Source organism: Panthera uncia, chromosome D2 (genome assembly GCF_023721935.1).
Source record: "Panthera uncia isolate 11264 chromosome D2, Puncia_PCG_1.0, whole genome shotgun sequence".
NCBI classification, from domain to species: domain Eukaryota; kingdom Metazoa; phylum Chordata; class Mammalia; order Carnivora; family Felidae; genus Panthera; species Panthera uncia.
Genome location: NC_064818.1, coordinates 79,542,433 through 79,614,014, shown reverse-complemented (window position 1 = coordinate 79,614,014; position 71,582 = coordinate 79,542,433). Strand labels below are relative to the sequence as shown.

The 71,582-nt window shown below is 47.2% G+C and overlaps 2 long non-coding RNA genes across 2 annotated transcripts; one reads left to right on the top strand and one right to left on the bottom strand.

The window, feature by feature from the left end:
- Nucleotides 1-12,222: 12,222 nt before the first annotated feature.
- Nucleotides 12,223-29,914, bottom strand: LOC125933034 (uncharacterized). The gene is made up of 3 exons (XR_007460844.1): nt 29,849-29,914; nt 17,649-17,805; nt 12,223-12,412 (listed from the first exon to the last, which is right to left on the bottom strand). It is a non-coding gene; the product is annotated as an uncharacterized LOC125933034 (long non-coding RNA).
- A 75-nt stretch (nt 29,915-29,989) lies between these two features.
- On the top strand, nt 29,990-67,491 carry LOC125933031 (uncharacterized). Its single transcript, XR_007460842.1, has 3 exons — nt 29,990-30,252; nt 31,121-31,213; nt 66,970-67,491. It is a non-coding gene; the product is annotated as an uncharacterized LOC125933031 (long non-coding RNA).
- Nucleotides 67,492-71,582: the final 4,091 nt, after the last annotated feature.

Here is a 71,582-nt window from a genome sequence, read left to right as displayed (position 1 = left end):
TTTATTCTTTTAAGTTTATTAAGATGTGTTTGGTGGCCCGGAATGTGGTCCACCTTGCTGACTATTCTCCACAACCTTGGGAAGAGTGTCCATACTGCTGTTGTGGGATATAAATGGCAATTAGATCAAGTTGATTGATGGTATTAGTCAGGTCTATTATATCCTTATTGATTTTATGTCTGCTTTGGTCTATCAGTTACTGACAGGGAAGTGTTTAGCTCTAACTTTAACAGTGGATTTGTGTGTTTCTCCGTTCAGTTGTTTCAAATGTTGCCTCATGTATTTTGATGCTGTTAAGTGCATAAATCTTTAGGACTGTTGTGTCTTCTTAGAGAATTAACTCCCATGTCATTATGTAGTTCCCCTGGTAATTTTCCTTGTTTTAAAATCTGCTTTGTTTGAAATTAATATAGCTATTAACTTGAATTAATATAGCTTTTTTTAGAATAGTTTCTTTTTTTTTTTTTTAATATTTTGTTTTAGAGAGAGCACAGTGGAGGAGAGGGGCCAAGGGGGAGAGAGAAATAATCTTAAGTAGGGTCCACACTCACCACAGAGCCCAAAGTGGGGCTCAGTCCCATGATCCTGGGATTATGACCTGAGCTGAAATCAGGAGTTGGACACTCAATGGACTGAGCCACCAGGCACTCCTAGAATAGTGATTAATGTGGTCTTTTTATCCATTCTTTTCCATTGAACTTTATAGTTAGTTTCACATGTATTTGGGTCTTATTTTCCTCTGACAATCTCTGTCTTCAATTATAGTATTTAAACAATTCATATTTAATGTGATTATTGATGTATTTGGCTTAATATTAATATCTACTGTGTTTGTAACTGTTTCTCACTCATTGTCACAGCCTTTTTGTCTTATCTGAGCATTTCAAGTCATTATATTTTATCTACTCTCTTAGTGTATCAATTATACTTCTCTGAAAAATTTTAATGGTTGGGGCACCTGGGTGGCTCAGTTGGTTGAGCGTCCAACTTTGGCCCAGGTCATGATCTCGTGGTTTGTCGGTTCGAGCCCCGCATCAGGCTCATTGCTGTCAGCACAGAGCCCACTTCAGATCCTCTGTCCCCCTCTCTCTGCCCCTCCCCAACTTGTGCTCTCTGTCTCAAAAATAAACATTAAATTTTTTTTAATGGTTGCTTTAAGAGGTTACAGTCTTCTCTCTTTTTTTAATACAGCATTTGTTGTTAAACAATTTAAGTAACATTATTCCACTTTATGTATATTGAGGTTATTTTATAAAAGGGAATTCCCAGTATCTCCCTCTCATCCTGTGACATCGCTGTCACCCGTTTTACTTATCCATTTGTGGTAATCACCCTACTTCAAGCAAATAGTTGTCTCTTAGATCAATTAAGAATAATAAAAAAGATTTTGCTTTACCTTCATTTATTCCTTCTCCAGTGCACTTCTGTATGTAGATACATGTTTTTGACCTATGTCATTTCTTCTGTGTGAGAAATCTCTTAACGGGTTTTACTGGACAGGTGATGAATTTCCTGTTTATGCTGATCTGAGAAGATCTTTCACTTTACTTTTGAGGAGTAATTTCTCTGAATACAGAATTCCAGATTGGTGTTTTTTGTTCTTTTAACAGAAAATGTTTCACTTCATTGTCTCATTCTTGCATGGATTCTGATGAAATGTCTGCTCAAATTCTTCGTTTTGGCCATCTGTAGGTGAGGTGGTTGTGTCTCTTCCTCTGGATTCTTCCAAGAGTTTTCTCTTTCATTGGTTCTCTCCAGTTTGAATATGACATGACTACTTATGTGTAGATTTTTTAGTGTTTATTCTACGCAATGTTCTCTGAAATTCTGGAACTGTGATTTGGTATCTGTTATTAATTTTGGTAAGTTCTTCGCCATCATTATTCAAATGTTCTATTCCGTCCCCTCTTTCTGAGGATGTTTTAATTACACGTATGTTACGCCTTTTGAAATTGTGCTGTCACTCTTGGATGTTGTGTTTATCTCATTCTGCATTTTAGTTTGGAAAGCTACTGACCTGTTTTTTTTTAAGATTGTTTTTAAATTTATTTATTTTGAGAGAGAGAGAGAGAGAGCAGGGGAAGGGCAGAGAGAGAGAGAGAGAGAGAGAGAGAGAGAATATTCCCAAGCAGGCTCTACACTGTCAGTGCAGAGCTGGATGTGGGGCTTGAACTCATGAACCATGAGATCATGACCTGAGTGGAAACCAAGAGTTGAATGCTTAACCAACTGAGCCACCCAGGCACCCCATTACTGACCTATTTTTCAGCTCACTGATTCTTTTCTTGGCCACGTCCATTCTGCTGATGAACCCATCAAAGACATTCTTCATTTCTGTTACAATTTTTGATTTCTTATATCACCTTTCAATTTTTCTCAGAATTTCTGTTTCGCTGCTTACATTTCCCATCTGTGCTTGTATGTTGTCCACTTTTTCCCTTAGAACCCTTAAATATTAATGGTAACTGCTTTACATTCTCTGCTAACTCCAGCTTCTGTGTTACACCTGAATCTGGTTCTGATACTTGCTTTTTCTCTTCAGGCTGTGTTTTTTTCTTGGTGTTGTCTTTGCCTTGTAATTTTTTTTTCAAGTGTAACCATTTTAAAGCGTATAATTCAGCGGCAGGACATGCGTTCATGATGTTGTGCGGCCATCACTGGGTACGGACAGGGTGGCATTTGCAGGATACTGGACAAAGGTGACATAAACAAGGCAGGAGTGAGCCCGGTGGGCTCCACACCGCATCTCAGGGCCCAGCAGAGTCCAACGGAGTGGTAGCCAACTGAGTCTTGAGTGAATAAATGGAGAGAAGCACACCTGGTTTGCTTTTCTTCGTTGGAGGAGGCTGTATTTGGCTTTAACTTTTTCCGGACTAGCGCCCTGAGCCTTGTTACTTAGCCTAGGGCATCTCGAACGTCAGCGAGCATCGGAGTCCTTGGAGTTGTGAAAACTGATTGTGCCTGTCTGGACTGGATTGGGAGACTCTACATTTATTTATTTATTTTATCTTTTTAAGTTTATTTATTTTGCGAGGGACAGAGACAGCGCGAGTGGGGGAGGTGCGGAGAGAGGGGGAGACGGAGAATCCCAAGCAGGCTCTGTGCTGTCAGTGCAGAGCCCGACGTGGGGCTCGAACTCACAAAACTGTGAGATCATGAGCTGAGCTGGAACCAAGACGTTGGATGCTCAACTGACTGAGCCACCCAGGTGCCCCTGAGACCCTGTGTTTCCAACTGCCGCCCAGGCGATACTGATGCTGGCCTGCACTTGGCATGGCTCCGACTACGCCCGTTCTCCAGCTTTGTATTTAATGCCCTTAAGAACTGGTTGGTTTCCTGGGTGAAGCAGCAGCCTGGTGTCTGGTGAGTAAGCTTTTCCGGGTACAGGTGCGTTGCAGCTGGAGTGGCAGGAGGACAAGGCATGTATCCCCTTTGGGTCACAGTGGCTCCCTTAGGCCCCCCCAGGGGTTGTTAAAACCACATGTGTAAGTGACTGGCACCCCTGAGGGGGCTTACACTGTGAGTCAGGTCTCCCCAAGGTCAGGATAATGTAAAGCCAGATGAGGACATCTGTGAGGCTGTGACTGTCTCCACGCCCCAGAAGGACCAGCAAAGGGACAGTCACTCTGTGGACTTTGGAACCTATGTTGTCCTAAGAAGCAGCCTAGAGTCAGGGCATCATATTTTCACACTTCTTCTTCCGAAAATCTCCCTCAACACAAATCTTCCAAAAGGAAGATGTCTATTTTAGTTTATTAGTCTCAGAGGTTCGGTATCAGCCTCTCTTCCTGGTACAGACAGGGACCTGGAAATGGCATTTGGTGCCAAAGAGTCTTCTGGGTGAGAAGTTCCGCTTCCCGTAAGTTATTATTTGAGTAGAACGCAGCCATTATCATCAGATGCTGATACCTGTAGATCTTTTTAGAGCAGGATGTGAGCCAGGAGCTGTAGCATTAGTTGTCCTCAGCTCTTTGCCCCTGACACAATCACAGTTGGTGCTCGGAAGACTTAATATTCAGAACGATGCTGCTGGCTGCATCCATTTTCTTCCCTGGGTGAGAGGCCAAAGCGTCACACATGTTGGCGAGAGGAATTCCGATCGGGAGCACAAGTCCCTGGGGCTGAAAATGCGTTTGGAAAATTAGACCAGCCTCCCTTCTGTCAAACGTGGCCATTGCATCCAATGTGGACTTGGGACTTTTGCTCCCATTGTCATCGTATGAATGTTCGGACAGATGCAATTCTCCGTCTATTCACGGTGGTCTTATAAGTGGTGAAAACCTTCACGCCCTAAGATCTTATGCTCCAAAGAATTGCAACTCCTAACGTATATTTTGTTAACCTCAGAAATAGAGCATGTGAACTTGTAGACTCCAGGCATTTATTGGACACATCGGTGAGTTCTTATATATAGTCCCAAAGAGGAATGAAACCTGATATTTCACCTGGGCGCCAGCTTCCTCCCCATCCTGTATAGGTGGGTGGAGACCATTAATACAGGCTGTGCAGAGAATTCCAAGGGTGGGACCGACTGGGGCCACTGGTCTTCTGTGATAGAGGAGTTTCCATGCAGCTCTAGGATGCCTCACCTGTCCCAGATTCTCCTCTCCAGCTGCAGCCTGGAGTCCCCCCGGGTGTCTGGTAGGGGGTGATGGTCTCATTCCTATTTGGGAGGGCCACAGGCTCACCACCACACAGGGTCTGAAAGTCCCTTCGTCTTTCCCAAGAGCCCATGGGACTCCCAGTTCCAAATGCTTTTGCCTAGAAAGATCACGATTCACCTGAATGCCTCTTCCCTGGAGTCCAGCAGCCCTAGGACCCCAGGCTTCAGTTTATTCTAGAAGATTTAAAATGTCACAGCTCTTCATCACGGGATTGAAAATCATTTTATGTTTGAGTCAGGTTCAGAAACTTGCTCTGTTTTAGAAAGCTGACGACCCTTCTGGTCCTCAGCCTTGAGCTGTTAAATTTACCGTCTCCTTTCCTGTAGGTGTCAAGGAATACATTGACATACAGCTCTCTACTAATTGCTTGATTCCAGCTAATCCCCTTTGGGTGTCTGAGCACTGTCTTTTATGTTTGAAAGATTGATGGTAGAAACAAATGGGGTGGCTGTTTGGTATTTAAAAAAACACTCCTTGGTGCCGTGGGGGTCCAGAGATACCCTATCGCTGTCCATCAGCGTGGACCATCACTGAGTGGCTGGGGTTCTACGTTTAGGAAACCTAATGTGATTGGTTGTCTAGGATACTGTGGGGATGTCCTATCCAATATGGAACCCAGCAGTCATGTGTGGCTGTCAGCACTGGAAATGAGGCTACTCCCCTCCCCATAGCTGTGCTGTAAGTATAAAATATACTCCAGATTTAAAAGACTTAGTAGGAAAAGAATTTAAAAATATGTCATTAAGATTGCTTATGTTGATTATATGCTTTAAGAATAACACTTTGGATATGATGGGTGAAAAACAGTATATCATTAAAATTAACTTGCCCTGTTTCTTATTATTGTTAACAAGTGTGGCTACCCGAAAATTTATAACTGTGTGACTGAGATTACTTCTGTTGAACAGGGATGGTCTAGACTATTCAGGTCATTGTTCAATTCAAGCAACACTATACAATCTTCAGAACCGATGTCAAATCATCCTGGGGCTTGCTCACACTTCTCGTCCACCGCGTAGGGAAGCTTCCATGCTGCAGCCATTTACTTGAAACTCTTTTTAATGCCTAGCCTGTAATGCTGTTTGAAGAGTTCTAGCATTTTACAAAAGACCTCTGGGAATTTTTTTTTTTAATGTTTGTTTATTTTTGAGAGAGAGTGTGCGTGTGCATGCGCGAGCAGGGGAAGGGCAGAGAAAGAGAGGGACAGAGGATCCAAAGAGGGCTCTGTGCTGACGCGGGGCTTGAACTCACGAACTGTACCATCATGACCTGAGCCGGAGTCAGATGCTTAACTGACTGAGCCATCCAGGCGCCCCAGAATAACATTTTTAAATACATATTTATTACCTGGGAAAAACTGGCCAAGTTTAAAAAATGTAGAAAATCTACATTAGAAAAGATAATAAAATTAAGATCAGGGAAGTATTAATGTGGAAATAAGAAAGTGTTAAGGGGGTTCTGATTGTAATTTATAAAATCAATGAGTTCTGTACGGACTGTAATTGCAGTAGCAAACCTCTCTGAGGGCATCATTGTAGGACATTAGCTCCCTCAAAGTACTTTCCCTTCCAGATGCCGTGAAACTACTTCTGTGAGTTCCTCAAGGGTTTTTAGATTTAGCGAATGAAAACACAGGCTGCCCAGTTAAATGTGAATATCAGATAAACAATGAATAATTTTTAGCGTAAGTGTGTTCCATGAAACATTTGGGTTTTGCCTTTACTAAAAATGATTTGTTGTTAATCTGAAAGAAAGAATGTTGGGGAGCCCTCCCTGACCTTCCACCCCTGGTCTCCTGCAACTTGGGGTCCCGCTGCCCCCACCCCTGGTGGCGCTGTACCCGCGAGTGGGCTCCTAAGCTGGGCAGAGAGCTGCTGCTGTTTACTCAGGTCCCGGGAAGAAGGCTGTGGTCGGCTGAATGGTGCCCCTAAGGCTCGTGCTGCCTTCGTCCCTGGAACCTGGGAACATGTTCTCTTACGTGGCAAAAGGGACTTTGCTGATGTGATTAAGTTGCTTTCCGTGGGGGCACCCGTTGGCTCGGTTGATTAAACATCGGACCGTAGCTCAGGTCACGATCTCACCGTCGGTGGGTTTGAGCCCTGCATCGGGCAGTGTCCGCTTCGGATCCCCTGTCTGCATTACTCTCTGCCCCTCCCCTGCTTGTGCTCTCTCTCAAAACTAAATAAAAACACAAGAAAGACTCAACCATGGGGAGCTTCCCCTGGAGAAACCGGGTGGGCTTAGTGTACTCACAAGGGAAGTCCAGAATGGGTCTTAGGGAACTAAAATCCAGGCTGGTGCTTCTTCCGGAGGCTCAGCGGGGGCGGTGGGGGGGGGGGGGGGGGGGAATCTGTTTCATCACCTTTTCTACCTTCTAGAAGGCTCCTTGGCTGCATCACATCTGCTTCTCTGACCTTCAGGTTCTGTGTCTACCTCTCTCTCTGCCCCTCCCCTGCTCACACTCTGTCTCTCTCTCAAAAATGAATAAATATTTTAAAAAAAGAGAATATTCCATAGGATTCCATAGGGCTGGGACATCTGGCACCTTGTAGTTCATACTGAGAAAGTGAGAGAAACACCCGACAGAAGAAGCAGGGACTTCATTGTTCGTTCTTTATGTGCCTTGCCCAAAGCAAAGCCTTTCAGGGGACAAGGTAGGGATCGTGGCGGGGGGGGGGGGGGGGGGGGGGGGGCTAGCGAGATGCTTTGTTGAGAGTCATGGCAAATCTCCCAAATGAGGAAAAAATTTGTATGGGAAAAACCTCCTAGGGAAAAGAAGTTTCTTTTTGAAAATTAATGGTGGGGCACTTGAGTGGCTCAATTGGTTAAGCGTCCAGCTTCAGCTCAGGTCATGATCTCATGGTTCATGCATTTGAGCCTGGCACCAGGTTCTCTGCTGTCAGCCCAGAACCTGCTTCGGACCCTCTGTCCCGCCCCCCACCTCTCTTTCTGCCCCTCCCCCACTTGTGCCCACTGGCTGTCTTTCTAAGAAACAAACATTTAAAAAAAAAAAAAAAAACAAGAAAAAAAGAAAACTAATGGTCATGCCAAAAAAGAGGCTTAAATTTTTTCATGTTTATTTACTTTTGAGAAAAAGAGAGACAGAGCGTGAGTGGGGCAGGGCAGAGAGGGAGACACAGAATCGGAAGCAGGCTCCAGGCTCCAAGCTGTCAGCACAGAGCCCCATGCGGGGCTCGAACTCACGAACCATGAGATCATAACCTGAGCTGACGTCGGACACTTAACTGACTCAGCCACCCAGGCACCCCCAAAATAGAGGCTCGTAAATGAAGCGCATCCCCAGGTGCCACCGAGGGGACCACCATGCTCCCTCTTATAGTGCACCCGTGATTTGGGTAAATTCCTGCTGGGAACATTCAGCTTCTGCTTCTGTCAGACCCACGGTCTGTCTGCCACCCTGAGTGGATAGCTGCCCCTTCCCTTGGTTTCTGCACATGAGGCATTTGTGTGGGCGGTGGGCTTGAAGGCAGGTGGAGGGGCCGGCACAGATTTGCGGATCACAATTAAGTGTCACCTGCTGTGTTCTTAAAAGCCTCTGGGAGCCTCTGCTTCAGTCTTTCTGTCTCCTCTCCTTGGCCCCCAAATGCAGAGCAGTTTCACTGCAACTTTCGTTGGCTTGTTTCCAGCCGGGGGGGGGGGGGGGGGGGAGAGTTCTGCCTTTGAGCCTCATCAGTATATTATCAGGGTATCTTCCTAAATAAACGGAACAACCGCTCTCCCTAAAAGAATGTTGGTGTTTCCATTAAGACAGTTTTAAAACCTCACTGTATAAATAAATGCAGATATCTGCGCTTTAAAATTATTTATGGTAAAGTACATTTTTTGGTAACATGTCTGAAAATTCAAGCTTAGGCTAGTAACAAATTAATATTTTTCTATAATTAAAATAATCGATTGAGAAGATTCAATGAGGAAGTGCAGCAGTGCATGTGATAATCTTATTATCTTCGTTAAATATTTCCTGAGAAAGCGATAATTACTGTAGTCAAATCGTCAAAGCCGAAATGAGCCACAAGACAAATATTGTAGTTAAACCCTATAGTTCCTCCAGTGTAGGCATTTGCCTACAAAATATAGGTTTCTTCGTTCTTCTAATTAACAGAGGAGTTCTTTCTTAGGTGTGATAGAAATATGATCCCTTACCAAGGTACTCCATTTAAGAAAACTCTCAAGTTGTGGTTATAAACTATTTATGGTCATGTAATGCCGTCTTCTAAAAGGGAATTAGAAACATACTTCAGAAAACCAGCAGCTGCATAATTTGCAGTTAAGACGTGCCACCCTGGAGTATTTGTAAGCCTACTCATTAGCATATATGCCAGAGACATTTGCATATTAGAATTTTTAATTGGTCTGGTGATTCCGCATGGAAACCTTTAGTTGGAAATTTTCACGGGAGGTTCTACTTCCCGTTCTTTTAGACCGAAAAAAATGTCCAAAAATGCCTTCAGAGACTGGCTTGCAGGAGAGAAAAGTATCCTGTATCATCTTTTCCTGCAAAGATGGGACTTTTTCTGCTAGAACATGCATTCTCCTCCCTGCCAATCAAGTGACCTTGGACATGTGGTGCCTCGCTGATGTCACCACCTTCCTGGTGTTTCTTTGTCCGCGGCTCCTCCGACCTCAGAGGCTCCAGGCCAGGACCAGCCTCATAATTTGTGGGGCTCGTTGTGGAAAAACAAGGAATGGCAAGATGGCTAGAGCAGTGCTTATTTATGTGCCAGCTCAGGGCTCTGGGCGCGGGGCTCTGCATGGCTGCTGGAGTGCACCCCCCTGAAGTCAGAACAGTTCAGACCCCGTTTCGGCTCTCTCCGCCCTGTCGACCTTTCCAGGCTTGCCAAATCTACTTCCAAAAATCTTCTGTTTCAGCCGCGGAAACAAAATGTGTCTCCCCTCCTGGCCATGGAAAACAGCCCCCGCTCAAGCTTTCCAGGAATTGAGAAATCAGGAGTGACTTTCCTTCTATTGGCTTCAGTTTTCTTACGTCGCTGCTAATTAAATATTCAAGCAATACTTCTTTCTTCTTTGGGCATTTTTGTACTTCGTAGACACAGACCCTTATGTAGCATCCTTCCGTTATTCCGTGAGAATCGGATGACTGCTCTTTCACAAGTTTCGAGATTAGCGTTGTGGTTGCTGGCTGAGCAAATCTATCTCGATGATTCAAAAGAGAAACCTCAAGTCGAAGAAAAGGTTTCTGAACATTTCAAGAGGATGAAGACATCAGAAGGCAACCAGGTTCCTTTCAAAGGAGGTATTGAATCCACTGCTGGGGAATTTATTTTAACAAATGGATTTATCACAGCAAATAAGTATCGCATGCTACTGTGGATAGATGCTGTGTGGCATTCATCAATGAGCAAGTCTGCTCTCTAAAGGAATTTATGACCTAGCAGAGAGGATTGGTATGTAAGCCCATGGTTCTAATAAAGGCGGCAGAAAATCAGGGATCTGGGAAAGTTTCCTGGCAGGTGGATTGCAGCTGGGGCTCAAGTGATTTTTCCAAGGGGAGATGGGAGGTGGGGAAGGTGTTCCAGGAAGGAGAGCCAGTGTGAGCAAAGGCCCAGAGTGGAGAAAGCCCAAGCAGTGCTTGGGTAGTGGCAGATACTCTGGTTATGGGGGGATATGAAGTACAAGTGAGGGAGGACTGGGAAACAGAGCTGCCAGTGCTGGCCAGGACGAAGCCAGAAAGGGACTCAAAGGCCACATTGAGGGGACTGAACTCTATGGAAAGCGATGTGAGAGGTGGGCTTGGGAGCTGGAGCCTTGTACATTTGGGGTTGCATGCTGTAACTTAGGGAGACCACTGGGCACTTGTGCTAGGGAGAGGAGATGTTTGGCGGGGGGCCGGGCAGGGGGAAGGCTCGTGTCTGGGAGAAACGCAATAATGACTTGAGAGAAGGTGGCAGCAGAAAGGATGGAGAGGGCTTATAGGGGCTGGCAGGGAAGAGGAGGAAGCATTCAAGGGTGATGCCAAGGTTTCCAGTCTGGATGACTGGACTGGTTGAGTTACAGGACTTTGAAGTAGGAGGTGGTTTGAGAAGGGAGGTGAAGATTTTGTTGGGTCTGGAGTGAACAGGACGATCTGCTGGGACATTCAGGTGAGGATATCCCATAGACAGTGACAACATGGGCCCGGTACCCGGGAGAGGGGGGCCTCTGGAGTCACAGGGAGGGGTTAGCTGCACCCAGGTCATGCAGAAAGAAAAGGAGAGAGGGTATGGGCAGATGGGAAAGACATGGGTCAGGAGCTGGATCTTCACTAGGAGACAGGAGAGAAGACCCTTCCGCTTGGAGGTATGGGGCTGGGGGAGACAGAGAGAAGAAAACCCTCTGCTTGGAAGACCACACAGTAAGAGGAAGTATTTTCTGCTCTGGGAGGTCTAAGTGCTTCTGTGGCTGGGAGCTAGGAGGAAAGAACATACGCGTGTGAGTGGGAGATCCATGGTGGAGCAGAAAGCAAAAGCAGGTGGGAGAAGATGCCGGTGAGAAGGCCACATCTATCTGAGTGACTGAATAAACACTCTTTTCTTTGCCGTACACGTGCCACAGATGTCATCTCCTGGAGATGTGGGTTGAATTAATGTGTGCTAAGATGATAAGGCTTTGCGGTGTGTGGCTGTGTCTGACCAATAGACCTACCTGGTGATGCCGTCAGCCCCAGGTAGAGTGGAAGGCCCTCATCATTGAGGGGAAAGTCGGGCATTGCATTCCACCTGGAGACTGGACACATTTCCTTCATCCATTTTACCTTCTTAATGTTTATTTTTTTAAATGCCTATTTACTTTATTCTGGGAGAGAGAGGGACAGAGAGAATCCCATGCAGACTCCACACCATAAGCGCAGAGCCCAATGTGGGGCTCGAACTCAGGAACCTTGTTGAGATCATGACCTGAGCTGAAATCAAGAGTTGGACGCTTAACCAACTGAGCCAGCCAGGCGTCCCCCATTTTACTTTCTTTTTTGCTCTGATGCCTCGTATCTTTTTAACTCCTGCCTTAGCATCTAAATATTGATATTTTTTTGTGTGTTGGAAACTGATTTGCGTTCATAGTTCCTCCACATGTTATTTATTTGCTCCTCGCTATGACTGTATGAGGAGGTCAGGGCAGTTACTGTCTCTACTGGTCTGACCAGTGGCCTGAACCTGGGACATTGAGTGATTGACCACAGTCACACAGGGACTGAGCTGGGGCCAGGAATGGACTCTTGATGTAATTCTCTTTCTGTAACATGAGTCGCACGATTAGATGTCACACTCGATATCTTTCTGGTGCTCAGGTTTGAGACAGGAGAGTCCAGGCCTTCAGGTTGAGGTTAGGATTTGGGGTCAGGCCTGCAGCAGTCAGGCTGAGTATGTTCTCTTACTAATTACTCTGAAGAGTGGGACTTTTGTTTTGTCAGGTGTTATGCTCACGACGGCGTTGGGCAGGTTTTGTGACCGTGTACGTGATTGGACTCATATACAGGGTCACACAAATCCACCATCTGATGAAGAAGTGCCCACAAATAAGGGGAAGGCAGAGCAGAGGGAGGTAAATTGTGCCAAACGTGTACTTAGCATTACAATGGGGGCAGTGCCACAAGCGAGTCAATCCAATCTATTTTTCTGATAAATAGCTGTTACTGTTGTCATTGTGCGACATCAGGTCCCCTTCATGCCTCCATTCCTTTGGTAAGGAATCCATTAGTCTTGCGTGAACCTTCAATTATCCCGCTACACAGTCTGTGGGAAGCAAAGTTATTTCAGCCGATGGCAAATCTCCTTTTTACTCTCCTAACTATTTAGATAGGAATAAGACCCTAGAACACTAATAATCTTTTCTAACATCACATAAAATATTGAAAAATCTTCTGTGGATTTTCTGTACCATCAGCACATTGATGCCTGTGTGCAGGATCCATCCGTGTCCACTCACTCATTCCAAAAACTTCTGCAGAGCACCTACCACATGCCAGGAACCAGGGTAAATCCTGGGTACGTTGGCCCTTCTGGCAAGGGGTGCAACTACCTTGTTGAAGAGATCGGACACAGTTAGGGCGATCAACCCCAACCAGAAGAATGTTACTAATAATACCATTGTCACGTTGCCCCTACGGATGACAAGCCCACCAAAGAGCTTAGAGTTTTTAAATGTTTAACTTAAAAAATTTTTAAATAATTACAAAGTTGTGCAGAAGTTGCAAGAATACAAAGAACATTGGCTTCCTGGACCATTTGAGAAGAAATTGTTGAGTTGATGCTCATTTTCCCTGAATACTTAGGGGAGTTCTTTATAGGGAAGGCAGCATTGACCTGTATCTTAAGAAATGAAAACACTTTGGATATTTGAAGTGGGCAAAAGGGAATCCCAGAGAAAGGGATTCGTTTGGACAAAACCAAGTACTTGGAAAATTACGAAGCACAAATAAATGACAGTACAATGAAAAGATCAGATCGTGTGTCACTTAAGACTCTTGGTTGGAAGTGGCAAAGTCCAACAGTCAGCTAAGGATAAGAGAGACCTATTGTTTCACTCAAGGGAAAAGTCAGGGTACCTTTAGACGCAGCTCAAAAATATGGCCCAACCCTATTTCTCTACATGTTGTCACTTGGCTTCATTTACGGGCTTCCTCCCAGACAGGCTTTCTTTTCATGATTACAGAAGGGCCGCAACGTCTCCAGACCTCACATTTTGCAGCAGAAAATAGTGTGTCCTTCTTGGGGTATTCCCAGAAAGTCTCATCGCATCTCATTGCCTCTGACCGGTCACGTGCATGTCCTTGGACCATACAGTGCATCAAAGGGAATGTGACTTATGCACTGGTTGCCTCAGATCTTGTTCACGTGCTTCACCATCGAAGCTTATCCTCTGGGAGGAGGCCGGGTCTTGTCCAACAACAAGGAGCGAGAGCTTGGTAGAGGTGGTTTCCCAGAGGAAAGTGAAGGTATGGATGGAAAGGAAAGTACAATAGATTTCAGGAGGTCACGTCAAAAGGGCTGATTGTGTATAACAGGATATGCCAGGATAGGCTCACTCCGGATGTCTTGAGGTCGGCTTTGATGTCTGTTCAGGGTGGTGGTGGCGATGATGATGATTTTCTGTGCTAGACATTGTCCCGTGCCCTTTACTCACACAGAACTAATTTTTTATATGTACCCAGCACAGTCCCCAGCTGGGCCTACATTGACCACTCAATAAAATCCGCTGATTTTGCCACTGTTTGAAGATGCTCAAAGACACAGCCCCAAGGACCGAGTGGCCATCAGGCATGTAGGGAATCATTCCTGGAGTATATTATATGCTTTTTTTTAATGTGTATTTTTTTTTTTTTTTTGAGAGAGAGAGAATGAACAGGGGAGGGGCAGAGAGAGAGTGGGAGACAGAGAATCCTAAGCAGGCTGCATACCCAGCTCAGAGCCCGATGTGGGGCTTGATCTCTCGACCATGCCATCATCACCTGAGCCAAAATTAAGAGCCATTTACTTAACTGGCTGAGTTACCCGGGAGCCCCATCTCCCATTTAAAATGTTTGAGGCTCCTAAGAGACAGCCCTTGACCATCATGCCTTGAATAATTCAGGATGCAGGGGATTTGGATAAATCCTGCAGGACAGGACTTTTCAGTTAATAGCAGCTTACTGGGGCTCCTGGGTGGCTCATGAGCGTCTGCCTCTTGATTTCCATCCAGCTCAGGTTGTGATCTCATGGTTGGTGAGGTCGAGCCCCACGTCAGGCTCTGAGATGATCGTGCGGAGCCTGCTTGGGATTCTCTCTCTCCCTCTCTTTCTCTGCCTCTCCCTCACTCATACTCGCTCTCTCTCAAAATAAATAAACATTTTTTTTAAAGTAGCTCACTGAACAGAAATTAGAATTATTAACTTTGATGACCTTAGATGATAATTCGAAAGTTAGTTACCTTCTTGGTATTAACTGGGACTAAAATGATACAATTTGAAATTAGATGCTTAGGAGAAGCATCGGAGTGGGAAGAAGGGCCTGCTAGCTAATTCTGATACTGTTTGTAGCAGAGGGTCAATAGACAAGAGCTCTAAGTGAGGAGGAATTAAAAATTATATAACGATATTGGTATAAAAGTAGCTACTTTTGCAAAAACACAAGCCTTCCTAATTTCCAAAAGATAAAGAATAGAAAGATTAAAAAAACCGGAGAGACCACATATTGAAAGACCATTATATATATTTCAATATACGTGTCTATGTGTATATAGGGGTATATATACACGTGGGTAAATGCACAAATACACAACATGAAGAAGAGGCAAAATATGTTGATTATAATGTAAATGGGTTTAGCCTATTAAAAGAAGGCTTTATAGTTCTGGCTGCCAAAGGAGAATCTAACACTGTGCCCCTATAAGAGACACTCCTAAAATAAAAAGAGAGAGAGAGAAGAGATCTAGGGAGGTTAACAATTAAAGAATGGACAAACGTTTAGTATGCAAAATCATGATTAAGGAAAATAGAAAGGATAAAAACGCAAGAAAGAAACCTGGGTGTCTGGGAAGGTAGCATCCAGATCAGAAAGCATGTTAAAAGACCGAGAAGAGCCCAACATGGGGCTCAGTGTCATGAACTGTGAGATCAGGACCTGAGCCAAAATCAAGAGTTGGACACTTAACCGACTGAGCCACCCAGGCACTGCACAGCAACAATCTTATAATGTAGAATCTATGAAAGATTGCAAGAGAAGTCATCAAAGATGATAACATTAAACTTAACACACTTCTCTCCACTGAGGGAATACCATGTAGACAAAAACTCAGTAAGACTGTAGAAGACCCAATCAGCATGATCATTGAGGTAAATCTTACGGATGACCTAAAGAACAAGGTAAAAGAAGATGCCTTCCTTTAAAGTACACAGGGAAGAGGCACCTGAGTGGCTTAGTTGGTTGAACATTGGACTTTAGCTCAGGTCATGATTTCGTGGTTCCTGAGTTGGAGCCCCACGTTAGGCTCTGTGCTGACAGCTCAGAGCCTGGAGCCTGCTTCCGATTCTGTGTCTCCCTCTCTCTCTGCCCCTCCCCTGCCCACACTCTGTCTTTCTGTCTCTGTCTCTCTCTCTCTCAAGAGTAAACATTAAAAAAAATGAAAGTACACATGGAAAATTAAGAGAATTGACTCTTAGCCCACAAAGAAGATCTCAATGAATTTAGAGGAATAGAAATAATGCGAGATTCTCTGACCACAAAAAGCTAGACGTTGACAGCATTAACAAACCAAAACATCCTTCCATGACAAGCACTGGCAGGAAAAGCTACAGTCAACACGTAAGACTGCACTGAACTAAAGACCTTCTGCACAGCAAAGGAAACAAATTGAAACAGCATCCTCCAGAATGGGAGAAAATACTTGCAAACCATATTCTCTGATAATGGGTTAATAAACAAAATAACTGAAGCAACAACATCAACAAAAACCCCACCATCGTCACCAAAACAACAATCAAAAGGTCCTCTGTTAAACAACTCTTCGGTCAAAGGGAAAATGCAAAATGAAATCGGAGACGTTCTTAAAGGTAAGTACAGGTACAATTATGACCTGTTCAAGTCTATGGGACATAGCAAAAATAGTTACCAGCGGAAACTTGTTGCGTTAAGTCCATATGGCAGTAGTAGTAAAAAAAATCTTTTATCAAAAAAATGCTTATTTATTGAGAGAGAGAGAGAACACGTGCGCACATGCGCATGCCAGTAGGGGAGGGGCAGAGGGAGCAAGAGCGAGGATCCCCAGCAGGCTTCTTGCTCAGCATGGAGCCCAATGCAGGGCTTGATCTCAAGACCCTGGGATCATGACCTCAGCTGGAATCAAGAGTCAGATGCTTAAACAACTGAGCATGGCAATAAATAAATAAGTTAGGCACCAATGCAAAAAGCTAGAAAAAGAACAGACTAAAAGAGAGGGGAAGGTAGGGTTTGATAAACATAAAGAAGTCAGTACATCAGGAAATGGAAAAGCAATAGAAATCATGAGGGAATCCAAAAGTGGGTTTCGTTAAGTAAAAACCAACAAAATGGACAAACCACCCACTTACCAACTTAAGAAAAGGATGGAGAAAACAGAAATTTACAACCTAGGAGTGACAAAGGGTGAAACTCAAAAATAAAAAAATCGAGAATACTTCTTACACCTCGAGGGGAATAAATACGAAAACGTAAATAAAATGTGAAAATCTGTAGAAAAATGCAACTTCTTGAAATTTAACCTAGGAAAGACACTAAATCTCAACAGAATGATTACCACAGAAGAAATAGAAAAATAAAGAATTATCTTCCCCAAGAAGCACCAGGTGTAAAAAGCACCTTGCAAGTTCACATAATCCCAATACCTCCCTAATGGTTCTAGGGGGTAAAAAAATGAAGAAAACCTTGTTGTAAAGTGAGCCCGTCATTAATCCTCAAATGTGAAAAGATTTCGTTGAAAAATAAAACTTCTGATTTGATCTTGCTTATAATTTTTTTTAACGTATTTATTTTTGAGACAGAGAGAGAGCATGAATGGGGGGAGGGTCAGAGAGAGAGGGAGACACAGACTCCGAAGCGGGCTCCAGGCTCTGAGCTGTCAGCCTAGAGCCCGACATGGGGCTCGAACTCACAGACCGCGAGATCGTGACCTGAGCCAAAGTCGGACACTTAACCGACTGAGCCACCCAGGTGCCCCTGATCTTGCTTATAAATAGTGATGATAAAGTTTTTAAATAAAAGGTATCCAAAAGAACCCAATAGCACATTAAAGGAACGATGTGTTAAGAACAGAGGAGATTCATTCCAGAATGCAAGGAAGGTCCAGTATTGGGAAATATATTGATATGCCATACTGGCCATAGAGCTAAGGGGCTAAAGCATATGACCATCTCCGTAGATACGGAGGAGGCACTGGACAAAACTCAATACCTGTGGTAGCTTCTACAGGTGTCACAACAAAGGACCATGGTCTGGGTAGTTATCTCCTCATACTTACAGATGCTGGAAGTTCAAGGTCAAGGTGTTGGCAGAGGGGGTTTCTTCTGAAGCCTCCTCCCTTAGCTGGTACATGTTGTCCTCCTTGTTGCCTCGTATCACCTTCCCTACGTGTGCATGCACTTCTGGTGCCTCTTGGTGTGTCCAAGTTTCTTCCTCTTGTAAGGACAACAGTCAGATTGCGTTAGGACCCACCCTCATGGCTTCATTTTAACTTAGTCACCCCTTTAAAAGTTTTTTTTTTCCTCCAAATATGGTCCCATTCCGATGTACTGAGTTACGGCTTCAACATATGAATTTGGGGGGCCATGATTCAGCACATAAAATACTCCTTTGCTTTATCAGCAATTATCCCTATGGTCATATAGGCACTGATGGATGCTTTCATCACAGGTAAGACATATATGCCTCAGACCAAAGTTAGCTTCCTACTTAATGGGAAAACACTTGGGGCTTTGCTGCCAAAGGTTGGAGCAAGAAATAACGTCCAGTGTCTTTACTGTCTAATATTGTTATTAGCCAATGTAATCAGACAAAGCAAAGCACTCGCAGCATGGATATTAGGAATAGAAAAATATTTTCATTTATAAATAATACGGTTATGTGACAACCCGAAGAGCCAATGAGAAGCTGCTATAAAATTGTAAGAAAATTTAGTAAATTAACAAGGGATAAAATCACACAAATCAACAGATGTCCCGTATGTAAACAAAAACCAACTTGAGGGCATAACGGAAGACAAGACTGCGTTTACAACGGTGAGAAAGACAATGAAATGTGTAGATGTACACCTAGCGAGCAGTGTCCAAAATCTGTATGGAGTATGTAAACCCTGCTGGTGGATACTAAAGGGGCCATGAGCAAATGAGAAAATGTCCCATGATTTGGATGGGAAGACTCATTTCCACTAATGGTCAGTTCCTCACAGGTCAATTGTAAGGCGAAGGTAATCTCAGAAAACTCAGTGATGATTTTTTAAACTGGACCGAGACAGGTCATGTATGAAGTTTATTTAGAGCAACAAATGAGGAACATTCACTAGAACTGGTGGGACATGAGTTCTAGGGGTGAGGACCAGAGGTTAAACACGCTATGAAGCTTCTAGAATTAAAAGACTTAGACATGACATAAAGCTTCTATACCCAAAACAGAGTGGGGTTGGCACATTCCTAGACGAATGGAACAGAGTAGAAAAATCTGGAAATAGGCCCACTAGCATATGAAAATTTAGTGCTTGAGAAAGATGGGATTTCACGCCAGAGTCCTCAGAACTTGTTAGTTCTTTGGTTAGAGGAGTTTGCGATTACAGGGTGTTTCAGATTGGATACTGTTCCCCCAAATTTCATGCCCTTCCCCAAACCTCAGAGTGTGATGTTATTTGGAGATAGGGTCATTGCAGATGTAATTCGTTGAGATGAGAGCCTATGGATTACAGTAGGCCCTTAAGTGAACACGACTGGTATCCTTGTGTGAAGGAATGCAGAGACACACGGGAGAGAGGGCCGTGTGACAATGGAGGCAGAAGTTGGGTGATGTGTCTGCAAACCAGGGACACCAAGGATGGCCAGCAACCCCCAGAGGATGGAAGAGGCAAGGAAGGATTCTTCCTTTAGAGCCTTCAGAGAGAAGGTGTCCCTGCCAACTCTTTGACTTTAGGTTTGTTGCTTCCAGAACTTGGGGAGGCTAACTGTCCGTCGTTATAAGCCACTTGCGGTGTGACGGTTTCATTACAGTGGCCTCAGCACAGGAATACACGGGGTGTTGAAGACAGAAAGGCTACTCCACAAGAGCTGGGGCCTGCCATCCTGTGGGGACCTTGGGAGGCAGGGAGTCAGGGGCATAAATACTTTGATCCTGTTCCCTTCCCCTGCTCACTTTGAGCTATCTAGTATGGTGGCCATTGCCACGTGCAGCTAATGTGCACTTGAAAAGTGTTTAGTGCGGACTGACATGTGCTGTGAGTGTAACATACACCCTGGGTTGTGAAGACTTAGGAAAAAAAGATTGTAAAATACGTCATCAGCATTTTTTAAAAATATTGATTGCAAGTTGACATGGTAATGTTTTAGGTATGTTGTCTTAAATAAAATATATTCTTAAAATGAAGGTCACCCATTTATTTTCACTTTTTAAAAATTGTGTCTTATTTGTGAGTTTTATTTTTAAAAATATGGCTACTAGAAAACTTTAAATGACACCTGGCCCACGTTGGTGGCTTGACTTATTTCTGTGGAACAGCACTGCTGAAAAAGGCAGAGGGCAGGCCATTCTGCTGAGATTGTCCATTATGACAGCTTCCTGGGCCCAGGACAAAGGGACTGGGAGCAGGAGGAAGGTGGATGCAAAGAGGCAGACACAAGATATCGGACACAAGTACCTACTGTGTGCCAGGTATGGTTTTAGAGGCTGAGAATAAAGCAGTGAAAAATCCAGATGAAAGAGGGTAGTGCCTTGGGGTGGGAGCAGTGGGGATGGGGAGAGAAGGACAGATTTAAGAAGTAGCTGGGAAGCACAATTGATGGAACTTGGAAATTGTCCTGGGAAAGACAGAGGAGCCAGGTTTGTAGACTGTGTAAGTAAACAGCGACGCCGTTTCCCGAGGCTGGAGGAGCTACAAGGAGCAAGGGTGGTGCGCGAGAGGAGGGGTGGTTTCTATTTTGGAAGTGATGAGTTTGTTTGTGAAACCTGGTTGAGTACATGGAACCAGAGCTTAGGAAAAAATATGCGCTAGAGATTCTGATTTGGAAATTATCAGCAGATGTTACAAACCGTTGCATCTTTAACAGTTTTGACAGCAGTTATTTGAGACACAGACACAGGGGCCACAAGCTGCCCCATTCCACCTTTCCAGTTGAAGAAACACTTGTAATAATCGCAAAATTTCCCTGTCTAAAGACATTCTGAGATTATTTATATAACAACAAAATACACATATTTATGATTATATGATTATAATATCTCACAAAACTTAGCGATAGGCGTCTGAGGGGTTCATATTTGTACCATTACACGTTGTCCTAAATCTGAGCACTGGAAAATTATGGGCCAAAAATGCTATGGGTGCTAATAGGCATCTCATTATATAGCAAACCAAATAGCTTGTAAGAAATTAAAGTGATAATGATGAACTCAAACTAATAAAGATTTCTAATTAAAACGGAATAATAGCAACTACCGACCACAGCAACTCAAGGCAGTGTTGACAATACGTTAATGACAAAGCATTGTCCCTGAAAATTCCAAGGGCTCATTTGCACAGGAAGAGGGAAAGAAACAATACTGTTAGGCAAAATCCTCAGTAAATTCTAATACAGGGCTGATTTAATTTAAGAACTCCAAATTTAGAAACACATTTCACGGGTACCTCTTTGTCCTATAAAAATAAAAGACTTTGGAACTGCCTGCCATTTGCCTGTTAGAAAAGAAAGTGATTTGTACAAAACCATTTGCACAAAAGTATTTTCAGCCTGTCCTGTCCCCTTCCAAGGGGGATCCTGATGTTTTGTGTGTGGGTCTTTGCTGTGTTCGTCTGTGTAGTGAGTGGAGAAGGAGGGAGGAAAGCTAGATTGATTATATAAGAAAATGGGAGAGAGATTTGTGGAGGAAAGGAGGAAAGGTGGATGCCTAAAGCCAAGATGGGCTGGAAGGGTTTTTAGGGGGAAGGTGGGGGAGAGGGGGCAGGATGCACAGGAAAAATTAGAGAAAGGGGAGAGGTTTAGAGGATGCAGCCACCCAGAGGGGCGGGACTTGGAAGGAATTCAAATCCTCCCAGACAGAGCTAGGCAATGTGGTTCCCTTATTTGCACCGCACTTGGGAGCCTTCACTAACCACCAAAATGGCTTTTCAAGTTTTGGCTGTCGTTTTGTTGCTGTTACATCTCTACTGGGGTAACTGGAAGAGATCTCACAGCCTCTCAGAGATAGGGTGAGACATTCTGCTGTGGACGGTGGTTGGATGTCCATGAGTTGACGACACGGCTCCAGGTGAGGACACAGCCTAGGGATCTCATGCTCAGCAAATGCTCCAGCCACCAATCCTTGAGGACCTGCTGTCAATGACTCTGTGGAGGCTGCATCTTTGGGAAGATCCTTGTTCTCTCCGTGGCTTGATCGAAGTGCTTTGATGTGTATCTTCTCGTGTTCTGCGCTGACTCAGAAAAAGCAAAGCCCATGTGGCATGAAATCTGTAAAGGCTACCACCTTGTTTTCAGGGTCCCAAGTTCATCAAGCACCCAGCTTACTTCTGCTCCCTTTTGCTGTTGAGGAGCGAGAGCTAGAGCCTCATGTGATAGACTTGGCTGACGCCTATGAGGAAAACCTGACTTACACAGGTAAATAGCTGGAAAAAAGATGACTATTCTAATAGTTTTTACAAGTAATTGGGGCAATTCTTCTATATCAAAACTTGAAGGTAGTTTCTCAAAAGCTAGTTGCAGTAGGGGACGTGGAATGATATCAATGAACTGTTCATTCTCTGTTATATTAAAATCCATTTTTCTATCTTGTACTTTAAATGGATCTTTTACCCATACATGATTTTGTAACACGGTGCACTGGTCACTTGGAAAATGTTGGCTCACCTAGTTAGACGGTTCTTCTGGATGTTGATATATTTCATTAGACACTGTCAAGAATTACATTTATTAATATCAGCACCAATCACATCAGAAGAGCGTTTAAATATATTGGAAGGCTCTCCATCTCATGGTGGCATATGCACGTTTTCCATAATGTAATTTTCACTTGAAAGCTTGAATGTTATTATTGGCAACAAAGAGTATCAGTTGTTTTCCTTGAAGTAACAGGTGCATTTCATTCACCCCAGAGAAAATATCTGCCAATTACCCAAGTCTGAACGACCATAGTCTGTTAGAAGCTCTTTCAAGTAGAAACAGTGTTCCATGAAAAAAAAAATGGCTAGTTCAGCATGCAACTCAAATAATTATTTGAGAACTTTTATTCAAGACAACTATTTTCCTTGGGGATATGTAGTTCCCACATTTTCCCCAAGGGATATTTAAAGATGTGTTCTTACAGGGAGAGATGAAATTAATCATCTTTACTGTTTCAAGAACATTTTTGGGTGAAACTGGTTTATTTTTTTCTTTGAGTGCTGCTGGTGACCAACACAGTGCCGAGTGGTGGTGTTTGGTGCCGTACGACCACTGGTTGCTGACGCACCAATAGTTTTACTCCCACTGTTTGCACCATCAGCACGAATGTCAACAGAGAGGAAGACGTAAATGGTATCTTGGTAGTACTTTGAAAATTGTTTTACTCTCAGACTCTCTGAAAGAACCTCAGCACACCCAGGGGTCCACAGACCCCACTGGGTGAGGTGCTGGTGGAGTTGGTCTTTGTTATTCATGGCTTCAATATTTGTGAGTTCATCTACATACTGAGATTTAACTCCCAGCCAGTACTCACGGCATGTTTGTGGCTGTTTGTGGACAAGCACGTGCCCATAGTGGCTTCAATATGAGTGGCTCGATGTGCACATTCCTGGCTGAGGCGGGACAAGGTGACACTCTGCCTTCTTGTTTTGGGGTTTATACCATAAACAGGGATCCTTTATGCAATTAATTTAGTTCTATTCTTTTAGTTTTGTGCTCTTTCTTGTTAATTTCACTGTTTAAAATGGCCCCCAAGTGTAGTGCTAAAGTATGGTCTTGTGTTTCCGAGCACAAGTAGGCTGTGATGTGCTTTTTGGAGAAAATATGTATGTTAGATAAGTTTTGTTCAGGCATGAAATAAAGTGTTTTGCCCAGGAGTTCAATGTGAGTTAACTATATATATATTAAATGAGGTATCTTTAAACAGAAACGCGCATAAAGCAAGGTTACATAATGATCAGTTGATGAGAATATTGTGGCCAGAGAGGCCAGTTACCTGTTTGTAATTTAAAATAAAATTGGTGGGCACGTTGTTGATGATCTCGATTCCTTGAAAGACTTTGGATCACCTTGAGCAAGTACGGCTGTTTAAGAACTCTCTGACTTGGAAGTAATTTGTGAGAGATTTTAAAGACTTACTGAGGTCTGTTCATTTTGAGGGACAAGAAGCAGTGGGGAAACTGAGGAAGGAAAAGTGCAGAACATCCGTGATTGTTCAGCTCAGATTCTTCATAGTTTTTGACTCCATCTTTGGAGGAGAGAGGCCACAACTTATAACATTTGTGACTTAAAGACGTCCCTTGTCTCCTGCAATCTCATCAGATTGCATGAAGAACCTAAAACAAACACGCTTTAGTAACACTTGCCATGGTGGGACCACACTGTGACGTAAGCCATGATGCATACTGTCTTGTTGGCTTGGACGCTAACCTCATGAGGTAGGATGTCTTCTCCCTATTTCATAGATAGCAAACTGATTAGCAAACTGTAGAAGCTAAATGACTTGCCCTATGTTACTCATCCTGTAAGTGACCAGGCAGGGTCCCACACCCAGCTTCTTTGACCCCCAAGTTTGTGTTCTTCCATTGGGCAGTGTTGGGAACAGTTTCCCAGCAGATCTGGAGAGGCCAGCAGAACTTACAGAGCCTATTGACTCGCCTAAGGTGCCAGCACTCAGTATGACACCCAGGAGCCAGACTTGGACCGACCATTCCCATTTCGACATGTTGGTTGCTTTACTTTCAATGTCACGTACTCTTCCACTGGGCCTCCCATTTTCCAGTGCCATCAGTGATCAGAGTTACCTTGTTCTTGGGTGGGGCCAACCAGAGAAGTCGGCCAGTGCCCAGCGCAGGAAAAAGCAGCCACCACCAGAGGGCACTGTGACCCTTAGTGGTTGGTACCTGAAGGACAAATGGCCCCAGCCACTTTCGCAACAGAGAAAGGTGATTTCTCTGAGATTTACATTCTCTTTTGGCCCAGACGTTGCCTTGTGAGGATAAATCACAGTGGTTGCTGCATGTTATAGAATCCTTATGCGCTCTGCTGGTATATTGCAGTTGAAAGGATACGAGCCACGTTGACGCATTTTCCCCTTCCACCTACCAATGATGGATGAGGATGGCTGAGGCTGCCTTTTCCCAAAGCACAAATGCATTCAGGGGCTCTCTTTAGAATCTGCCGTTCAACTGATTCCAACACTAAAATATAATAAGTGGTGTCAGAGAAAGTTCCCAAGATTGCTTGGGATCAGAAGCAAAACCCTAGGCCATCCTGGCCTTTGTTGATTTTAATTAAATATAGTGTTCAAGTGTCAGAAGCTCAGTCGACTAGAAGGGGAGTTAGAGCCCAAGATGGGGAAAGCAAAGATTCCTTTATGTAATGGGAACTACCATCACCTCTCGTATCAAGCAGCCCCTATGTAACTGGCTTAAATTCTTCTGACCGAGAAGGGATTAGAGACTCTGATGTTTAAAAGTATAATGTGATTTGAATGTTATGGAAAGGAAGACAGGGGATGGGTAATGGGCCAGTTCAGCCACAATTCGGTCCATGTTTTTCACACTCTGTTCATGGGCAACATCTTTGAGGAAGGAAAATCTTGGCAAAGACATCACACAAGATGAGTGGCACTGGCCAGTGGTATGTCATTGTCCATCCAAGAACAGAGGCAATGCCGTTGGGCAACACTGCACCAGTCCTGCTGTTTGACACATGGTGCTCTGGTCTGTCGGTGGGGAATTGCCCTGAATAGGGCATCCTCACCATGTGGATTCTGCCTGGACTGCACCACTCCCTTTCTTGTCAAAACCCTTGGGCTAATTCTTAGCAGATTATATAATAAATGCTACCTCCCATGGCTCACCAAGTTTCCAGTCAAGGTACTGGACTTCAGCATGGGATGACCCTTTCCATAGAGATCTGCATTTTAATAGGAGATTTAGGAATTTTAAAAATTGTAAAATTAGTCCGTTCTAATAAAAAAATGTAAATCTCCTTTATTATCCCCTACCTGTCAATTATATTCTCCAGGTATAATCACTATTCATAGTTTAGTGTGTATTCCTCCAGAACATTTTCTGTACACATAGAAACATCTATTATGCATTGGTACATATTCTTTTAATTTTTGTTTTTTAACAAAGTTGTGTATAAATTCTCTATAGTGGTCACCCCCGCCCCCCCAATAACCAGGCATGGGTGCCCATCCAAGTGAGAGAAACAGCTACCTTGTTCATTTTAACTGCTGCATGGAGTTCCATAGCATGGGGGGGTATCATAATTTATGGACCAGTTTTTATGGGTGGGCTTTTAGGAGGTCTCCAGTTTTTTTGCCATTGTAAACAAAACAAATACTTTTGGCTGCATGGAGTTGCTGTGCATTGTTACTGGTACGAGGCCTTACCAAAGCAGTCCCAATGTATTCTCAGTAGAGAAATTTTGAAGAGGAGAAGTTTTAATGCCAAGAAAAGTGACTGTGAAGCAGTGGGTTGGGCTTGCTGAGTGCCAGGCTAGGGGAGGCTGGTCCTACTGGCAAAGGAGGAAAATGGTGGCCTCTTGGACTGCTAGGGTAAGTAAGGGTGTCTGTTCAGCCATAACGGTGGAATCTGCAGTGTGCTCCCTTTGCTTATGATGGGAAACATTACATGTCCACAGACCCATCGTCCACCCCCTTGATTGCAAAAGATTCATTAGGGGGTGCCTGGTTGGCTCAGTTGGCAGAGCATGTGACTCTTGATCTTGGGGTTGTGACATCAAACATCCTATTTTACACCTCATAAAAGGCCTGAATAATCTCACACTTGCACATTTTTGTAATTGTAAGACCTGATGCCACATTTCCAGTGAACTAAAATGGCTTTCCAAGATGGCACCTTCTAATGGCATGACACCAACAGGAAAAGTTGAAGGCAGAGCAGTCAGTTTCAATGGTATCTGACAAAGCTTAGTTAATTGATGTGTCGATGAAACCATTTATAGGGTGCCTACTAAGGGCCACACAGGGTGAAGTGCTCAGTATACAGAGATGGTGAAGACAGTCTGTGTTCTCAGAGCTGAAAAATACGCCATTGGAGCAACGTGGTCCTGTAGCTAGGTGAGGTCCATCCAGCTCTCCCTGCCCATAGGTGCACTCACCTATATGGAGAGCACCATTGAAGATGGCATTTATCTTTGCATCTTCTGAGAACATCTCCCAGTGCAGAACATTGATGAGACCCCCACTGGCTGCTCCAGTGGAATCACTGCATCCCTGGGCTGGGCCTTAAAGTTAATAAAGTGCATGAGAACCACGCAGTGAGGTCAATGTCAAGTGAACACTCAGTACATCATGGCTGACTGGCCACAGACTAGCAGTGACTAACTGGGAAGCCAAGTTGTGCATACAGGTGAGCAGTCTCTGGCCTCTGGTGCGGCCTCCGTGCTTGACCCCTCTGGCCTCTGGTGGGGCCTCCGTGCTTGACCCCTCTGGCCTCTGGTGGGGCCTCCAGACTTGACCCCTCTGCATAGTGTTCATCCAAATTTGACAAAGGGCAGGATTCTTGCATCTGAATCTCCCAGGGAAACTTGTTAAACATGAGGACTCCTGGGCCCCAACCACAAGGCTTGTGGTTTAGTGGTTCTGGGATGGAGTCTAGGAATCCGTGTCTTTAACATGTCAGGTCATTCTTATTACCAGTGGGCTGGGGTGGGGACGTCCCAGGTTGACGACTGGCCAAGGGGCTGCTTGTGACCTCCTGACACGTTCTTTCCCCCTTACCTTCCAAAGAATATAATAAAATTTGAGTTAGTTACCAACTTTTAAAGATCAGGATTTTGTTTTCCTGAGTCTTGAAGTGGATGAGGGTGTAAAGTGACTTAGAGAAATAGCCAAAGTGCTCCTAAGGACCCTTTGATGCTCAGGACTGGAAGAGCTGAGGCTCTGAGAGGGGCAGGGTGGGATATTGGGATTGACTGAGAGCAGTTGGATCCATGGAGAGCTAGGAAATTCATTCTCTAAAGAAGCTGGGGTGGAAAATACCCAGGCTGCAGACAGCAGGGCTGAGGCACAGAGCTGGCCGTCAGGGATTACGTGAAAGTCTATGTCTGGAGCTTTCTCTGGAATATTGCAGCCAGGCTGTGTCCCCAGAGAGGACACTAGAGCATTCTACTGTAGGGGTGTAGGAAGAGCTCCAGGGAAAAGACCCCGATCCCCTGGGCTGAAGCCCACTGGTCAACAATCACAAGCCTCAGGTATAGCCTTTTCAGACCTTCCTCTTGGATATGAACAAACAGCAGAGGACGACCAGAACTTGAGGAAGAAATCCTGCACCATGAAAGTGAGAGAAACCAGCAAACAAGTAGAAGAAAGAGATCCCAAGGAAACATGATTGTAGGAATCAGCAAACAATTTCACAATTTACTTACTATTCTCAGATCAGAGACACACTGCATCCAGAAACCAGGAGCAGGGGCTAATGGGAAAGGAATCCTCAGGGAGATAGAATGAGCTCTTGGAAACTGAAAATATGGTAGCTATCCGTGAGCTTAGAGGAAGTGGACAATACAGAATCCAGAAAGTATCTCCCAAAGTAAAATACTACTAAGAAAAGAGTAATGGAGGGGCGTCTGGGTGGCTCAGTTGGTTAAGTGTCCAACTTCAGCTCAGGCCATGATCTAGTGGTCTGTGGGTTCGAGCCCTGCATTGGGTTCTGCGCGGACAGCTCACAGCCTGGAGCCTGCTTCAGATTCTGTCTCCCTCTCTCTCTGCCCCTCCTCCACGCACACTCTGTCTCTCAAAAATAAATGTTAAAAAATTTTTTTAAAAAGTAATGGAAAATATGTAAGAGTGGGGGCAGGAGAGAGTGGGTCTAGGAGTCCAATATCTGATTCATAGGAATTCCAGGAAAAAAGAAGAGAGAAAATGGAGGGAGGGAATTACTGAAGATAGAACTCAAGAAACAGATTGGAAGGACATGAACCGCTCTACTAAAAAGCCAAAGCAGAATCAGGAGTGACGACGATACTATCAATAGTCATAAAACCCAATATTTACTGATTTTGCACTATGTGCCAAGTGCTGTTCTGAGGGCTCTGATGTATTATCTCATTAATCTGCACAACCGCCTTGCAAGAAGGACGCTCATGCCTGTTTTAAGAGACACACTATTAAGTTACGTGCCCAGGATCACATGGTTCATAAATGGCATTGTGGGGTTTTGGGCCCCAGTGTTCTAAACAACATCTGCCTGTGTCACCATAACATGTCAGGACACCGTGCCTGAAGAGAAGACCCTAACGTTTGCAGGAAGAGACAGAGAAGTGGGACACAGCCAAAGGCATGTGAATTGGAGAGTATCGGATTTATCTAACACAGTCTTAGAAATGGGAAGATGATGGAGAGATGCCTTCAAAATTCTGAGGGAATATGGTTTTCAAGGCAGAAGTCTATACCAGCCAAATTCCCAATTGAGTGTGACAGTAGAAGAGACACATTTCAAGCATGTGAGGCTCAAACAGTTTACCTCTCAAGCACCCTTTTTAGGAAACAACCAGAAATATGCTTCAGCAGAACAACAACCGAGAAAAACATGGAACCCCAAAACAGGGAACCCAGCCCAGGAGGAGGCCTGGGGGTGCCGTGGGGGGAGACCGAGGTCACTGAAAAAGGATGTGGCCATGTGGGGAGAGGTTGGGTGCTGTGAGAGCTTAAAAAAAAAAAAAATCCTCAACCTCTGTGAATGCAGGAAATAATGAAACTAGAAAACAGCTGAATAAGCATACTTTTCAGTAATATGGAAGAAGCTACCAGAAGAAATAGTTAAAAGTGGTGGTCATGGAATGGGAATGGTGGGTGGAGGGGCCACGACAGGGGCCGCCGTTGTTATAAGCCTTTGATTTTTTTGAGTTTTTCTTTACTTTTGATTTTTTAATTTTTTAATTTATTTTTTATTCTTTAAAAGAGATTTTATTTTAAAGAGAGAGACAGTGTGTGCAAGCGGGAAAGGGGCAAAGAGAGAGGGAGAGAGGATCTTAAGCAAGCTGCATGCTCAGTGTGGAGCCCGACATGGGGCTCGATCATCCCACAACCCTGGGATCATGTCATGAGCTGAAATCAAGAGTCGGAGGCTCAACCGACTGAGCCATGCAGGCACCCACCCCACTTTTGATTTTTTTAGAATAGTTTTAGGTTCACAGCAAATCTGAGCAGAAGGTTCGGAGATTTCCTACATACTGCCTCCACCCTCACATATTCCTCCACAATCTACGTCCCCCACCAGGTGGTATATACGTAACAACTGATGATCCTGCATGGACCCATCATAGTCACCTGCAGTCCGTGGTTGACATTAGGGTTCACTCTTGGTGTTGTGCATTCTAAGGGTTTGGACAAATGTGTGGTGACATGTATCCACCATTATGATGTCATAGAGAGTAGCTTCCCTGCCCTGCCAATCCGCTGGGCTCTGCCTGTTCAACTCCCACTCCTCTCCCCTGGGAACTAATCTTTTCATTGCCTCTGTAGTTTTTAAGTCTTTGATTTTCCAACTATAGGCATGCATTAAGTTGATTAAGAAAAATGCAGTGGCTTTCACCTAAAACACGGACATCTGGCTTCTTTCGAAATACCAGCTCAGGGCTGTCACCGTGCCTGGGAGCTTTGGATGAAGCTCCATAGCTGGGCATCCTTTTGGATAAGAGTTGTCCTTCTGAGTTTGCTATTGCCCCAAACAGGTCAGCTTTCTTCATTTATTTTACTTCTGTGCCTTGTAGGCTTTGAGTATGTGCCTTGTAGTCGAGTGAATCTCCTCTATACCCTGCTCAGCTGTCAACCTGCCCAGGAGTAAGTGTGTGGAAGGTTCATTAGGGACAGGTTCTTAGGTGCCACTGCTGAGGCTGACACCAGTAGTTCCCCCCCACACAGGGGTCCCATTCCGTATCCCAGAACAGCTTGCTAAATCACGCTGTTTCCAGAAAGCCCCGGTAGCGGATTACATAAGTGGGATTAATGCTGATTTAGTGAAATCCCACTTTGAGAGACTCATCTTGCAGGCAAATGCATTCAAGCCCAATACCCTTAATGGGGGTTGTCTCCACTGAGCAGATGGCAGGTGGCCCATCCGTTCTGCTTTCAGGAGCTTCTCCTACAGCAAATCCACCAGGATGACAAGGACGAAATCGTCTAGTTGGAATGTTGTCAGTAGGAATTATGAAAAGTGTATTTCATGCCCCCAGGAGTCGACACTCTGGTTTTAGTGGAGTGCTACATAGATCTTTGATCTTCTGGTGTGTTGTTTAAAGGATGATTGTCATTCTCGCAAGAGGAACAAGAACTCATGGGGCCCTAGATCAAGGTGGTCCTGACATTCAAAGAGAGCAGTAGGGATTCCTTTTGGTTAAGACGGCGAGAAAGACAGAGTGCACAAAAAAGCAGCTGTAGCAGAAGCCAGTTCAGTGTGTGTGAATCTCCATCTTGAGAGGTAGCAGCTTAGGAGCTGGTTGGTTAATTTTTCCTCTTAAATCCTCTGTCAACAACACCAAGAAAGTTTCAGACTAGAGGCAACTTTGATGGGCTTTTCAAAACTGCATGCTCTTCTTTTAGTAACTGTATTGCAACCAACCACTCCACATGGACATCAGTTTCATTTAAAAAACGTGTCAAGAACAAGAACCACTATGGGGAAGACATCTAAAGGTTAGTGATGGGAACCCACAGCCTTGGGCGTCCCAACAGTGAGTCACCGACAAAGCAAAGATTTGAGCACAAGTTTCTCTGGGCCCCCAACAGAAATGTATTACATTAACATGCTCGGGAAATACTAACAAATGACAAAGCACAACCAAAGGATTTGTCAAACTCAATATACTTCAAATACACTTTTCTACAATTATAAATTATATTGCTGATTTAATATTTGAGACAGTGGCTGATCACATCTGCTTGGGGAATTTTCCAAGCCGAAATTTCCCCACTTTTGAGCCATGACCCCCTCCCTCCCCAGAGTTGTAGATGTGACTGGTGCCTAAATTCAGCTTCACCTTGGATGTGCTTTGGACCTGCTAATTGTCACTCTCCTTCATATGTTCTCAAGCCAGACTGGGAGGCAAACATTATGGTTTAGCCACACAGTGAGTGATTTACTAAAATTAGTTCACTTCTGTTCTGAAGTGCTGATAAGGAATTTGTATGGGGATGAAATAAATAGATGTGTATGATATTAATCTAATACGTCAAGTCCTGTGTAATGAAGTATGGGGCAAGGAAGATAATAGCAATGTTCAAAACCTGGAAAGAGCTGATGCTCTTGAGTTCTCTTTGTGTTGGGTTTGTTTTCTTTATAAATCGATCATAAGTATGAAACGTTTCTTTTGAAAAAAATACTTGAACTTTTTTTAAAATGTTTTTATTTACTTTTGAGACAGAGCATGAGCAGGGGAGGGGCAGAGAGAGGGGGAGACACAGAATCTGAAACAGGCTCCAGGCTCTGAGCAGTCAGCACAGAGCCCTATGCGGGGCTCAAACTCACGGAGTGTGAGATCATGACCTGAGCTGAAGTCAGACACTCAACCGACTGAGCTGCCCAAGCGCCCCCCCAAAATACTTTTTTTTTAATAGAGAGCGAGTGAGGGAGAGGGGCAGAGAGAGAGAGAGAGAGAGAGAGAGAGAGAGAGAGAGAAGCTTAAGCAGGCTCCACACTCAGCATGGAGCCTGATGCAGGGCTCGATCCCATGACCCTGGGATCATGACCTGAGCTGATATCAAGAGTCAGATGCTCAATTGACTGAGCCACCCAGAGGCCCCATGAAATGTTTCTAAGGCACTGATCATGCAGGGTGGGTGAAGAGAACCCCTAACTAGAAAATGCCTCCCTCCATTACTCAGTATTTTCCTAAGTATTTTCTGTGGGCCATCCATATCAGCATTACATACAGAACTCGTTAAATAAATAGATTCTGGTGGCTACCTCCTGCCCCCAGGCCTTTTCTGGGGGAGAACCGGGGAGTGTGCATCTTGTAGCAAACCTCCCAGATGATTCTCAAGTACGTTAAAGTTTAGGAATCTGTGGATATTTCCAAAGGCCCCACATGGTGCTATAGATGGTGGGAATGAGACAAGAGATAATAGCAAGTTTGGAGTATTCAGCATCCAGTCTGATGGACGGAGTCACAGGGGCAGCGTGTCACCAAAGGCTAAATGATTCAAAACCCTGAGGACATTTAAATGGTGAAAAACACGTATTTGTTTCTAGTGAATGCCTCATGTTTCAGCTTCACCTCGAATGACATCGAACGAGTTGTTTAATCTACTTCAAACCCAATTTTGTTTTTCTCATTAAAGAAAGCAGTGGCGGAAAGAGGTGAATTTTAATCCTCACCTGCATTTAGTATGAAGGCCAAGGACAAGAGGGTCACTATAAAAGATGAACATTTTGCTAAGGTGTAGATAATTTGAATGCAAATGCATGGCAACCTTTTGAGAAGAGAAACTCAGAAGCTGGGACTTCAGTGGGAAAATGGATAAAATCTGAAGATATCCACAACAATGAATAAAAATGTCAGAATGATGGGAACAACTCAAAATTCTACCCCCACCCCCACCCCCCTTCCCTACCAACCCTTAATTCTTCTCTGAAACACTGGCATTTTGGAGGATAAATTTTGGAAGCAGGAAGGGTAGTACAAGATGGAAGGAAGGAAGTGTAGGAGGAGTTAAGGCGGAGAAAAAGAGGCAGGTATCCTCGGGGCACAAAGCTCGTTCCTCCAGAAAAGTGCGTGGGAGTTATGTGGTGGAAAAAAACCAAAGTCCTCCCATCCTCAGGCCATCGTCCTTCTGGCCCTGAGTACTGATGAGATGATACTGTCCCAAACGTCTTCACTCGGCTTTGTTGTCTGCTTTGTCTACGTTGGGCTGCTCTGCTTTAAGACAAAATTGGATGCATGGAAACCCTTTGCTCAGGATGAAAGAAAACCCACTTCCTTAGAATCCGAGTTCTTAGACCAGCTTCAGCTTAACCCAGGGAGACTTTGTTCATGAGTAGACGTCTGTGCTTTTGCTGGATAGGTTCTTGCTTTTCCATTTTATTTATGTATTCTTTCCCACCAAAGAATATAAAATACTTAAAAATTGACCAGGCATGTGGTAAATGTGAGCTTCATATCAGGGATGTTCCCACGATGGATGGAGGCACTTACAAAATTTGGGGAGCAGTGGTAATAATGATTGGCTAAGGCCATTTAGGAAAATAAATATGATTTGCATGTTGGATTTTTTTTTAATAAGCAGGTTGTTTAGCAGGAATTTCAGGAAAATGTGTGTAATTAGTAGTTACAACAAGCTTAAGACAATTATTTTTAATAATACATTTATACAACTAAAACTCTTTTACTTAACACATGAATACAAGTAATAATTGCTCTTGCTGGAATATGTCATAATGATTTTGTAGAGTACATTATTAACCTCCATGACAGCATGGGAAGTGATTATCATTCTAACCATTTTTGCAGATGAGAGAATGAGTAATAGGGATCAGATGACTTGCTAGTTTCAGAAGCAAGCTGGTTATACCAATCTTGAGACTGTTTCTATCCTACCCATCACATGTCTAGGAAGAAAATCATTAAAAACCAGTACAGGGAAGTTCTTTATTTTGATCAAGTTACTATGGCTAAAACAATTGTCTTGGGGAAACTTGAAAATGCAGTAATGCATGTGGTTGTTTATTGTGTATCATTGATTTTATCTTGCTATCTCCTGCCTAGTATTGAGAAAAATCTAGGTCAGAAGAAAGACCTACATCTTTCTGAATATTAATCCCCTGAGATCCTTACCTAATTGAGGGAGAACACATAATGAAGTGTGCCTGATCTTTTTTCTTTCTTTTCCATAATGAGTTCTCATGATTCCTTAAAATAGAAGAGAAATGTCTCTTAGATTGAATGTGTAGATAATGGTGTGTGTAATAGGGTATCATCAGGGACCCAGGACAAGTTTGATTTCCCGAGAAGAAAGACGTCACTGTCCAGGTCTAATTCCGTCCATTTCTCATGCTCCATTACTGGGCTGAGAAGATAGGCATTTCCAGGTTAATAGTCTTGTACCCTAAATTGGGATTCAATATGGCGGTCGCTTTGTCAATGCTAAGTGTAAGCAGTGAGTCCTGCCTGGTGAGTAAGGGCTTCAAACACATAGAGTCCAACTCTGAGCTCTGGCTGCCTTCCCAGGTATGTGGCTTGGACCCTCTTTACAAATGTGGTGCTTCATGAGGGGGCTCCTTGTTTTCCTTTCCAAGCTCAGGTCTCTTCCAGGGCTCTATGTTTCCGCTCATGATGCTGACAACCTTAGGGTCTGGTTGCACCATCCACTGTTCATCTCCTTGTCCCCAGGCACCGGTGTGGTGAACGGGCATGAAGTCAGCGCACAGACATGTCTGCTGAAACATGACCACATCCCTGTTTCTCTGTCCCCAAAGCCTCTCGTGCCTGCCCACATACTGCTGGTGCTGCTGCTATCTTTAGATATCACACCGTTCTGCCCTCTCCATGCCTTTCCTGGGTTCAAGCTTGTGTTAGCTCTCGCTTGAACATAACCATTGCATGGGATCTTTGAGCACCTACTGTTTCGTTTCTAGACACTGACGATGTCCAGGCAGAGTACAGATGAAGTTCGAATCGTAGCAGCATTAGGACAGGTGACGATGTTTTCCTGAAACTGATTCATTGATGTTAGGTTGCCCCATCAAAAGTGCATTTTTTATATTTTTCTATCTGTTTGTTGTCTAATTGCTCTAACGTTTTTTTTTTTTTTTTTTCCTTTGAGCCAAATGGGTCTCTTCCCACCCCCATCCATGGAGACCTAGATAGCATGTGTGAGGGCTGCTGGAAATGGTCCCACAGACAGAGGAGCATCAGATTGTGATTTATGTAACCAGCCCCATTCTCATCACGTAGCCGTGAGCGACCTGTGAGACCCCACCTGGTCTCCCTGCTTCCCCATTTTTGCTTTCTCACCTGTTATTCACACTGCTGCCAGATTACCCTTCCTGGAGCCCAGCTCTGATTACATCACTGCCCTGCTTTGCTCAAAAGCCATTAGCGGTCCCACTTCTAACCCAATCTCGCCCTCATGCCTTGCTGGGTCTTTATGGTGCTACCCACTCTGGTCCCAACTGATCTTTCTGTGGAATGGGGCAGCATCTGTGAAAGTGTCCCGCACGGTGCCCGTTCACGTTTCAAAACCACATATTCCCTTCCGTGGATCCCTGGTTCCAGTTCCTCTAAACTTAATTTCTGTTCCCGGGAAACCTCAGGGATGTGTCCTCCAGGGTCTCAGCGGCTGGTGTTACTTCTCTGCACGCGGTGCAGCCTTGGCTGTTGGGGTCTCCCAGTGCCGCCCGCCTCCTAGTCTACATTCTGAAACTCCTCTGAGGGATGTCACGGCTTTCTCACATTTCAGCAGTTACCCGGGCCTCAGGCTGTAGGTGCAGTTTTGTTCTTCCTCTTGGAGCCCCCACCCCCGGTGCCTTGCTCGACCTCGCACTCAGCTCAGAGTATTAACAGCAGTGCCCAGGGTGCATGGGACACTTCCAGGTGCCTGACTGGGTGCTCAGTGCTTCGGTACATCGTATTAGTCTTCAAAGCGTGTGTGAAGAAGGTGCTTTTTAGAAATCCCTATTTTGCTGTGAGTGGAGGAGAGGCTTGCCCAAGGTCAAGCAACTGGTGAGGAGCAGAGCTGGGATTGAACCTGGGTGGGGAGATTTTATCCACCAGGCTGTGCTGTCAGCTGTTGGTTGTAGACTTCGTGGGTGAGTGAAGGAAGGAATGAATGAATGAATCGTGCACAGGGTACCTGACTGGGAAGTGGCGAGTGTTTTGTTCAAATCACCACTCATCCTGGGAAACAGCGGAAGATATGCCTTCTAACAGAAGGAGCGGCTCCCTGGTACCTCTGTTTTCATGACGGTGATGCTGTGGTGGGTGATGCTCTGCCGAAGGGACAGAAGTCCCGGGGCTGGGTTCTCAGATGCCAACAGCTCGTGTTACAAATGTACATCCTTGCCCACTTGTGTAGATCACTGAGTGTTCCAACCCAAATATTCTGTGGAATGAGAAGCTATTCAGAAATTATCTCTTTTCCTCTTGGATCGAGCATCTTCATGCTGAACGAATCAATAGCCTGAAAATGAATTTTTAAAACGACATTTAAAAAAGTCAGTGTTCTTTCAAGAGGGGAAAGTGTCCTGTATCTCACCTGCAGATAAATAAATACAATCTGTGGTTCTCTGTGTTTCATCCTTCCAGCCTACAAGCTATCAAACACTTAGATATTTAAAGCCTCCAATTAACTTCAAGATAACACTAACGTGCACCAATGTCCTTTACCCTGATAAGAAGAGCAATGAATGATTTTAAATTAATGCCAAGTGTACATGCTCTGAATATATTAAGGAAGCCCTGTAATTTGTATGCCTGGCTGAGCCTACGATCTCTCTCCTGCTTTCTGCAGTCGAGGAGGATGGGTTGGTGTTCATTTAACAATACCAGTGACAAATGGCCCCGTGACTTTCAAAGGCGGGCAGTGGAGGAAGCGGGCTGCAGCTCTTGGCTCTGCTTCCTTTGAAGTCCCTTGTTGCGTTAATCCCCGGCCTTGGGCTCCCTGCCCTGTGGTTTGCAGTGTGGCCCCTCACTCGGTCTGAGTTGATTCTCACCAGCATCCTCAGAGGTGGGCAGGGGATGGCTTACTAAGTACCCTTCAACAGGTCAGCACACTGAGGCACGGGAAGTTTGAGTGGCTTGCCAGAGTCCAGCGCTGTTTTGTTACCTCTGTCCTTTGGGATTTTTGGAGGTCACGTTGCCATGGTCTTTCAGAATTAAGATATGCACCACCCGTGACCGTGAGGTTGCTCCTTGGGTCTTATCCCATATCTACCGATGGGGGAAGGTCTCGCAGGCATATTGTGAAGAGGAAAAGAAAAGGCACCTTGTAGGCAAACGATACAGTGTTTATGTAAGAGAGAATTCTGTGTATTTCCATATGTAGAGATTGAGGTTTCCAAGTGCCAAGTAGAGAGATACCCAGCAGTTGTTAGCCGCGCTTATGTCTGGGGAGGGGGGGAGCGGGGCAAGGAGACTTCCAGGGGGAGTTTCCCTCTATAATGTCATCGTTTCCCCTACTTCCAGATGTAGTGGGTGGCTGCGGTTTTAGTGCCAGTAGCCTCATTGTGGGAATTCTCGGTTTTTCTATAGAGTGAATGCTGCAGTCTAAGACACAGAAAGTTTAGAATGTCTGCTTTTTGCTACTCTGCCATTCACTCATGCTTCAGAAATGGCCCTAAAGGAAGCAAGCACATGCTTGGGTTTGGATAGCCTCAAAGGAGCGGGGGAGCTACTCGATGCCTGATACTTAACGCAGAAGTCAGCAAATACCTCAGGTGTCCCTGTTCGTAGTTGTGCGAAACCTTGTGCTTTTTTTTTTCTTGTGCTCATTACGATAGGAATTAACTAGATTTCCCAGTGTGTATTTATTTCCTAAATGCCTGTTTCACCCTCAGGCTTGTGAGCTTCTTAGGTAGGGACTGTGATTGAATGAATGAATGAATGAATGAATGAATGAATGAATCAGACCTTGTCATTCGTTCAGCCATTTGATATTAGTTTCCTAGGCCGCCACGACCAATTGCCACAATCAGCGTGGGTTAAGACAACAGAAATTTATTCTCTCACGTTTCTAGGGTCAGAAGTCTGAAATCAAGGTGACAGGAGGGCCATGCACTCTCCAAATGCTCAAAGGAAGGATCTTTCCTTGCTCCTCCCAGCTTCCGGTGGTTGCTGGACACCCTTGGGTTTCGTTGGCTTGTAGATACATCATTCCAGTCTCTACCTCCCTCTTTCCATGGCGGCCTTCTGTGTGTTTGTGTCTGTGACTCTTCTCTTCTTGTAAGGACATCAGTCCTATCGGATTAAGGGTCCAACTTACTCCAGTATGATCCTACCTTAACTAATTGTATCTGCAACAGCCCTATTTCCAAAGAAGCTTGCATTCTGAGGTTCCAGGAAGGACATGAATGGGGGGGGGAAGGGGGATTCTGTTCAACCCAGTGCAGGAGCTGTAAAGAAAAACAAGAAAATTAGATAGTTCAGTGGATATTGGGGCCAAGTATTTCACTGTTGGAAAAGCGGAATAGAACTAGAGGCTAAAGCAAAAAGCAAGGATGGAAGGACATGGACAAGGAGAGGGCAGACGACATTTCTTTCAGAAACATTTTGTGAATCTTTTATTTTACTGTATTTTATTTTTTATTTTATTTTTGAGAGAGAGAGGGTGTGTGTGTGCCAGTGGGGTGAGGGACAGAGGGAGAGAGACAGAGACAGAGACAGAGACAGAGAGAGAGAGAGAGAGAGAGAGAGAGAATCTTAAGCAGGCTCCACGCTCAGTGTGGAGCCCGGTGTGGGACTTGATCCCACCACCCTGGGATCATGACCTGAGCCAAAATCAAGAGTCAGATGCTCAACCAACTGAGCCACCCAGGTGTTCCATGAATGATTTTTTAAAATGCCTGTGGCATTGAGGGAGCCCTGACTTCTGTCCCAAGCACCTTACCCCTGCTGGCACCTTACCCCTGCTGGGTGCACATGGGTGACCCCTTCCTGCTGCTGAGACTTTGAATTGACGGGTGGTTGGGTGACATCATTTTTAACTGCCCCGATGGCTTGTGAGAAGCATGTGGAAAGACTTTTCATAAAGAGAAAGTTTCTCCCTTTCTCTCTGGAAGAGGCCTCGCCTGCATTCCGCAGAAGAAAGAAGCCCTTGACTTCATAGGTGAAGAATAAGCCTGAAGAGGTTCCCCAGGTGTGCACCAGCTCGCCAGGTTCCGAAAATCTCCCTGTGAGTTCATTGGACCATATTCTCTTACCTGTAGAGCTCATCTAGGACACCAATTATTCTTTAAAAAAATTTTTAAGCATTTATTTATTTTTGAGAGACAGAGAGACAGAATGTGAGCGAGGGAGGGGCAGAGAGCGAGGGAGACACAGAATCCGAAGCAGGCTCCAGGCTCCGAGCTGTCAGCAAAGAGCGGGACGCGGGGCTCGAACTCACGAACTGCGAGATCATGACCTGAGCTGAAGTTGGATGCTTAACCGACTGAGCCCCCCAGGTTTGTGCCCCTGAACACCAGTCATTTCTTAGTAGATGTCCCTCAGAAGAATAACAGGCGCCCAGCTGAGTTGTCACAACTGTGGAAATCGTAATCACTTGGTAGAGAGTCAGAGGAGTGGGGGGCAAGGGCTTCCTCCCTCCATTCAGCAAGCCTGGCATGTGCTTGGTGTAGGCGTCCCCGGGAAGCCCATGGCTCCTGCTTTCTAGGGACCTCTAGAAAGGTAAAAGGGACAAGGTCCTTGTAAACAGGGACCTCTAAGCCCCATGACCTGGAAACTTCTAAAACATCTGCCACAAGTTCTTGCGTGTCTACGAGGGTGTGTGGACGTGGTCACTAACGCTCACCGAGTGCCATCGTCTGCTGAGGATTCGTCTGGATGGCCCTGATGAGGGCTTGATGTCTTTCAACTTTTGTGTTCTCTCCAGCATCTTTGTAGTTTAGCTGACCGTGCTAAAAAAGAGTCACCTAAAATTCAGCCGCTTGGCTTTTGTTCTCATCGCTCACACTACCACTGCCAGTGCTGAGTTGAATGGGCAGGTCCACTTCGGGACCCTCCGGAAGCACTCTGTTTCCCTGGTGGGAATTCTGCCTCATTTTCAGGGGATGCTTAGAACCCCGGCGTCTCACTTGATCTTAGCCAAAAGGCGGAGAAGCGATAACCCCGGCGTCTCAAAGGCAGAGATACAGTCCCGTCTGGGTGCGTCTCAACCCAGAAGGCTCACGAGCTGCAGCGTGGGTGAGTAGGTCCCGTTCCCCAGAGAGTCCGATTTAACTCATCCCAGAAATGGCCCAGGCATCAGTGCGTTCTAAAAGTTCTCCAGGCGACTCTAACGTGGAACCGGGAGGGAGCACTCTGAGCTGAGACAGTTAACGCCTCGCTCAGGCACACCTGGGCTGCAGCCAAGCTCATGGGCAACCAGGGCGGGCTAGTGTGAGGGATGCCAGTAGGTGATGGCCTCCAGGTGTGGCCATGGAGCCCGACTTCCTGCCGCCGGTGGATTCAGGTGACAAAGATGCCCTGCTGTGGACAGCAAAATGGGTCGGCCAAGCAGCTGGGGAGTGAGGTCAGCGGCCCCAGTGGGCCAGGGCAGGGCTGGGGGGTGTGGGTACAGGACTACAGAGCCCAGCAGCCCTGTCATAGGCTGCCCAAGAGCCTGTCATAAGCTCCCTGTTTGGTTGTAATAAAAGTAGGGGTGCCTGGGTGGCTCCGTCGGTGAAGCCACAGTCAAGTCTGACTCTTGATTTCGGCTCAGGTCACGATCTCACGGTCGTGAGGTAAAAACCCCGTGTCAGGCTCCATGCTGGGCGTGCAGTCTGCTTGGGATTCACTCTCCCCCCACTCCTCCTCCCTCCCTCCCCCTCCTCTTCCCCTTGTGCCCCTCCCCTGCTCGCACATGTGTGTATGCACACACTCTCTCAAAAAATAAAGCATGAATGATAGTTATGACGAACAACGGTAATAGCATGTTCATTGCTTATATGGCAGCCGCTGTGCTAAGTGCTTTTCGTGCATTTTATTTAAATATCGGAAGATGGTATGATTCGTCTTCCTTTTGCTCAGATCAAATGCATGGTGGAGTCATTCAGTTGTTTTTAATTTTTTTTTTTACATTTATTTATTTTTGAGAGACAGAGACAGAGCGTGAGCAGGGGAGGGGCAGAGAGAGAGGGAGACACAGAATCTGAAGCAGGCTCCCGGCTCCGAGCTGTCAGCACGGAGCCCGACGCGGGGCTCGAAGCCACGAACCGTGAGATCACGATCTGAGCCGAAGTCGGACAGGACACTTAATCGACTAAGCTGCCCAGGCGCCCCCCCCCCCCCTTTTTTAAAGATATAATTAACGTGTAACATTGTGTAAGTTTAAGGTGTACAACCCGTCGATTTGATACACTTATGTATTACGGTATGATTCCTCCTGTATCAGTAGCTAATACCTCTGTCACGTCACATAATCGTCACTTCTTTTTTGTGATGGGCACACTTGAGATCGGGTCTCTTAGCAACTTGGAAGTATATCGTAGTGCAGTGTTGACTCTAATCACTATGTTGTACATTAAATCTCAAGCCAATTCATCTTCTAGTTGCAAGTTGTATCCTTAGACAGATTCTCCCACCTCCCCCTCTTCCCAGCCCCTGGTGACCACTGTTTCTACTGTTTTTGTGATTCCCCGTAGACGTGATAACATGCATCCTTTGTCGTTCTTTGTCCGGCTTATTTTACCTGCGTAATGCCCTCATGTTTCATCCATGTTGCAATCGCAGGATTTTGTTCTTTCTCGTGGCTGAATAATATTCCACAGTTCGTGTGCCCGTGTGTGTGTCTCACTCTTCTTTATCTGTTCATCCATTGTCAGGTGCTTAGGTTGTTTCCGTATCTTGGCTATTGTGACGAATGCTGCAGGGAACATGGGAGTGCAGGTCGCTTTTCAGTACCTTGTTTTCACTCCCTTTAAACATATACCGAGAAGTGGAATTGTTGGATTATATGGCAGCTCTATTTTTTAATTTTCTGGGGGCCTCTGTACGTTTCTCTCAAGTGGCTGAGCCAGTTTACATTCCCATTAGGGCTCCCTTTCTCTCTACATCCTTGCCAACGCTTCTCATCTCTGGTCTTTTTTTTTTTTTTTTTAATTTTTTAAATGTTTATTTATTTTTGAGAGACAGGGACAGAGCATGAGCGGGGGACGGACAGAGAGAGAGAGGGAGACACAGAATCCAAAGCAGGCTCCAGGCTCCGAGCTGTCAGCACAGAGCCCGACGCGGGGCTCGAACTCACAGACTGCGAGATCATGACCTGAACCGATGTCAGCCGCTTAACCAATTGAACCATCCAGGCGCCCTGTTTTTAGTGATTTTTAATTTTTTTTTAATGTTTATTTTTGGGAGAGACAGAGCATGAGGCGGGGAGGGGCAGAGAGAGACGGAGACAGAATCCAAAGCGGGCTCCAGGCTCCAAGCCGTCAGCACAGAGCCCGACGTGGGGCTCGAACTCACGAGCTGTGAGATCATACCTGAGCCGAAGTCAGATGTTTAACCCACTGAGCCACCCGGGTGCCCCATCTCTGGTCTTTTTGAGGAGAATTATTCTAACAGGTGGTTGTGATTTGCATTTCCCCTGATGGTTAGTGATCTGAGCACCTTTTCATAGACCTGTTGATCATTTGGAGTCTTTCTTGATTTTCCTTTTACCGCCGAATCCTGACCTGACCCATCAGCATTTCCTGTCAGCTTTAACTTCAGAATGCATTCCCCTTTGGACTCTTTCTCATTCTCTCCCCCGTAAGGTTATTTTTATCTTTTGCCAAGACTTCTGCAATGGTCTGTAAGCTGCTTTTCTTATTCCCGAACGCTTCCCCTGTCCCATGTTCCCATCGAGTCATCGCACGGCAGCCAAAGCCATTTTCCAAAGCGCGCAGATCCATTGTGTCATTCCCTTGTTTAATCCTCGCCCACAGCCCTACCCTCACAGCCAGACACGTGGCACCAGGGATCTCTCCCTACTTCTCTGCTGGACACAAGATAAGCTCCCCTCCCCCAATTTAGAGCCCACCCTACAAAGCAGGGAGAAGGAGGAGCCTTCGTGGGCTGGGCTTACCCTGCGTGATCTGAAGTCAAGTTCCCACCGCTGGTGAATAGAATTTTAAAAATTCATTTAAAGTGTGAAAAAAAAAAAAAAAAAAAAACAGTCTTACCTTCACGCAGTGCCCAAGTTTGTCGCTTGAAAAGTTTGGTTCTGGGGGTCATGTAATTCTTGTAATCCGGCTTTGATGATAACGTCTGGGTAAGGGCGTGGCTGTTACTTCTCTATCCTTGTATCTTACGTGGGACCTGGCGCACGTGGCCGCTTTTTCCCTTACGGAAATTCTAATGCATGTTTTCCTGCCTGATGTCCAAGGGAACGGAAGCTCCTTACAGACGGGAACCTGCTTTGCCCCTGCTTAGCTAGTCCCGTGGCACTCCTCAGCCTTCCCCAGCAAGTCTGGCCATTCTGCCTAGGACAGTCAAGCCAGAGCTTTGAACTAGAATTACACAGCTGGGCTCAGTGTTTGGCTCCAAAATTGCTTCCTTAGGAGCTGGAAGATCTTTGCTCTCTTCTTCAGGAGACCTGGCTTTGTTCGCCCCAAGAGTCATGCATGGGACCTTCTCCTAGGCTGTGCCCGGGCACAGGAGAAGTGAAAGATGAACAGGTCTCTGCTGCAAAAGGGCTTTCTTTCTCTTCCTTCCTTCCTTCCTTCCTTCCTTTAATTTAATTTTTTTTAATATGAAATTTATTGTCATATCGGTTTCCATACAACACCCGGTGCTCATCCCAAAAAGGGCTTACTTTCATGGGGAGACAGAGAGGTAGCTGGCAATAAGAAAGCTCAGGAAACGTGGTAACAGGACGTGTTCATGGTCCTGAGGCAGCTCAGGGGAGGGAACCACCAGTTCCGCTAGGGGAAACCCAAGTAGGCTTCCTAGAGGAGAGGCCGTTTGGGCTGGCCCTTGGTAATTGAATGGAATTTTCCCAGCCGGATCCGGCGGCAGGTGGAGGTGGAGAATTGGAGGAAAGAACGGCGTGTGCAAGGGGACAGAGGTGCTTTGTTCCAGAAGCACGGGGTGGTCAGGGCAGCTGGAGCCTCTCCCACGAGCGTGGGGATCTGAGTTGCCTGATACTTGGGGGTGGATTTCTGGTTCTTGTTTTCAAGTGTTAGATAAAGGTTCTTAACTTTCAGTTTCTCTAATTAAATAATTATGGCATGATGGCAGCTCTCATTATTTTAACTCCATTCACACCTCTGCAGATTCACAACAATCTCCTGTCTTATAAAGATAACGTATCCGGGCTGAGCCCAGAGTGTCTGTCTGTGGGGAGGCAGAGGAGGTCAGGCGTTGCCTCAGGCAGGAGAGAGGGAGGTTCTCCATGACCTTCAGAAACTGTTAACATTTTGAGGCCATCCGGTATGATGCCCGGGAACAGTGATGCATAATGCGTTGTCTCAGGGATCCCAACAGCAGCAGATTCTTGCAAAGCGGAGTAGTTTGGCTGCTTTTAACTAACCAGATTGTGCCCAGAGCAGCAGGAAATCATGGGGGACCTGGAAAATTCCTGCCTGATCCCAGAAGCAAGGTCCTTCACTCCAGCGCCCTGGGACTCTGGGGGTGGGGGGAGGGTGCACTCCCTTGACAAGTGCGTGGAGAGACAGGCCTGCCAGCAGGCATGGGGGTGGGCCAGCTTGGCGGGAGCTTGAGGGAGAGGAGGGGAGATGACCGCCGTGGGCTGGGCCCTGCCAGACGCTGAACGTTGGCCGGGTGAGGCAGCCGGCAGGTGGCACAGGGGAAGTTGGAATTTTGACTGGTTCTGGATGATTTCTGGAGGGGTGGGATCAAAGGGGAGGGTCTCTGCCATCTGCTCTGTGAGTCTGGGGTGGTGATAACAGGGGTGGACTGAGCACAGAGCAGAAGCCCTTAGGAAGAACACACAGGAAGTCCCAGGTGCCGGCTCGGTCCCAGACACTGTCCAGACTTCTGAGTCTGTCTTGTCTCCCGTCCCCCTTGCCCACTGGCTGTGGAGTTAGGCACAGGACTGAGATCAGGCTGTTTGGGTTTGTCCCCGCACCATCCACTCTGAGAAAACCGTGTAACATCCCCGAGCCTCAGTTTCCTTCTCTCTAAAGCAGAGATGGTGGGGCGCCTGGGTGGCTCAGTCGGTTAAGCGTCCGACTTCAGCTCAGGTCACGATCTCGCGGTCCGTGAGTTCGAGCCCCGCATCAGGCTCTGGGCTGATGGCTCAGAGCCTGGAGCCTGTTTCCGATTCTGTGTCTCCCTCTCTCTCTGACCCTCCCCCGTTCATGCTCTGTCTCTCTCTGTCCCAAAAATAAATAAACGTTAAAAAAAAAATTTTTAAAGCAGAGATGGTGTCATAGGAGAGTCAGCGTCAACCAAGGTTTGAATGTCATTGTAATTTGCTCCTTGGAGAGGGCTCCACTACTCCTGTTCCTGCCTTCTGTCCCCTCAGACAAGGGCCCAGGCATGGGGACAGGAGGTGGGCGGGTGTCGATGGGGGCTACAGAGGTACTGGGAAGATCAGAATGTTCTCTGGGTTTCTGCACACCTTTCTTCTGGGCTCTTGCTGAAGATGGAGTCAGCGGGATCCCCCCCCCCCCCCCCCCCCCCCCCCCCCCCCCCCCCCGTTCTCTGCTTCGAGGTTGACGGGGACAGGATGGCCAAACGTGGACGGGTATAATCCCTTCTAGAGGGCATTTACGCCCTGAGAGCTGTGCTCTGCCTGGCCTCTGTTCCCCAGACTCATTCCTCACCATTCCCCACCTCACCCTCTGCCCTTCCAACCCCCTCAAAGATGCCAAGACTCTTGTGCCTCTGGGCCTCTGCACCTGCTGGGATCTCCCCGCCCTCTATGCCCACAGGCCTCTCACACCTCCACCCTGTATCCCCAAGTCCAGGTCTGGCTAATGCCAACATGTCCTTTCCCAGTTGAGATATCACTGCCTCCAGGAAGTCTTCCATATTGGCACCCTCTCCTCATCCACGTTCCAAAACCCCTTTTCTGTGGCCATAGTATCTGACCTTCCCCCTCTGATGCCTTCATCACATAGGTCATCATTGCTAGCTTCTCTTTTGTTGCTCTCCTTAAACCATAACTCTGGCTGGTAGGGATCTGGTTTTTTTTTTTTTTTTTTTTAATTTTTTAACGTTTATTTATCATGCAGAGACAGAGAGAGACAGAGCATGAGCAGGGGAGGGGCTGAGAGATGGGGAGACACAGAATCCGAAGCAGGCTCCAGGCTCCGAGCTGTCAGCACAGAGCCCGATGTGGGGCTCAAACCCACGAACTGTGAGATCGTGACCTGAGCTGAAGTCGGATGCTTAACTGACCGAGCCACCCAGGCGCCCCAATTCTAACAACTTTTTTAATGTTTTATTTAGTTTTGAGGGGGGTGAGGGGCAGAGAGAGAGGGAGACACGGCATCCGAAGCAGGCTCCAGGCTCGGAGCTGTCAGCACAGAGCCCGACACGGGGCTCAAACTCACAGACCCGGAGATCATGACCTGAGCTGAAGTCAGAGGCTCAACCGATTGAGCCACCCAAGCATCCCTATGCGTTTGCGTATTCTAGACGTTTCGTATAAATGGAGTCATACAATGTGTGGCCTTCCGTGACTGGCTTCTTTCACTTAGCACTTTACCAGGGTTCACCCATGTTGTTGCTGCCTCCATTAGCACTTTATTTCTTTTTTATGCCCAAATAATATTCCATTGTAGGAATATGTTTTATTTATCCGTTCATCTGCTCGTGGGCATCTGGAGTGTTTCCACCTTTTGGCTCTGGTGATTAGTGCTCGTTCGTGTACAAGTTTGTGTTTGAGCACCTGTTTCAGTTCCTTTGGGTATAGACGCTGGAGCAGAATTGCTGTGGCAGAGGGTGATTCTGTGTCTAGCTTTTGGAGGAATCCTCAGACTGTTGTCTGCAGCGGCTGCACTGTCTTAACATTCCTGTCGGCAGTAGACAAGGGTTCTATCCTCAACATCCCCATCTGCCCTTACTATCCACATGCTCAAAAAAATTATAGCTAACCTAGGGGGTGTGATGGGCAGGTGCACAGTTGGACCCCCAGGTCTCAGGATACTGTCGAGCAGGCACGAGGACCTCAGGAAGGATCTTCCCAAGGAACAAATCATCGTTCCCCTCAACTTGGTCCACGAAAGGCCACCTTGCACTCCATCAGACTCTCTGAGTTGCATGGGTGATTCTGAGGACGGTCACCCTCCTCCACCCTTTCCCACAGAGTTGCAGAGGCCCGTCCCTTCCTGTGAGCAAGGGTAGCTCTTCCCTGGGGTCTCCAACCTGGGTGTCTCCTCCATCCGGGGTCCCGTCCTGCAGTCGCCAAGTGGGCATCGACCTGCTGAACGTGAACTCTCAATGCTGCAAAGGTCCTGTGGTCTCTAATGTGCCCCGTGCCTGCTGAAGAGCTGGCCCAGAAAGCTGCCCTTTGTTTCCTTGGGTTTCTCTTATTGCTGGTCGAGCTGCGTGTCACAGTGCCTGTCGTCCTCACTCGGGCTCTCTGGGTGCTTTTCATCCTCTTAAAATGCTGCTCACGAGGGGCAGGTCTTTGCCTTCGAGGGCTGCTCTTTTCATGTTAAATCATCTGGAAGCAGCATGAATATCGATAGCTGTTATTGTAGAAAACCTAGAACGTGACGCAGGTGTCTTTCTTCCGTTCCTGTTTTGGAGGCAGCCCTTACTAGGAAACACCTGTCACGCTCTTGCCCGTGGTGCCTGAGCTGGGGACCAGGTCACAGCCAGAGCAGTGGTTCGGGTGTCTGTTTGCAAGCAACAGAAACTAACATCAGCTGGCATAAAACCAAGAAAGGAATTTGCTGGAAGGGGGCAGGGTGGCTCCCAGGCAATTGAAAGGCTGAAGATCCCACCTCAGAGGGGCTGTCGTGCCCGACTGGAGAGCAGAAGCGGATGGGCGGTCTCTGCAAGGACACCCAGTGCTAGCTGCAGGGTGGTGGGGCTGGGGGCCTCGACCGGCAATCCCACCGTCGCTGCACCCTACGTCGGAGGGCTGCCCGAAGGCCAAGTGCAGCCGTTCCTGCAGCAGGAGGGGAAGGGCACAGGCAGGCAAACACCCCTGTCGTCCTCTGCATGTGTGAGTGTTACCCAGAAATCCTTCGGCGTTTAGTCAGGACGCGTGCAGCCCTCCTGTACGACTTCTGTCAAGACACTCAGCGAGAAAGGACTTAAGGATCCTGATCCAGGGCGTCTCCTAAGGTGCTCCCTGGATGCAGGCATCAGGATGCTCCAGGAGCTCGTTCCCACGGGGGCAGAATCTCAGGGGTTGAGTGGGCTCGGAGTGCAAGCCAGACCATCTCCCTGGGCATTTCCTGCAAACTTCATCTCGGACCCAGCGTGCCCTTCAAGCTCTTTGATTCCAGGAGCAACGTGAGGGCTCCTCTCTGGTCGGAAGGATCATGTCCCAGGGATGCCCACGTCGAGGGGAACTGCGTCCAGACACAAGGGGCTATGGAGGCCGGAAGGTGGGATGGGGGAGGTGAGAGCCTAGTCAGGGCCCTCGCACTTGGGCAAGCAGCCAGGCGGGCCTGTAGGGTGCAAACGCGTTGTTCTCCATTCCTGGCAAAGGCTGCAACTCCGGTGTCATTTTTGGGCTTCAGTAAACGTGGAGGCTTCTTTTCATGGGTAACAAATAAATAATATATAGCGTTTATCGGGTGAGTAAGCTCACATTTTGTCCTGGCATCTCTGAAATGTAGACGCTTGCTACCCTGCTCCGGGATGTATAGGTCAGGAAAGGGAGGCCCAGAGACCTCCAGGAACCTGCCCGCGGTCAGGCGGCTGGTGGCAGCAGAGCTGGAGGGAGTCCAGGGAACCCGGTGGCAGAGCCAGCCTCTTGACCCCATGCTGCCTCCAATTTGTTGACACAGAAGTTTTACAGATGGTGAAGGATCTGCTGGTGTGGGCGGTGCGGTTGTGTCCAGTTCCATGCTATTAGGACGGCATTTGCTAAGAGCTGGGCCCTGGGGAGGCAAAGGTGGCCAAGATGCTGTCTTTGCCTTCCAGGCGTCGGTTCTGGAAAGGGCTGTGGGAAAACAAACCTGTGCTGAAGGGACAACGCAACGCATGAGTGTTTTCAGCCAGGGGCCCTTTCTGTGTGTTGTAGAGCAGTGGCGGACAGGAGTGGAATCAAGGAGGGCCCTAGGGAGGAGGTGACCATTGAGCTGGGCCTTGATTGATGCGTGGGAGATCAGCAGGTGGACGGGTTGGTGGAGGAGTGCCGGTGCCTGAATCGGGAGTACTCCAGGCCCTGTGGGCCAGGGGATGTTGCCTGGGGAGAGGGAGGTGGGAAGCGGGGCGGGGGAGGGTTGGAGACGGAAGGGCTTGGATGCCGGAGACGAGATGGAATAGTTAGGCCAACCGTGGCCACATTCCTAGGCAATGTTCCTCAGCCTGTGTATTCCTTTCCAAGGACCGCCATAACGAGTTACCGGCACTTTGGTGGCTTAAGCAATACGGTTTTATTATCTTACGAGTTCTAGATGTCGGAATCCAGAATGGGTTTCACTGGGCTGAAATCAGGTGTGCACAGGGCTGCTGCATGCCTTCTGGAGGGCCCAGGGGAGGGTCTGTTTTCTTCTCCCAGCTTCTAGAGGCTGCCCTGTGTTCCTAGCCTCCTGACACCTCCCGCCATGTTCAAAGCCAGCAGGAGCGGTGGGTCCTCTTCGGACTGCTTCTCTCACTCTTTCTTCCACTTTTAAGGACTGTCGTGATTGTGTTGGGTGCGCCCGATAATCCAGGACAACTTCCCTGTTTTAAGATTAGCTGATCAGCAACACTGATTCCGTCAGCAGCTTTAATTCCCTCTGCCATGGACCTTAACATAGTCACAGGTGCTGGGGACCCCAGTGTGAACATGGTTGGGGGCCCTCGTTCCACTGTGTCTTATCACCGAAGGTTCTTAAGCTGAGGAGTAACATGTCAGCATTTGAGAAAGATGATTGTGGATGCAAGTTTGCAAAGAGAATCGTGGAATTGCTGTCTTCCGCCGAAGACAACGATTCGTTTTTATTTTACAGTCTTATTTTAATGCCACCTTATGATATCTACAGAAAAATGCGGAATGGCAAATTTAGAAGTGTACGTTGTGATGTTTACTTAACTGTGCTCTGCCCATGATTCATATTTTGCTTCAGTCCGCAGAGGATTTGATGTAACTTCCAGAAACGCCAAGTAATGCATGATGTTGGAATCAGTAGTTGCAGGAAATACAAGGGGACATTGTAAGTAGGAGAAGCATGAAGCTAGAGAGTCAGTTCATTGCTGACTGAGGTGGTTCATGAACTTGGCCGCAAGTATCCTGGCCCTCAGAGCAGAGAGAGAAGCAGGGTTCGTGACACAGCCTATCAGTAAGATAAATACAGGTGACATTTACCACCTGTAGCCGATGCCAAGCCTCTTCTGGGGCTGACATACGAGAAGACTTTCTGTTGCAGGGGTCCTCGCGAGCAACAGCGTTGTTTGTTGCAAACTTTGTCCTTAGGAAAAAGCGCTCGTGGACCCTATAAATGACCTTTGTATGAACACCAGTTTCACACAGCATCCCTTAACGCGAGCAGATGACGAATACCAAAGCATCTTTCTGCGAGAGATACCACGAAGGGGGTGGGGGTGGGAGTGTTTCACTTATCTCTTGCTGCATTAAAACACCCCAGACTTGGGGCACCTGGGTGGCTCAGATTGTGAAGCATCTGACTTCAGCTCAGATCATGATCTCACGGTTCATGGGTTCGAGCCCTGCGTCCAGCTCTGTGCTGGCAGCTCGGAGACTGGAGCCTGCTTCGGAGTCTGTGTTTGTGTGTGTGTGTGTGTGTGTGTGTGTGTGTGTGTGTGTGTCCGTCTCCCCCTCCTCCTTCCCCACTTGTGTTCTTGTCTCTCTGCCTCTCTCTCTCTCAAAAATAAATAAACATTAAAAAATAATAAACAAAAGACACCCCAGTCTTCGTGACTTGACACGACAACCACAATTTGTTATCTCTCCGGGTTGATCGGGTGCAGCTGGGCAGTGGCGATGTCGTGTCCGCTGGGGCTGCGTCATCCGGGAGCTTGGCTGGGGCCAGAGCCTCCAACGTGGCTTCCTCACGCGGCTGCTGGTGGCGCTGGCTGTCAGCTGGGGGCTCAGCTGGGCTCTTGGCTTGGATGGCTCGGTTCTCGTAACACGGCAGCTGGCTCCCAGGAGAAGCATTCTAAGAGGGAAGGGAAAGCTGTAGACATCTTGGAATGTGGGGACCGCTCAAAGCCCAGCCTCGGAAGTTAGATAAGGTCACTTCCATCACGTCCTATTTGTCAGAACAGATCCTAAGGCCAGCCCAGTTCCAAGGGAACGGGAATTTGACTTCCCCTCTTGACGGGAGAACTAGCAACAAATATGTGGCCATTTTTAATCCACTGCAGGGGCCCAGACAATGGCCAGGTGTGCAGGTCCCCGATCAGCTTGACTTGACGTGGGAGTAAAATTTGGAAAAGCTTGAGGCGTGGATGGGCTGCCTCGTCCTCTCTTTCCGGCATTCCCCACAAATCTCGGTTACCGAAAACGGGGCTCCTTGTAAGAAGCAGAGAGGGGAGAGGCCAGAGTGTCTCCCAGCCAGGAAGTGGACCGTAGAATTCTGTGTGGCAGATGAAAGGAAGAGCTCGCGTTTCAAGAGCCACGCCCCAGGATACTGTTCTCCCCGTCCCTGTCATCCTCGTCGCCAGGGCGGGTTTTAGTTTCACGGGCCACAGAAATGTTGCTCATCTCACAAAATTGCTCAACTCACTAGTGAATCCTAAAGATGCCGTGTGATGTTGCTGGTGCTGCTGCATGGTGTTAACGGGGGCGTGGCTTTCCACACTCTCCCGCGTGATCCTAAGTTAGGGTTGGTCGAGGAACATTCGTGCGAGACCGGAAGGTGGCGACGAGGAAGCTAACTCCGTGTTTTGATATTTGACCGCTGACAGTTTCTGAGCCTCGCCCCTGCCTCACCCTCTGCTCCACGTCAGGGCGAGCTGATGAGAAAGTCAGGTGCCCCCTCCTAGTGGTGCTGGTGGGAGATCAGAGCCACAAAAGCCCTTGCCTTGCTCAGGAACCCTCAGGTTGGCCCCACCCCAAGCCCCGGGCCAGCCTCCCTTCCTGGTTCTCCCAAACCGTGTCGGCCACCTCCCCTAGAGAGACCTCTGTGGTGTGAGTCATCGGGCTTTCCGTGTCCCCTTGGTGTGAATGCGGCATCATCAGTCTTGACATCTGAACCAAACCCGGGGGCGGGGCCCATCTGCCTCTGCAGGTGACCGTAGCAGGGAGAAGTGAAGTCTCTGCTCGGTGACGGCAAGGAGTCGCAGCTGGGAGGCGCGGCGGGTGCCGGCTGCTCCTTGCTTTCCCCGCCCTATTCCAGCTCTTTCCGCCCCCCACGACTGCTGGCCCTGCTGGCAAATAGCCACCCATAACGCAGGCGGCACCCTCCACGGCTTCTCTGCTTGCTCTCCAGACCTTCATCGCCCTCTCCTGGCGGCTGGCCGTACCCGGCTCCAGGGGCACTGGGGTGCTCACGCGTGACCTCTTCTTTGCACGCGTGGACAGAGGAGGCCCCGCTGTCCCTTCGTCTTCCTATAAGGATTCTGATCCCACCACGGAGGCTCTCCTCCCGGGACCTCATCTAGACCTAATTCCCTCTCAAAGACCCCACCCGCAAAAACCATCACGTTGGGGTGGCTTCAGCATGTGAGTTTTGGGGAGGCCACAAATATCAGTCTGTAACGGCTCCTCGCAGCAAGACGGGGGGATCTGAGGGCAGTTGCTGTATCATGGCCAAGCATGGAGGTCTCAATTTAGTTTTTATTTAACACTCGGAAGCACTGCATTCCGATGGGACTGTTGTGCATTTTAACTCTTGGTCACATCCACAGCCTGGCAACATGTGGGTGGAATAGATTCAAAACAGCATAATTTGGGACTTCAAGGCGAGAGAAAAATCAATTCTGTCTTGTGGAAAACAGAATAAACTCATTTCTTTTAGCATCTCGTGGAGCCTTCAGGCGTTCATATTCACGCATTTTATCAACTTGTGATATCTCCCAGCCAAGAGCATCATTAGCATTTCCAAATCATCAGTGGCCTTCTCATATGTGATTTGTTTTCGGTGGGTCTTGAAAACACTGATATTCTTATATTTGTTTGTGTGTTTTCGTTTGTTTTTCCCTGATTTACAAAAGCACAACATATCACTTTTTACAAAATTGGGGAAATGACATGAAAGTATAAAGAAGAAACTTAAGGGGTGCCTGGGTGGCTCAGTCGGCTAAGCATCTGACTTCAGCTCAGGTCACGATCTCACGGTTTGTGAATTCAAGCCCCTCATCGGGCTCTGTGCTGACAGCTCGGACCCTGGAGCCTGCTTCGGATTCTGTGTCTCCCTCTCTCTCTGCCTCTCCCCTGTTCCCTCTGTCTCTCACCAATAAATAAATATTTTTTAAAAAATTTAAAAAAAATAAAAAAAGAAGAAACTTAAATCACCAATAGTGTCACTTAAAGATAACCACAAGATGTTCCTTCAAATTTCTCAGGGTGTTTGAAATAGGCATGCCTCACATTCTGAAAAAGCTGGTTATTAAAAAATCCCCACATACATGTGAATTGGTGAACTTGAGAGGAGAAAGAACCTTCAAGGACATCTTGTCTCAGGCCCTGATTGTGTGGCTGGGTAAACTGAGGCACCCACTCAGGAGTGCACAGCTTTCTGCATTATGTCTGAATTCCACAAGTTGTGCCACTCCCACATTCTTTTCTCAGTATTTTCAGAATCCTACATCCTGGTAATCACTTTCCCTAATAGTCAAGTACCTTGCACTAAAATGAAAACATTTGCTCACGGACTTCCCCCATTTCTGTGAGGCCCCCCTCCCCCCATCTTGTTCACGTCCCCAGCAGCCAGTGGGGACTGAGTTAGGGAATGATGTGTCTGTAACTCCCTCAATCTCCTGCGTGGATCTATTCATAAATTCCAAATTATGAAATGAGTCAAACAAATCGTATAGTCCTAGGATTCTCATTTTTTAACTTGTTATTTTGAATATTTTTGAGCATACAGAGGGGTTGCAAAGATAGTAGAGGGTCCCTTTGACCCAGCTTCGCCTGGTGTTACCGTCTTATAAAACCACAGAACGTTTGTTGAAACTAAGACGTTAGCATTGGTCCTATGCTGTTAACCAAACTATGGGCTTATCTGGGTTTCCTTGGATTTTCCATTAATGTCCTTTCTGTTCTAGGATCTAATCAAGGATCTCAGGTGCCATTGAGCCCTTATGTCTCAGCCTCCTCCAATCTGTGACACTTCCTCAGTCTTCCCTTGACTTTCACAATCTCGATACTTTTGAGGAGTAATGATCCTTCATATTGTGGAATGCCCCTTCGCTGGAGTTTCTCTGATGTTCTCTCCCTATTCGGTTGAAGTTACGGGTTTGGGGTGCAAACACCACAAAGGTGATGTGCCCTCCTTGTCACAGCATATTAGGGGGCACCTGACACAACATGATTCATCACTGGCCATGTTGACCTTGATCTTTGGTTGAGTTGGTGTCTCCCAGTGGGGCCGCTCTACAGTCACCATTTTCCCTTTTCATGTTCTGTTGGTAAAGGATTCTCATCTTCAGGCTTGCACTGATTGGCTAAGGACCCACCTAACTTCCTCCTCGCTTCCCCCTCCTTGGTGAAGTCAGTCCCTGGGCAGGCGCCTGGCAGTGATTCTCAGCGCTTGGCTGGCTGCACACCTGGGGATACCTGGGTCCTTTGTGAGAGCGGTGGTTCTCAAAGGGTGGTTCCAGGGGCAGCCGCGGTGCCACCTGGGATCTTGTTAGAAATGCAGATTCTTAGGCTAGCCCCCCCCCCCCCGACCTGCAGACTTTGGAAACTCTGGGGGTGGGGGCCTGGATTTGAAGAAGGTCTCCAGGGGATGCTGGAGCGCACGGTTGAGAACCATGGTAGAGTGTCTGATGTAATTGGTCGGGGCCGTGGCCTGATCGTTGGGAGTTTTTCAAAACTTCTCAGGTGATTCCAGTGTGCAGCCAAGATTGAGAGTTGCTGCTGGAGCCGTGTGCAGATTTTAGGGCCTCCTGCAGGCTACTCTTCATGTGAATAATGGCTTTTTCTATTGTTTATGGCAGATTTTTCTTCATCTTTCTAATCTGTATTATAAAGGAGTAGAAATGTAATTTCCCAGTTAGCTTATATTTTACATGAAAAATGGCTAGCTTGAATCAGACAAAAGGAAAGACATCTTTCAAAGGGTAATGACCCCTGTTTATTCAAATGGCAGCTTTCCAGTTTCATTGCAAGAGGAGGGAACAATTCATTTCTCCTAAATTGGTTTTCTTCAGGGTATCTTCCCCCCTACAAAGGAACACTTCTGAGAAAACCGCCTGGTTGGGTAGAACGGCGACGGCCCTTCTCGGGCCCCCGTGGACCTTAGATCGCTTCGTTCATGGTGTGACTGAGGACGAAGAGCTTTGCAAGCTTTGTCGGCAGATCTGAGATTCCAAGTAAGGGATCCTAGGAAGGCAGACACCTCCAGCAGTGTGCAAACCACAGAGAAGCACGGTACCGCTTTGCAGTTGACAGTTCAAATGTCCTCCTTGCCGGCCTCAGGGAGGCTTTCCCAGCCCCAGCACAGCCGACACGTGGGGCGGGATAATCCTCGGTCACGGGGGCTGTTCTGCGCATTGCTGGAGGTGTAGTTGTATCCGTGGCCTCTACCCGCCAGATGCCACGTCACGTCCTCCCATTGTGACAGCCGCAAATGTCCCCACACATGGCCACCTGTTCCCCAGGAGCAGGAAGGACAGAATGGTCCCCAGGCGTGAACCGCTGGTCTTAGGAGACAGAGGTCGCAGGGATTTAGCCAAGTACCAGCCCAGCAGCTTCGGTGGCCCTGCCAGTAAGCTCTTCTCTATCTCTGGCCCCCTCCCAGCCTGGCCCTGCTGGCTCTGCCCTTGGAGCGGCCCCCGCTTCTGTCCTCAAGCCCACCCCGCTCAGACTCCACCTCTGCCTGTTTGACTCTTGATGTGGTCTCGGCAGCAGCCCCGGGTGCTCTCTGACCAGGTCCTCTGCGACTGTAAGGGACAGCCCGATGGCCTCAACAGTCTGTGGGTGGACTTTAAGCCTGAGGCTTCTGGAACTCGGAGGACACTAGAAACCCAGACGTGGGGGCCCGGAGGAGCCCACCAACCACCCCCACGGTTGAGCGTGGCACAAGGTCTTTTACATTCACTTACCACGTCTCCCACTTACTGCCTGCTTCCCCCCAGGGACGGGTTTTTCTCCCTTTGTATAAATATTTGTGTTGCCTCTTTTTGAAGAGGGGTCCCTTTTATTAGACTCAGCAGAGTACTTTCTGCTCTTTCGTGCAGAAAGAAATAAGATCTTTCGTGCTCAAAACAATTCCAAAGACCATATCCCTCATTTGTCCTGGTCTCTACCTCCCCCAGTGACTCTGATACTGCTGGACCAGTGGCCCCTGGCCCCCGCCAGTTGATTCAGCACAGAGAGTATGCATCCTTCAACAGACTGGGTAGAGGGTTTCAGTCTTGCCCATCAGGGCGGGAGCACATTTTCTCTTTTGGAAATTTCGCATCCGGAAGGAAGAAGGCTTTTCCCAAGAGGGAATGCCCGGGGCTTCATCCTTGCAGGAGTGAGGGGGGCAAGACATCAGGTACCTCTGAAGCTTGGCTTTGATCGCCTCCAGTGTTGCTCTGGAGGATAAGCGGGAGCCCTCCCTGCTCCGATCTCTGAAGGCTTCGAGAGACTGTAACTCATAGGACCAGATGTCTGCCAAGGGCAGGATTCTGGCAGGGGCCTCCCAAAGGCTGACCACACTTGACGGGTTGATTGGAGTGGCTGGTGTGATATCCACACCCTCTTGAGAGCAGTTGCTCGGGTCATGCGGGGATGGAGTGAGAAAAAGGTACGCGGCATGTGGGCCCCTCGACATCTACGTTCTCTCTTCTCTGAAAGGTTAGGGCACAGGATTGGGGCATCGCCAACCCGCATTTGCTTTGGGTGAGAGGGTTTCGGCTTCTCACTTTATTTGAATGCGGGTGAGAGCAAAAGGTGAACGCAGGGAAATTAAGTGCTGAAACATTCATTCAGCACAGGAGGGAGAAACCAGGGTGAATAAGAGTGTTTTCTGCCCTTCTGTCTAGACTCGGAATGGCAACAAATAGATTTAACTTCCCATTTAAATGATTTAAACTTCCCATTTCTGGCCCACCAGCTGTGTCTGCCTGGGGGTGCCATTGGCGATTGTAAGGCTGTGTCCAGGGTCAGTAGAACCTATGCCTTGATTGACTCAAAAGGTCTCAAAAGGTCCTCAAGGGAGGTGGTAGAATACGGCAGGTGGGACCGAAATAGCCACAGAACAAAACAAATAAAATGTGTTTAAAGAGAGCTTGCAGAATCAGAGGCTTGAGTGAGAGAGAGCAAGCTCTGAGTTTGGGAATCATTGAGGGCTTCGTTTAGGGTAACGCCTTACTTTCTACCTCATGTGTTTGTAAAGGTAATTTGCAATGCGAGTTAGTGCGTCCAGAGTCCGTGATGATGTTTCATTCCCCAGTGATGTACCGACAGGCAGCTCTGTTTCTACCAGGCGTTCATGTTTGAGGAAGCATAAGCTAGAAGCCTTGGAGGGAAGAAACCATGTGGCTTACTGGGCAGAGGAAGAATGGCCCCGGGCTCAGCTGTGGCCCACACTCACATCCGCGTGGTCTATGTTGGGTTGTATTGGAATGTTGCCTCCACCGGTCTGCCCTTGGTCAGATTTAATTTGCTTCGCCGGGTCCTTGGTTCTGGGCCCTCCCAAGTTCATCTGCTGCTGTGCTTCTGGGGACATACCAAAGCTTCCTGGATAGGTGCAAGTCCGTGTAAATTGTGCATTGCAGAGGAAGCCATCCAAACATCTTGCCTACTGACATTTTCAGATCTGTGGAGCAATTTGAAGTCCCCTCCCCCAATCCTGGCAGATAGTAAGTAGCAGTCTTTAAAATGACCAGAAAGACGTGATTCACAATGAACAAGTTCCTCTCAGAGTTATTTCTGCTTGTGTTTTCTCCTGGGCTAGAAGTGCAGGATTGACCAGCATGGCCCTCCCTGGACTGAACTGTGAGCCACATCCCAACTGTACAGGGGTCTTAGGGCCATCCAGGAGTCTTACAGGTGACTGGCCGGGCCCATCCCTCAGACGCCTGGTAGGACAGCCCCCCGCCCCCCGTGACTCACTGGCTACTTGGCCATTACCTATGCTGATGGTGACCAAAGAGTAGCCAGGTGGTGACTTTTGTGTGAATTTTTTTTTTTTTTTTTAGTTTCTCAGGGTTTCTGAAGCCTAAAGATTATGTGCTTTGTTTGAGTAGACTTCCAATGCCAACTGTGTGTTTTTTTTTTTTATCATCTATTAAACACAAGTTTTTCCTAAATAAGTCTTATAGCAAATGACTATAAAGCATAGAAACATAAAGTGGTGTGAATCATTCTTTACGGTTCCCAAATGCGTAGGTTATAGTGTCTCATTTGATTCTTGTGACTTGAAAAGACTCTGCTTGGCCTCCCTTCAAGCTCCTCTGATGCCTCCTTTCCTCTAGGTCTTGCCTTGGCCCCTTCCCTATCTTTGGCCTGCCCAGCCCATCTTAGCAAGAATCTCCCACCCCTTGATATCTGATCACCTTAGGCTGCCTTTGGCAACAATCCCCCGGACTCTTGAGGTCTTGTCTTAGGAAGTTTCCATCCACTGAGCCCCTCTCTCTGCTCCGTCACTGTAATCCTCCACTTGTCCTTGTTGTACTTGGAGGTGAACTTGATCTCTTCTATTGCAGTAGCCTTGAACAAAGTCTTCCTTACTGTTGTAACAAGTGTCAGAGCAGTTTTGCTTTAACTGCTACTGTCTAAGGTGAGCAAGGCAAAGAGTGCCCCTGTTTTACTGAAAGAGAAACCGAGGCCCCAGGTGTTCAGCTCCACTGAGCACGTGACAGTACTGGGTCTAGAGCCAGAGGGCCCTGACTTCTGGCTTTGCAGACCACACAATTTACCCTTATCCCTTCAAGTCAGAGGTCTGAATTTCCTTACTTGACTTTTCTCTGTGTGTCTGGGAAACCCCATTAGAGTTGTGCAGGGGGAAAGGCACCCATCCCAGAAAGGGTAGGGAGGGGAGAGAAGGAGAAAACAAATCCTTCTTTGATCTCCGGGTGTCCCTAATGACAGGCTTCCATAAGCTGCTGATTTAGCCAGTTTTAGCCAGTTTCTGCTTCTGCTCCTGGAATTAATCTTCAGGGTGGAGCCTTTAACTTGTATTTAAGATGATCCCTAATGGCTTCCATTTATCATAAAGAGAAAGGGCATCATTAGTTGGCGATGTGACCTTGAGCGAGTTGCTTAGCTCCTTTGTGCTTTGGCCTTTTCTTGGAGGCAGCCAGCACTAAGGCTAATTCCAGTTATAAAATTCAGTGAGTCTAGTATTCAAGACCACCGACTGCGGAAAAGAGGGGACAAGATACAGGGAGGGGAGAGAATCCAATTATGGACAGAATTTGGAATCAGGGCTCAGCTCCCTCTTTGGATTGTTCTTTCCTCTCTGCCTGCCCGCGGCAGCTCACTGTGGGCCGTCAGTCGATCTGACTCCATAGCCTGAGTGATGGCTGTGGTGGGCCCTTCTATGATGCCAGGTTCAGCAACATCAGGGGAGTTTGATCATTAGCAGAAAGGTTGGCTCCCCAGCTTGTGTCCCGGCTTAGCATTGGACATGACATGCAGCCTATAATGCATTTACTGATGAGAGAACTTCACATCAACAGCTGCTAACCAGATTTCAGGGGATGATAGGAGGTAGATAAGGTAGGACACACCTCTGGATTCTGTGTTCAGCTGAATCTCTCACTGGTGCCCCAGTCTCAGAGTCAAGAGTGACTGGCCTCAATTCAACAGGGGAATTAATCTCCTTGTGCAGGCCTGTAGCAGACAATCCCCCTGGCTCTTCCATGGGAGATTCTGAATCTTACACCTACCACCATTGTAGTCATTGTCACAGGTTGTGAGCACACACATGCCCACATCCTAGTGGATGTGTGTTCCCTGAGGGAGGGACATTGTCTCTGAGCCTCAGGAAGTACTTCATGAACACCTGTTGAATGTACTATTTAATTTCCTGGAAAAACCCAGACCAGAGGTGAGAAGAGCAGAGCTGGGGTCTCAGCCCTCCCGGCGCTGAGGGGTGTGACCGTGGTGTCAGGAAAGCAGGGCTGCCTCTGCCCTGTGCCTCCTACCAGCTGTGTGGCTGTGGTTTAGTTGTGTGCCTTCTTTTGAGACCTGGTTTCTACACCTTGGGCAGGACCCTTATGAAAACTACATGAGCAACTTCTATGTCAGCTTTCGTGGAGTGTCTTATCTGAAGAGCAGGGGCTTTGATGAGGTGGCCTGCCTCCCTAGAGGTTTACAGGGTGGGCTCAGAGTCAGACTCCAGTCTACCTCCGGGCTGGGCCCCTGCCCTGGCGAGTGACCGTGAACGTGTCGTTCTCTTTCTTGACTCACTGTACCTTGCTGTCAAGGTCGGGCGGGGGGTGGACTGTGGTGTCCACCTGGGTTGGTTGTGAGCAACTACTCTGCATTAAGTTCTCTGCGTGGTGCCGGACACACCGTTACGCCCGGTGAGTGTCAGCCACACTATTGGCCTCACACCGTCCAACTTCTGCTCTGGCTATTATTCTTCAAACTTCAGTTCGATCTTTGAAGTACCTCTCTTCAATAAGAGAAGTTATTTTGAAAAATTTTCCTAAAATTGGCTTTACTGAAGAACACTGCGTATTTGTTACTGAAAAGAAAAGTAGTAAGAACAGTGGGGTCACAAGCAGACCACGATTAATATTTTATCATATTCCCTTCGTATGGTTTTCTGTGTGTGTGTGTATGGTGTTGGTATATGATTTCCAATTTGGTTGTTTTTACTTAGACATCCCAGTTGTTTCTTTTTTCATGTCATCGTTAGTACTTTTGCCCTTGAAAATATAACTCTTTTTCCTCATTTCAGATTATTTCCTTTGGATCTCTCCTCAGCATGGTCTTGCTACAGCCTTAACTAGCAGGGCGAGGGCAGTTCCATCTGGGGGTCCATTTGTATCTTCTGTTGTCTCCTTGAGTTTTTGTACTTTAAATCTAATCAGCATCCATCCATGTCAGTTGATTTGAGAATGCCCACTTTTCTATTTGATTTTTCAAATCAATAGTTACATGCTAATTCCAGAGAGGTATCAGTTTCTCTGAGTGAGTCCAAATTCATCCTTGAATCTACAGAGATCTTCTGAATCAGCTCCATGCACATTATGTTTTTATTTTTCTATCTTTAGATGTTACATGTTAACACTTTATGTATCTGTGTGTTTGCTGGAAAATGAGGAGGTGTGACTTCCTTAGTGATAACACTTTCTTCAAGATAATTTCTGCAACTGTCCTGGGAGGGGGAGAACTCTCTGGTTGGCTGAGAAAAGAGTATATGTCTTGGACTCGGAGATGCCTGGGAGATTCTCCCCTGTCGTTCAAAAGCCGCTTTATCTCTGTTTGCTTCCCCCCTGTTTCCCTCGGTCTTCCATTTTCCATTACACCCCATCCAAGGCATGTCAGGTAACAAGCTGTATGTTGGTGGGCTTTCCTCCATTTTGGTCCCCACTGTTTCGTAATTGCCATGAGACATCTGTAAGGGGAAATAGGGAAATTGATTGAGCTCCTTCTTGACATTGTTCTTTTTTTTTAAGTTTTTATTTTTTAATTTAGAGAGAGAAACAGAGAGCAAGAGTGGGGGGGGGGGCAGAGAGAGGGAGAGAGAGAGAATCCCAAGCAGGCTCTACAATGCGGGGCTTGAACTCACGAACTGAGGTCATGACTTCAGCTGAAATCAAGAGTCGGACGCTCAACTGACTGAGCCACCCGGGTGCCCCAACTTTCTTACCTTGTTCTAGGCATTTTTCTGACATATTTAAAATTTAATCTTTTGTCCCAGCCCTCTGTGAGAGATGTTATCCTTCTGCTTTATCGATAAGTAAGTAGGCAGTAGGAGAGTCCATGCTGAGGATCCATTTGTTCCTGATTTCTAATAAATCCTTATCCTTCTGGCAGTTTGATTTTTGTAATCTATCCTAGGATTCCTTGAGCCATTGGGTTTCTCACTTTGTCCAGCCTGGTGTAGGAGGGTAGGGGGAGGTTTGTGCCATTTGCAGCCCCAAGGAATCCTAACACACTGCGTTTTTAACCTTCCACTAGACTGTGACTCCTTGAGATTGGCTACTGGGGCCATACTTATTCTCTGACTCCAACAGAAGAAGGAAGGAGAACATTTTCTAAAATAAGAATAGGTTGGCTGAACGTTGAACAGAATATTTGGAATCAGGATTATCTTGCAAATTTGGGCCATATGGTTCTTTAATATACAGTTCCTTTCAACTTGAAAATTCTATTAGTTATAACCAAAGCATGAGTGCACTAAGCCTTGGAAGTTCCCATCATGAGGACTTGGGCTTCTTCTTGGAAGATAATTGGCAGTGTGTCCCTGAAGCCCTCTCCAGAGGCCATTCATGAACAGTTGGTAAATTAGAAAGAAAGAAAAAAGAAGGCAGAGTGTGTGAAGCCGACTGCCTGGGAGAAACCCCTGGTGTTGAGAAAGAGGGGTTGATGAGAGGCCCCCAGATGTTCGTGCCGCATCCTAGCCAGCGTGATTGCCTGACTGCAAGGTACAAGCGTCTACTTGTGAAAGAGTAAAAAAGTGGGATTTATGGTTAGAATAAAAGTGTATTCCTTGGATCCTAAGTAAGGACAGGCAAGCCTGAGTAGGGTGTCCTGGCATCTTTTTCTCCCCTTTCATCTTTGCTGCCAGTCTGCTTTTTTATGCTCTGTGCATCCCTACTTCTCTGGTCATCCCCATGCCCATGGTTGTGTCTCATCCAAAATGGTGGCCCTCAGTGTTATCACTCTTCTAGTCGGTTACTCCTGTCCACTTGGCTCTGTCTCCTTGTCTTTGATCATTAAGCTTCTCTGAGGCAATCTGATTGGCTAAGCTTGAATCGAGGCTCCACCCCTTACCCCATCATCTGTGGACAGTAGGGTCATGTGATTTAAAGAGCTCTCTTTAGAGAGAGAAATTATCCATTGGCTAGAACCTGCTTGAGAGAACGTTGCAAGGACAAACTTGGAACAAACTTTGCAAGTAATTAGCATTACCATAAACAGTCGTAAATGTAGAAAAGAACTCATCACCAGTTTATTTAAAAAAAGATTGGTACAGTATTCTTTTTTTTTTTTTAATTTTTTTTTTTCAACGTTTTTTTTTTTATTTTTATTTTTGGGACAGAGAGAGACAGAGCATGAACGGGGGAGGGGCAGAGAGAGAGGGAGACACAGAATCGGAAACAGGCTCCAGGCTCCGAGCCATCAGTCCAGAGCCTGACGCGGGGCTCGAACTCACGGACCGCGAGATCGTGACCTGGCTGAAGTCGGACGCTTAACCGACTGCGCCACCCAGGCGCCCCATTGGTACAGTATTCTTGGTGCACAGTGAGTTTTCTTGGAAGGACATCTGCTGTGTATGGCACGGTAGCCTTGAATTTCTTTTTTTCTTTTTTTTATATTAAATATCATTTATTGTCAAGTTGGTTTCCATACAACACGCAGTGCTCATCCCAACAGGTGCCCTCCTCATTGCCCTTGAATTTCACGCGTAAGCCCTGCCTTATCTACAGCGGCTTGTGGGGCTGTCAGGTGGCAGTATTTTGTGCAAACGTAACTCCCTCTTACAAGGTTGTAGACTAATTTAACACATGTGAGTGTTCATGTAATCCCTGAAAGAAGTCAGGTGAAAGAGAACAGCAAGACGAATGAGACCAGGATAAACGAGTTGGGTAAGAAGAATAAGCTTCTATTGTGTAAGTTGGGTTGCTTTCTACACGGTGATGTGATTGATAGAACAGAGGCAGGACAAGACAAGATAACATAAAAATGGGGCTTAAGCCTATTAATCAGATTAAAGATCACAGGGTAGGAAGCGTCCTGTGAGCACAATTGGCTGAGATATAAGAAAACATAAAAATGTCCCTGTGTCCCCTAATAGACAGACAAGTGAGACAGGAAGAAAACGAGACAACTGTGGGGGAACTGAGTGATGGCAATAGAGACGCTGGAAGTCACGGTGATCCGCCCTACCTCCGCACCAAGTAAATACACAGGGTCCTGTTTGTCCCTCCCTCCTGTTGTCTTTTGCGACTGGGCTTGGGTCCGCGTGCGGGGAGAAACGGTGGTGGAATCAGAAGGGCCAGTAATGACCGCACGACCAAGGGTGTCTCCTGAGAGGTGGTGGGGCACCCAAGCCGACGTCCCTCTCCCTGCCCTACTGTTGGTTACTGGACGTGGTAACAGGCGAAGTAAAGTCCAAGAAGAGTCCCCTGGTCTATGAAAGCCAGCAATAAAAAGGAGATAGGACCAGATCAAAGATCACGTAATTAGGATGCTTTTGGGTGGCGGTCGTGAATTCAGACTGAGGTTAAACAGTGTCTGCGTATGGGCCTGGCAAGTCCAGAGTGTGGTGGTCGTCAGGGATACTTTCATTTGGCTGCTCCCCGTCGTCCAGATCTGATCGCCCTCTGCGTGTCTGCAACGGCTCCCTTGCTGTCAGCTTTGACCCCAGGGGAGAGAAGGCACTAGAAGTTCCAAACTTCACGTCCCCCTCCTGTTCCATGCACCGGGAACAAGTGTCTCCCGGCATGCCCAGATCAGGGATGAGCATCTTTCTTGAAAGTCTCAGAAAATTCTGCCTTCAGGGTGGACCTGGGATTTACCCAAGACAGGAGATGGTCAGTGGCTGGGTCTAAGATGCTGTGGGGGCTGGCAGGAGGCACGTGTTGAAGGCAGCCCCAGGGAGTGCCATCCCCCTGGTCCCAGAGGAGCATGGTGCACGTTCCCCGAGAGTAGGGGCCGTAAGAAGACCAACCACAGCGGAACACCTAATGGCAGGCTTTGATCCTGGTCGCTTGAGAGAGCACCCCATCACCTTGGGGCAAATGGGAGAGCTTGGCCCCAGGGACAGAGCTGGCGGTGACGTAGCGACGGGTCTCCCAGGCTCAGCTGCCCACAGTCTTGCAGGGTGACAGTCCCAGGAGCAGCAGAAAAAGCCCCCAGAAAGAACAGTGCACAAACTCCCAGGGACTCCCCTGGAGAAAAGGGAGAAGAGGGTCACTGCGCTGAAACCTTGACTGCCCTTTTCAATTGGGTTTGGTGGCCTGGTGAGCAGGGGCCACATCCCACTGCCACTTGTGGTTGTCGTCAGAACTTGGATTATGACACTCTTACCCTGCTACCACCCTTACCCCGCCCTGAGGAAGAAACAATTCCAATTATGGGAAGGGTCTACCTGCCCCCTGCTGAGGTGCAAGGGCCTATTTCTCAATGAGTTAATTATTCATTTGTTTGTAGAGAGAGCAAGAGTGGGGGGAAAGGGGCAGAGAGGGGGGGACAGAGAATCCCAAGCAGGCTGCATGCTCAGCACGGAATCCAACACAGGGCTCACTCCCACCACCCTGGGATCATGACCTGAGCTGAAATCAAGAGTCAGATGCTCACCTGACAGAGTAACCCAGGCTCCCCAGGCCCATCTTTTAAGACAGTGGGTTCCAGACAGCGTCCGGTCAATCATCCTCACCAGTAAGGAATTTTTAGGGCATTCCAGATAGGCCCAGTTTTTATCTATAAACTGTGACCGTGAACTATATTGTACTAATATAGTTCTTTATAGAATGAGTTCTGTAAAGATATTTTAAAAGATGAGACAAAAGTCAGCACACATCAAGTTGCAATCTCATCTGCTACCTCCCCTCCCCTGTGGACAACAGAATATCTGTGCAAATGCCTAGACCAGCTTTGGAGACCACCGTCCCAGAACCAGCAGATGTTAAGAGCCTTGAGAGCAGGGACCACATTTAAAAAACTTCTTTAAAAAAATATTTTTTTAAATATTTTTTTAATGTTTATTTATTTATTTATTTAGAGAGCATGAATGGGGAGGGCAGAAAGTGATGGAAAGAGAATCCCAAGCAGGCTCTGCACTGTCCGTGCAGAGCCCCACGTGGGGCTCGATCCCGTAGACGGTGAAATCGTGACCTCAGCCGAAATCGGGAGTCGGATGCTTAACTGACTGAGCCACCCGGGGGCCCCTTTTTAATTATTTTTAATTGTGGTACGATACACATAGTATCGGACTTACAATCTGCACCCTTTTCAGGTGTACAGACCAGCAGCCGTAAGTATGTTCCCATCGTGGTACGGCCATCATTTCCATCCATCTCCAGAGCCCTTCTCTCATCTTGCAAAACTGAAACTCCCTGTTAGTAATAACTCCCCTCCCCGACCTTCCCCAGCTCCATTCCGCTCCACTCTACTTTCCGTCTCTATGAATTTGACCACTGCGGGTACCTCAGATGAGTGGAATTATGGCATATCTTTCATAGTGTGTCCGCCTTACTCCATTTGGCATAATGTCCTCACGATTCATCCATATTGAAGCACATGTCAGAACCTCATTCCTTTTCGTAGCTGAGTAATACTCCACCCACGTTTTATTTCTTCATCCACGAAAGTACACTTGGGTTATTTCTGCTTTTTGGCTCTTGCGGATGCTGCTGCTGTGAACGTCGTGTACGATGTCTTCAAGATCCTGCTTTCAGTTCTTTTAGGTACATGCCCGGACGTGGAATTGCTCTTGGGATCACAGGGTGATTGCGTGCTTCCTTTTTTGAGGACCCACCGTGTTGTTTTCCACAGTGGCTGCACCATTTACCTTCCCGCCTACAGTGTGCAAATCAAGAATCTGTGTTCACTTAACTTTGTATTCCTACCGCCTGGAACTGTACCTGTCGTCTGGACATGGAGTGCTCAGAAAGTGTCTGTGGGGCGCATGCACGAGCAAGAAAGGCCTCGCTGAGAATCCAGTGGGCTCGAGGGGGTGAGCTGTGTCGGCTTCAGCAGGAACAAGACAGGGGCAGGAGCGGGAGAGTCTGGGCTCCGTGGTCAACAGGAAGCTCGACCAACGGCTGCCCAGGGGGACCCGGTCTTGGACGCCGAATTAACTCATTTTCCAGCTCAGACACCAAGAGTGTCCCTTTGTCAGAGGTCTCTGTCTATAACTTCTAAAACTATTTTAGCTCTTTCAGTGGGCAGGCAGGACGAATTCTTCACGTTAAAAAAAAAAAAAAAACTCTCGGAATTTTTATTTTCTTCCTTTCAAAGAGGGCACCGGACTGGTCAGGCCCTGTATTCCTTGTTCACTTTGGTTCCCCAACAGAAGGCTCTTTCCTTTGCTTAAAAATAGGGCTGTTATCCGATTCGAATTTTAACTGCAGGGTGAGGAACCCAGAGAAACCTTAGCAAATGCAGAGGGAAACCAAAGCCGAGCGAGAGAAAGTGTGCGGGAAACCTGAGAGGGTGCACTTTGTGGTCAGGCCTCAGGGAGGAGAAATGGAATCCGAGGTCTGTTTCCCCTCGGTGAAGCGGCTGGCTGGGGACACGGGCCGGGCAGAGCGGCTAAGAATGAACAGCCACAGGGCTGAGAACCTGGCGGGGGGGCCGCCGGGGGGGAGAGAGCACACTTGCACAGGCGGGTGGCTTCGCCCATGGCGGGGTGTCTGGGCACAGAAGTGGGGAAGGTGCATAGTGTGTGCCATACACAGATCCTGGACAGACTCGTCCGGCTGGTTTCACTCTCCTGTTGAGGTGGGGGCCACAATTCTTTTGTGCTCTTTGGGTGCGGCGGCCTCTCTGGAGGCCTGGAAGACAGTTGCTGGCAGTGGCTGGGGGAGTTTGGCCCACCAGGTGATCGAGAGAGAGAGAGAGAGAGAGAGAGAGAGCGAGCACACTTGAGGAGATGACTCAGGGGTCCTTGTGGGCGTCCTCGCAGTGAGATCCTTTCAAAGACAACACAGAAATGGAATCCTCTACCGAAGAGGTGTGCGCTTTGCCGAGTCGTATCCAAACCTCTTAATAGAGACCTGTTGCCCCAATAAGGAGACTGCTGTAATGGGGGAGCATCATTCATTCAACAGACACTTTCTGTGCCCACCTTCTAGTAGGGGTGAGCCTCGAAAAGGCTCGAGGCACCTGGGCTTGCAGGCTTTGGAGAAATGGTGGGGGAGAGGAGCTCACTATGAGGAAGCCCATTTTTTTTAAGTTTATTTATTTGAGAGAGAGAGAGAGAGAGAGAGAGAGAGAGAGAGAACACCAGGGAGGGGCAGAGAGAGAGAGAGAGAGAGAGAGAGAGAGAGAGAGAGAGAGAATCCCAAGCAGGCTTCATGGGACTTGAACCCACAAACTGTGAGATCATGACCAGAGCCGAAACCAAGAGTCAGATGCTCAACTGGATGGGCCACCCAGGTGCCCCACAAGCCCATTTTTTTTTGGCTGATGGCCCACAGTGATGCTCAACAGTGATGCCCACTAGGGCAAATGCTGCTTGGTCTATATTCACCCTTTCCCTTCACCTGCTTTTGAATACAACAGAAGATAGCCTTATACTCCTTTGGCATGTGTTTAAACATAACACCTTGTGAAAATTTCATCAGGCTTATGTGCCCTTGAAGACAGGTTGGAATCAGAGGAAAGCCTGTAGCGTGGCATTTAGCCTCTTTGTAATCTGCCTGAGTCTTTGACAGTCCTTCACTGGGATGCCTCCGGGAGAGTGACACAGACCCTCAGGTGGGTCCATGGAAAGAGTTCCTTGACTTCTGAGTCACACCAGCTGCTTTAAATGGTGCTTAACTCAACGTCCTGGGTTGATTCGTGGCCCTTGGCAGGATCCTGATACATAGGCTTTAGTTCTTAGTCCTATATGTGGCTGCATTTGTGATTTTGCTGTTGGACGCAGCAAACATTTATTGGGATTCTGTTATGAGCAAGGCACTGAGCCGGACCTTAGAAGGACCTAGTGGAGATTCTGATACTTACCCGTTGAGAGCAGAATGGGCACCACCGAAGCGTCTGGGGCATTAGCGTTCAACGTCAAGGGAGGAACTGGAACTCGATGAAGAGCAATCGCGAGGGGGTACCACAGCGGGCTGGAAATGGGCTCCGCCTCGGTTCTCCCGAGAGCAGAATTTGAGAAACCACTTGGGGTAACAGCTGACCTAGAAAGTGAACCCCAGGCACCGGAGCGAATGAAACTGGGAAGGTGGAAAGGCCGGGCCAGGACGCTATGAGGCCGGCCACCGCTGGCATGGAATGTTCCATCGTGGGCCTTGCAGATGGAGCCTTGTGAAGTGAGGGATCTGCCAGCCCCCAACCACCATTGGCCATGGCGGACCTGCTGGCTGTGGGCCACATTTGGCTCCCAGGCCATAGTTTGCTGACCTCATATGCATTTATTGACAGGTGAGGTGGCTAGAAAATTCTTCTATTTATATGAAATGACCTAAAAGGTAAATTGTACTGGGCCTATTTTATTTTTAGAAAACACACAGAATAGTACACATCTTCGTTTGTGTGTGTGCATGCGTGCACACGCATGCACAAACTATCATTTAGATAGAACCAATTTTTATAATGTTTGGGGAAATCCGTAACCTGCCCATCCTGGTTGTTGGTCTTGGTGTTTGAGGATGACCCAGCTGGCCACATGTATTCCCTCCATAATGCAGGCAGGGAACCACCTTGGTCCCAAGTGAGTGGATTCTCTGGGGGCTCAAAGAGAGCCCCTCCTCTGCCCAGGACAGGACTGCCTAGCACAGGACATGAGCCTGATTGACAGGTGGGTGTGCAGGTAGAAAGCCATTCTCTTTCAACGAGTGCCAACTGAGGCCTGGGATTGGGGCCTCGTGCCCATGGTGCCTGCCACTCTCCATTAAGGGTGAGAATCTGGATGCCACCCAAGCAGCCACTTACCCGCTGCCCCAGTGGCAGGGGGGGATCTGGGCAAATCTGGGGGTTTGGCCGAAACTGTACTGTCGGTGGGTGTTAGTCCTGTGGTTTCCTCTGGGGCTTGGGGATTTTACTGATAAATACTGCATTTCAAGAATTTGTTCAACACATTCACTGAAAAATTAATTCATGCAAGGAAAGAAACATGGCCAAGAATAACAGCGAGTGTATTGGCAACTAGTACCCATGGAGAAAGTCGAGTGTCTGCACTCAGGTCACAGCCGTAGACTCGGCCATTTGCTGCCCACAGCCCCAGCTGGCTTCCATTTCTCGTGGGAGGGCAGTGACAGGTGGCCAACACTCCAGGTTTTCCTTTTGGGTAAAATCGCCCCAGGCTGTAAACAGCAAATTGAGTTTGCTGCTTCCTTAAAATCTCAACCATAATCTTCACCCCCACTCTTGCTTGCCAAAATATTGCTTTGAAATCAAGCATAGTTTCCAACAAAGTCATTGATTCCCTTTATTCAAAATCTGCTCAGACATCGGAGACAAAACGTGACAGTGCCATTCATTGTCCTCAAATAATGTACCCCTTTCAGTGAGCTTGAAGGAGGGACATATGATTTCTCTCTGAAGGTGGGTTGCTTTGGTTTTAGAAGTGGCTTTGAATGCGTAATCAGGGCAGTTGCCGCAGAGCTGAACCAAGTGAATGATTACCGATCGCTTGCTGAAGGGGGAGGAGGTGAGCCTTGTGGGGGAACTGGCAATATGGTTTGGGCCACTGCTCCTGTTTCCTCCCTGGTTTTGCCACCGTACCTCAGAAAGCTGGCAGACCTATCGAATTACCGCGGTTTCCAGCATCGTCTACAGAAGGAGAAGAAAAAAAAATGTCTTCCCTTTATGGACAAGGAAAAGGGATGCATGTAAGAAAAGGTAGCTGGCACCTTGTCATTTCATTCATCCATTGAGCAAATATTTATCGGGCACCGATCACTGATCGCTGAGATGAGTACACTTTTTCCACCGCTGTCCGCAGTGCTGTGACCAGCCCAGCCAGCTGAGTGATGTGGCAAGGGGATGACATTCGTCAAGCCAACGTGCCGTCCCTTCCTAACTGGGTTAAAAGGCGCAAGATCATGATCAGCCGTTCTCAGACCTTCTGTTTTGTCCTAGAACCCAGCGGATGGGAAATCAGAGGAGACACCCTGCATCAGCCATATGTACGGCAGCCCTGTGAATTGCACACATCCGTTTTGAAAAGACGGTGGTTTAGATGCGCTTAGAGCAGGCGCGGCGCCTTTGAGAAGAGAGAAAACTTCAGCTCCCACCTGATGAGTGAAGCACCCATAAATAAAAATGCCATTTCCCCCAAAAGGGAAACCAAATTATGAATTCAGAAATTCATAGTCATCTGTTTTTATTGTTGCCTAATGCTTTTTAG